General features: G+C 37.7%; 1 protein-coding gene and 1 non-coding gene across 2 annotated transcripts; both read left to right on the top strand.

Moving 5' to 3' along the window:
• Positions 1-23,837: 23,837 nt before the first annotated feature.
• Positions 23,838-24,530, top strand: HDGFL1 (HDGF like 1). The gene has a single exon (XM_037844743.1). It carries the CDS (start codon positions 23,838-23,840, stop codon positions 24,528-24,530), a length of 693 nt encoding a protein of 230 aa, XP_037700671.1.
• A 33,555-nt stretch (positions 24,531-58,085) lies between these two features.
• Positions 58,086-58,192, top strand: LOC119541050. The gene has a single exon (XR_005218181.1). It is a non-coding gene; the product is annotated as a U6 spliceosomal RNA (small nuclear RNA).
• The last annotated feature ends 13,897 nt before the right edge of the window (positions 58,193-72,089 follow it).

Genomic DNA, 72,089 nt, shown 5'->3' with positions numbered 1-72,089 from the left:
GTCTGTAGGTGCTCAGTAAATTTTTGTGTAACTGAACTGAGCTAAAATCAATCTACATCTTACCACAAGGTTCAGGTTCCAGGAGCAAAGTTCTATAAATTGAAATAATTATAAAAATTCTCAGATCTCTCTTTTTGTTGCTACTACATCAATAGTGTAGTGAATAGCCAGGCTTGTGGTTGTATTAGTTTTGACAATAATAGTGTCAAATGCAGGGACATAAATGTAGCCTTTAGCTTGCTTCCTAACCCTCAGGTTCTACATCACCTCTTGGGAAAAATGTAAGTGGGTGGGTTGGGTGGAGTCATCAGAACTCTATGTGAGCAATGCTTGAGATCTTAAAATAGCCATATCTGGAAGGAGAGGCTATAATCAATTGACCATTCAAGAAATGCACTTATTTCATGCAGTTTAGAGAATCTTAATTTTAGGCTTAAAATGATCTAGAAGTTTAGGTAATTTTACAGAATTCCTCTCATTATCTAAAATTCAAATTGCTCAACAGATTGGATTTTTGTATTACTAGTGGTCAACAACACAAGTTACCAATTATAACAATGGTTAAGAAATACAGATAGTCTCTCTCTCTCTCTCTATACATATATATATCTATATATATATATGTATATAGCTATACATTTATATTTATATGTGTGTACACACATATGTAAAATTCATAGCCTTGACCTAGAAAACACTTCTTATAAATAGCTTTATTGCTTAATTTGTAATTAGGACCTGCTTGCCTGTGTGTGGCATTAACATAAATTGTTAGCAGCATCAGGTGCATTCAATTAAAAGCGCTTTAAAGAGAGGTATCATGTTTTACCACTTGGTTGCTTTTTGAAAATATATTCAACAAGTTTATTCCAGTGTCAGAGTTGCAATAAATGGAAGTCAAGCTGACTTAAAACAGACATGTTTTGTGGGCTAATCTTCCTGCCTCCTGATTTCCATCACCTACTTTGAAACAACTCAGCCATCCATTTGTAGACCTTGCCAAATCTTTGGCTGAACGCTGCAGTTATTCTTTAATGCAATAGAAGGGCTATGTTTATTTTCTTCAGTTGGAATTTTATTAGTCTGAGTCAGGCTAAACATCAGACCTAACAAGGCACAGGGCCAGTTATCCCCACCATTATTTCTGTAAAATGGCTGGAGGAACTACAGTGCAGTGTGAATCACAGAGATTAAAACAGTGGCATTAAGTAAACTGTGAGCCTAGTTGTGAATGTTTTGCCTGTTGTCACTGTTCTTCTCCTGGCTTTTGGCCATATAATGAAGCCCCAGGAAGTGTCCTGAATAACAGGCATCAGAGATATATTAGAGCATTATGTAGTGCAGTTATTTTTAGCCATTTCTGAGGATATGAAAAGTTTATGAGTAGCTTAAAGTTGAGAACTCAGACACAGAGGGAAGCTAAGATACACAGAGCTTTAGATACTGGATTTCAATGGTAAATGTGTAGTACTGTTCAAATTAGTTGTTGCTAATACTTTTCTGGGAAGAGTAGTCTTTTAAATAAAGTAATTCACTTGCAGTCTTAATATTTCATAGGAGACAGAGACAGATGCTTGCACACATTTTCACCTCTTGCATTAGCTTCTCCAAAATTGATTGACTCCTAGGACAAGCTTTTACATGAGTCTGCTGGGACTCTCATGAAATTGTTTTCTCTCAATACTTCCACTTGATCATGCACACAAAGCTCTACAATTTAACACAGTCTTTAAAGCCCTCAAAACTTGGACAGAAAGGTACATAGACTTCATCTTCAAGGCACAATTAATAAAGTGAACTTGGAAACAAGTTGACCGAATTCATGTATTCTTGTCTATTCAAACTTCATTGGTTCCTTAAGAAAAATCTCAACTGTCAACATCCAAAAAGTCTTCCTTGACAATTTTTGTGTAAACAGGTACTTTACAAGTTTTTGTTTTTATTAGAGTATGTTTTGTGTTCTCTAAATATTCCATGTATAGAATCTTTCTTCTAAATCCACTTGTAAACTGCTTAAGGGTAGGAGTTTGTATGACATTTTATAACTTCCTGACACTGAATCAAGATGTTACAAATTCATGCTTTGAAACATTCTCTCTCTCATCCAACAAACAGCAAATGACAGATCAAATAAAAAGGTACTGTTTAAAAAACTTAGAAGTACGAAGTGCATTGATAGACCAGAAATGGAATGAAATGCAAAAAGTGGTAGTTGCTCTGTTGGGATTGCAACTTGGAAGCAGGCAGAGGTGACCATGTGCTCTGGATTCTGTGTGGTAGAAACAAATAAGGTAGCACATATGGTAAGAACTAGAGTTGGACTCATTGCTAGAAAACAGGGGCCAGTGTTGAGCTTCCTTACTGTAAAAGGAGGCCGAAAATGCCCTGATTTACTAATTTAGAGACATAGCTTTTACAATATTGTCTTTTATAGAGGCACAAGAAAGCAGATAGCCTTGCAGCCAAGCAACCTTGAGCCAAGCCACCACTTGGCAGCTGGAAATGAAATTATGACAGATGAAATGAAAATAAGAAAAAAAAAACAATCATGATTTTAAAACAAGTATATTTAATATCCCTGAAGAGATAAAGAAATGAATAAATCCATAAAAGGAACAATAAATTGTGAAACCAAAATAGATATAAATGAAGCAATAAAAGGGCGGATATAAAAAATTCAGAAATTTTGGAAGTGAAAACTATTGTTATCGAAACCATAGTAATTGGGATAACTTTTAAGTAAGACACAAAGAATAAATAAATGGGGATATAGTTTTGGGAAATTTTCCAGAATATAGCATAGGTGATAAAGAGATTTAAAACATATATGAGACATGGAATATAAACTGAACTAATTTAAATATTTATATAAGTGTTCCAGAAGAAAGGAAAATGAAGAAATGTCTGAGGCAATATTTGAAAATGTTAGATTTTTCCAGAATATGGAAAAGGCATGAGTATTCAGAGTGAAAGACTCCACCAGGTATCAATCATAATAAGTAAAAATATATATACGCCCATAGACATCTTAGTGAAACTACAGTATATTAAGGATAAATAGAAGCCTCCGGAGTAGGAAGAGAGAAAGACATGGTACCTCAAAAGAAATAGCATTGAGTTTCACCTGTGACGCTGGGTCAGAGGGAGGCAGAAAAGACAGGGTTCACGCTCAGTACAAATGTAGACTGTGGTTCCTGTGGGCCTCAGAGATTAAGGAATGTCTCCCTGAACTGGGAATAAGAATAAGGTAGGGCGGGGCAAGATGGCAGACTGGTGAGCTGTAAGTTTTAGTTACTCCTCCAGGAAAGTAGGTAAAAAGCCAGGAACTGTGTGGACTGGACACCACAGAGCAATCTGTCTTTGGGCATACTTCATACAACACTCATGAAAACGTGGAACTGCTGAGATCAGCGAAATCTGTAAGTTTTTGCGGCCAGGGGACCCGCGCCCCTCCCTGCCAGGCTCAGTCCCGGGGAAGGAGGGGCTGTCAGCTCCGGGAAGGAGAAGGGAGAACTGCAGTGACTGCTCTTATCGGAAACTCATTCTACTGATTCAAACTCCAACCATAGATAGACTGAGACCAGACACCAGAGACTCTGAGAGCAGCCAGCCCAGCAGAGAGGAGACAGGCATAGAAAAAAAACAACACGAAAAACTCCAAAAACAAAGCAGAGGATTTTTGGAGTTCTGGTGAACACAGAAAGGGGAAGGGCAGAGCTCAGGCCTTGAGGCGCATATGCAAATCCCGAAGCAAAGCTGATCTCTCTGCCCTGTGGACCTTTCCTTAATGGCCCTGGTTGCGTTGTCTATTAGCATTTCAATAACCCATTAGATCTCTGAGGAGGGCCGTTTTTTTTTTTTTTTTTTTTTTTTTTAAATCCTTTTCTCTTTTTCTAAAACAATTACTCTAAGAAGCCCAATACAGAAAGCTTCAAAGACTTTCAATTTGGGCACGTCAAGTCAAGAGCAGAACTAAGAGAGCTCTGAGACAAAAGGCAATAATCCAGTGGCTGAGAAAATTCACTAAACAACACAACTTCCCAAGAAAAGGGGGGTGTCTGCTCACAGCCACCATCCTGGTGGACAGGAAACACTCCTGCCCATCGCCAGCCCCATAGCCCAGAGCTGCCCCAGACAACCCAGTGTGACGGAAGTGCTTCAAATAACAGGCACACACCACAAAACTGGGCGTGGACATTAGCCTTCCGTGCAACCTCAGCTGAATGTCCCAGAGCTGGGAAGGTGGAGCAGTGTGAATTAACAAAGCCCCATTCAGCCATCATTTCAGCAGACTGGGAGCCTCCCTACACAGCCCAGCAGCCCAGAACTGCCCTGGGGGGACGGCACTCACCTGTGACATAGCACAGTCATCCCTCAACAGAGGACCCGGGGTGCACAGCCTGGAAGAGGGGCCCACTTGCAAGTCTCAGGAGCCATACGCCAATACCAAAGACTTGTGGGTCAGTGGCAGAGACAAACTGTGGCAGGACTGAACTGAAGGATTAGACTATTGCAGCAGCTTTAAAACTCTAGGATCATCAGGGAGATTTGATTGTTAGGGCCACCCCCCCTCCCTGACTGCCCAGAAACACGCCCCACATACAGGGCAGGCAACACCAACTACACACGCAAGCTTGGTACACCAATTGGGCCCCACAAGACTCACTCCCCCACTCACCAAAAAGGCTAAGCAGGGGAGAACTGGCTTGTGGAGAACAGGTGGCTCGTGGACGCCACCTGCTGGTTAGTTAGAGAAAGTGTACTCCACGAAGCTGTAGATCTGATAAATTAGAGATAAGGACTTCAATAGGTCTACAAACCCTAAAAGAACCCTATCAAGTTCAGCAAATGCCACGAGGCCAAAAACAACAGAAAATTATAAAGCATATGAAAAAACCAGACGATATGGATAACCCAAGCCCAAGCACCCAAATCAACATATCAGAAGACACACAGCACCTAGAGCAGCTACTCAAAGAACTAAAGATGAACAATGAGACCATAGTACGGGATATGAAGGAAATCAAGAAGACCCTAGAAGAGCATAAAGAAGACATTGCAAGACTAAATAAAAAAATGGATGATCTTATGGAAATTAAAGAAACTGTTGACCAAATTAAAAAGATTCTGGACACTCATAGTACAAGACTAGAGGAAGCTGAACAACGAATCAGTGACCTGGAAGATGACAGAATGGAAAATGAAAGCATAAAAGAAAGAATGGGGAAAAAAATTGAAAAACTCGAAATGGACCTCAGGGATATGATAGATAATATGAAACGTCCGAATATAAGACTCATTGGTGTCCCAGAAGGGGAAGAAAAGGGTAAAGGTCTAGGAAGAGTATTCAAAGAAATTGTTGGGGAAAACTTCCCAAATCTTCTAAACAACATAAATACACAAATCATAAATGCTCAGCGAACTCCAAATAGAATAAATCCAAATAAACCCACTCCAAGACATATACTGATCACACTGTCAAACACAGAAGAGAAGGAGCAAGTTCTGAAAGCAGCAAGAGAAAAGCAATTCACCACATACAAAGGAAACAGCATAAGACTAAGTAGTGACTACTCAGCAGCCACCATGGAGGAGAGAAGGCAGTGGCACGATATATTTAAAATTCTGAGTGAGAGGAATTTCCAGCCAAGAATACTTTATCCAGCAAAGCTCTCCTTCAAATTTGAGGGAGAGCTTAAATTTTTCACAGACAAAGAAATGCTGAGAGAATTTGCTAACAAGAGACCTGCCCTACTGGAGATACTAAAGGGAGCCCTACAGACAGAGAAACAAAGACAGGACAGAGAGACTTGGAGAAAGGTTCAGTACTAGAGAGATTCGGTATGGGTACAATAAAGGATATTAATAGAGAGAGGGAAAAATATGGCAAACATAAACCAAAGGATAAGATGGCCGATTCAAGAAATGCCTTCACGGTTTTAACGTTGAATGTAAATGGATTAAACTCCCCAATTAAAAGATATAGATTCGCAGAATGGATCAAAAAAAATGAACCATCAATATGTTGCATACAAGAGACTCATCTTAGACACAGGGACACAAAGAAACTGAAAGTGAAAGGATGGAAAAAAATATTTCATGCAAGCCACAGCCAAAAGAAAGCAGGTGTAGCAATATTAATCTCAGATAAAATAGACTTCAAATGCAGGGATGTTTTGAGAGACAAAGAAGGCCACTACGTACTAATAAAAGGGGCAATTCAGCAAGAAGAAATAACAATCGTAAATGTCTATGCACCCAATCAAGGTGCCACAAAATACATGAGAGAAACACTGGCAAAAGCTAAAGGAAGCAATTGATGTTTCCACAATAATTGTGGGAGACTTCAACACATCACTCTCTCCTATAGATAGATCAACCAGACAGAAGACCAATAAGGAAATTGAAAACCTAAACAATCTGATAAATGAATTAGATTTAACAGACATCTACAGGACATTACATCCCAAATCACCAGGATACACATACTTTTCTAGTGCTCATGGAACTTTCTCCAGAATAGATCATATGCTGGGACATAAAACAAGCCTCAATAAATTTAAAAAGATTGAAATTATTCAAAGCACATTCTCTGACCACAATGGAATACAATTAGAAGTCAATAACCATCAGAGACTTAGAAAATTCACAAATACCTGGAGGTTAAACAACACACTCCTAAACAATCAGTGGGTTAAAGAAGAAATAGCAAGAGAAATTGCTAAATATATAGAGACGAATGAAAATGAGAACACAACATACCAAAACCTATGGGATGCAGCAAAAGCAGTGCTAAGGGGGAAATTTATAGCACTAAACGCATATATTAAAAAGGAAGAAAGAGCCAAAATCAAAGAACTAATGGATCAACTGAAGAAGCTAGAAAATGAACAGCAAACCAATCCTAAACCAAGTACAAGAAAAGAAATAACAAGGATTAAAGCAGAAATAAATGACATAGAGAACAAAAAAACAATAGAGAGGATAAATATCACCAAAAGTTGGTTCTTTGAGAAGATCAACAAGATTGACAAGCCCCTAGCTAGAATGACAAAATCAAAAAGAGAGAAGACCCATATAAACAAAATAATGAATGAAAAAGGTGACATAACTGCAGATCCTGAAGAAATTAAAAAAATTATAAGAGGATATTATGAACAACTGTATGGCAACAAACTGGACAATGTAGAAGAAATGGACAATTTCCTGGAAGCATATGAACAACCTAGACTGACCAGAGAAGAAATAGAAGACCTCAACCAACCCATCACAAGCAAAGAGATCCAATCAGTCATCAAAAATCTTCCCACAAATAAATGCCCAGGGCCAGATGGCTTCACAGGGGAATTCTACCAAACTTTCCAGAAAGAACTGACACCAATCTTACTCAAACTCTTTCAAAACATTGAAAAAAATGGAACACTACCTAACTCATTTTATGAAGCTAACATCAATCTAATACCAAAACCAGGCAAAGATGCTACAAAAAAGGAAAACTTCCGGCCAATCTCCCTAATGAATATAGATGCAAAAATCCTCAACAAAATACTTGCAAATCGAATCCAAAGACACATTAAAAAAATCATACACCATGACCAAGTGGGGTTCATTCCAGGCATGCAAGGATGGTTCAACATAAGAAAAACAATCAATGTATTACAACACATTAAAAACTCGAAAGGGAAAAATCAATTGATCATCTCAATAGATGCTGAAAAGCATTTGACAAACTCCAACATCCGTTTTTGATAAAATCACTTCAAAAGGTAGGAATTGAAGGAAACTTCCTCAACATGATAAAGAGCATATATGAAAAACCCACAGCCAGCATAGTACTCAATGGTGAGAGACTGAAAGCCTTCCCTCTAAGATCAGGAACAAGACAAGGATGCCCGCTGTCACCACTGTTATTCAACATTGTGCTGGAAGTGCTAGCCAGGGCAATCCGGCAAGACAAAGAAATAAAAGGCATCCAAATTGGAAAAGAAGAAGTAAAACTGTCATTGTTTGCAGATGATATGATCTTATATCTAGAAAACCCTGAGAAATCAACGATATACCTACTAGAGCTAATAAACAAATTTAGCAAAGTAGCAGGATACAAGATTAATGCACATAAGTCAGTAATGTTTCTATATGCTAGAAATGAACAAACTGAAGAGACACTCAAGAAAAAGATACCATTTTCAATAGCAACTAAAAAAATCAAGTACCTAGGAATAAACTTAACCAAAGATGTAAAAGACCTATACAAAGAAAACTACATAACTCTACTAAAAGAAATAGAAGGGGACCTTAAAAGATGGAAAAAAATTCCAGGTTCATGGATAGGAAGGCTAAATGTCATTAAGATGTCAATTCTACCCAAACTCATCTACAGATTCAATGCAATCCCAATCAAAATTCCAACAACCTACTTTGCAGACTTGGAAAAGCTAGTTATCAAATTTATTTGGAAAGGGAAGATGCCTCGAATTGCTAAAGACACTCTAAAAAAGAAAAACGAAGTGGGAGGACTTACACTCCCTGACTTTGAAGCTTATTATAAAGCCACAGTTGCCAAAACAGCATGGTACTGGCACAAAGATAGACATATAGATCAATGGAATCGAATTGAGAATTCAGAGATAGACCCTCAGATCTATGGCCGACTGATCTTTGATAAGGCCCCCAAAGTCACCGAACTGAGCCATAATGGTCTTTTCAACAAATGGGGCTGGGAGAGTTGGATATCCATATCCAAAAGAATGAAAGAGGACCCCTACCTCACCCCCTACACAAAAATTAACTCAAAATGGACCAAAGATCTCAATATAAAAGAAAGTACCATAAAACTCCTAGAAGATAATGTAGGAAAACATCTTCAAGACCTTGTATTAGGAGGCCACTTCCTAGACTTTACACCCAAAGCACAAGCAACAAAAGAGAAAATAGATAAATGGGAAATCCTCAAGCTTAGAAGTTTCTGCACCTCAAAGGAATTTCTCAAAAAGGTAAAGAGGCAGCCAACTCAATGGGAAAAAATTTTTGGAAACCATGTATCTGACAAAAGACTGATATCTTACATATACAAAGAAATCCTACAACTCAATGACAATAGTACAGACAGCCCAATTATAAAATGGGCAAAAGATATGAAAAGACAGTTCTCTGAAGAGGAAATACAAATGGCCAAGAAACACATGAAAAAATGTTCAGCTTCACTAGCTATTAGAGAGATGCAAATTAAGACCACAATGAGATACCATCTAACACCGGTTAGAATGGCTGCCATTAAACAAACAGGAAACTACAAATGCTGGAGGGGATGTGGAGAAATTGGAACTCTTATTCATTGTTGGTGGGACTGTATAATGGTTCAGCCACTCTGGAAGTCAGTCTGGCAGTTCCTTAGAAAACTAGATATAGAGCTACCATTCGATCCAGCGATTGCACTTCTCGGTATATACCCGGAAGATCGGAAAGCAGTGACACGAACAGATATCTGCACAGCCAGTGTTCATAGCAGCATTATTCACAATTGCCAAGAGATGGAAACAACCCAAATGTCCTTCAACAGATGAGTGGATAAATAAAATGTGGTATATACACACGATGGAATACTACTGCGGCAGTAAGAAGGAACGAATCTGGTGAAACATATGACAACATGGATGAACCTTGAAGACATAATGCTGAGCGAAATAAGCCAGGCACAAAAAGAGAAATATTATATGCTACCACTAATGTGAACTTTGAAAAATGTAAAACAAATGGTTTATAATGTAGAATGTAGGGGAACTAGCAGTAGAGAGCAATTAAGGAAGGGGGAACAATAATCCAAGAAGAACAGATAAGCTATTTAACGTTCTGGGGATGCCCAGAAATGACTATGGTCTGTTAATTTCTGATGGAAGTAGTAGGAACAAGTTCACTGAAATGTTGCTATATTATGTAACTTTCTTGGGGTAAAGTAGGAACATGTTGGAAGTTAAGCAGTTATCTTAATTTAGTTGTCTTTTTCTTACTCCCTTGTTATGGTCTCTTTGAAATGTTCTTTTATTGTATGTTTGTTTTCTTTTTAACTTTTTTTTTCATACAGTTGATTTAAAAAAGAAGGGAAAGTTAAAAAGAAAAAAGAAAAGAAAAAAGACAAACAAGGAAAAAAAAAAAAAAGATGTAGTGCCCCCTTGAGGAGCCTGTGGAGAATGCAGGGGTATTCGCCTACCCCACCTCCATGGTTGCTAACATGACCACAGATATAGGGGACTGGTGGTTTGATGGGTTGAGCCCTCTACCATAAGTTTTACCCTTGGGAAGACGGTTGCTGCAAAGGAGAGGCTAGGCCTCCCTGTATTTGTGCCTAAGAGTCTCCTCCTGAATGCCTCTTTGTTGCTCAGATGTGGCCCTCTCTCTCTGACTAAGCCAACTTGAAAGGTGAAATCACTGCCCTCCCCCCTACGTGGGATCAGACACCCAGGGAAGTGAATCTCCCTGGCAACGTGTAATATGACTCCCGGGGAGGAATGTAGACCCGGCATCGTGGGATGGAGAACATCTTCTTGACCAAAAGGGGGATGTGAAAGGAAATGAAATAAGCTTCAGTGGCAGAGAGATTCCAAAACGAGCCAAGAGATCACTCTGGTGGGCACTCTTACACACACTTTAGACAACCTTTTTTAGGTTCTAAAGAATTGGGGTAGCTGGTGGTGGATACCTGAAACTATTAAACTACAACCCAGAACCCATGAATCTCGAAGACAGTGGTATAAAAATGTAGCTTATGAGGGGTGACAGTGGGATTGGGAATGCCATAAGGACCAAACTCCACTTTGTCTAGTTTATGGATGGATGTGTAGAAAAGTAGGGGAAGGAAACAAACAGACAAAGGTACCCAGTGTTCTTTTTTACTTCAATTGCTCTTTTTCACTCTAATTATTATTCTTGTTATTTTTGTGTGTGTGCTAATGAAGGTGTCAGGGATTGATTTAGGTGATGAATGTACAACTATGTAATGGTACTGTAAACAATTGAAAGTACAATTTGTTTTGTATGACTGCATGGTATGTGAATATATCTCAATAAAATGATGATTAAAAAAAAAAAAAGAAATAGCATTGCATTGATAGCAGACTTCTCAGTAGCAAATAGATGCTAGAAGACAATGGAATAATGTCTTCACATTCTTGAAGAAATAAAATTCTTAATATATGTGCCAGTTTGAATATATTGGGTCGCCCAAACGCCATTATCTTTGATGTAATCTTGTGTGGGCAGACGTTATCAGTGTTGGTTAGATTGTAATTCTTTGAGTGTTTCTTTGGAATGCACCCTACCCAGCTGTGGGTGATGACTCTGATTGGATAATTTCCATGGAGGTGTTGCTCCGCCCATTCGGGGTGGGTCTAAGTTGATCAGTGGAGCCATATACATGAGCTGACATAACAGAAGGAACTCAGTGCAGCTGTGAGTGATGTTTTGAAGAGGAGCTACAGCCAAGAGGGACACTTTGAAGAATGCACTGGAACTGAGAAAGGAGCTTCAGCTTACAGAGACATTTCGGAGATGGCCTTTGAAAGCAGACTTTTGCTCTGGAGAAGCTAAGAGAGGATGAACACCCCAAGAGCAACTGAGAGTGACATTTTGGAGAGAAGCTGAAGCCTAGAGAGGAACATCCTGGGAGAAAGCCATTTTGAATCCAGAACTTTGGAACAGACACCAGCCACGTGCCTTCCCAGCTGACAGAGGTTTTCCGGACACCATTGGCCATCCTCCAGTGAAGGTACCTGATTGCTGATGTGTTACCCTGGACACTTTATGGCCTTAAGACTGTAACTGTGTAATCAAATAAACCCTCTTTTATAAAGGCTGATCCATCTCTGGTATTTTGCATTCTGGCAGCATTAGCAAACTAGAACAATGTAAAATTAAATTCCCAGCTAATATCACATTTAAGAGTGAGTTTATAAAAAATCTGTTTTCAGGTATGGAAAGATGAGATAATGTATCTGCTACTCCACACTCTCATTGAACAATACTAAAAGATATACTTCCTTTACCAAAAGGAAAGGAATGATAATGTAAGAAATAATAAGCTAAAAGTAACATAGTTATAAAATAGTTATTTTTACAATGACTTTATTAAATTTATTCACATAACATTATATAATTAAAAAGAGAAAAATAAAGTTTTAGACAACAATTACAAGGGCGAGTGTTGGGCAAGCTAGTCTTTAGATCTTGTTAGAATGATTTGTAGTAAAATATGTATGCTAAAATGTTCTGGTTCTTTCTGATGTAAGGAAAATGTTCAGAGATAGACTGTGGTGATGAACGCATAACTATGTTATCATACTGTGGACAGTGGATTGTATATCATGGATGATTGTATGGTGTGTGAATGTATTTCAATAAAACTGAATTTGATAAAAAAAAAATGTCACTCTTAGTTGCACTTGGAATATTTGTCCTCTCTCAGCTTCTCTGGAGCAAGAGTCTGCTTTCAAGGGCCGTCTTCAAACTGTCTCTCATCTGCAGCTCCTGTGCTTTCTTCAAAGTGTCCCTCTTGGCTGTAGCTCCTCTTCAAAATGTCACTCTCAGCTGCGCTGAGTTACTTGTGTTTGTCAGCTCATTTATATGGCTCCGCTGATCAAGGCCCACCCTGAATGGGTTGGGCCATGCCTCCATGGAAATATCTCATTAGAGTTGTCACCTACAGTTGGATGGGGTGCATTTCCATGCAAACAAACTAATCCAAATGTTCCAACTTAATCCCCACTAATATGTCTGCCCCCACAAGACTGCATCAAAGAACATGGCTTTTTCTGGGGGACATAATATATACAAACTGGTACAATTGGTAAATGTCAAAAGGATTAAATTCCCCTGATAAAAGTCTATTAAAAGCAATCTACTTATTTTCTGTTTTCAAGGGATATAATTAAACAAAATGGCTTATAAAAAATTAAACATTTATAATGATCAAACACTAATAAAAAAAGCTGTATAGCAAACTAATATCAGACAAAGTAGAATTTAAGGCAAAATCATTCACTGGGGTGATAATTTCATTCTAATAAAATTAAGATTCCAATAGAAACAAAAATATATAAAAATACAGAATGTGTATGTACTTAATATAGCCTTGAAATACATAAAGCAGGAAATTGACAAGTTCACAAATATCTTGGAAAGATCTTAACATATTGCAAGCAGAAATTGATAGCTAAAGCAGGCAAAAATTAGCATGTATATAGAAATAGTGAACAAGGCAATTAACTACCTTGCTCATGTATATTGATAATGTATATATAAAAATATATTAAATTTTTATAAAAGCAGGACACATAGCAAGTCACAAAGAAATCATGATCATTGGTTAAAATATTCTATACTCACATTATCACTTCCACAGCACTTAGCTCTCTACTGGGTATACAGTAAGCACTCAGATATCATTGTATAACCTGAAGCGGTATCTTGAAAAATATATTCACTTCTAAATTGCAGTTTCTGCTGTTTTCTACATTATTCAACTTATAAAACCCCTGTCAAATTATAGCAGTCCAGTGAGACAAATAGAAGAATGAAACTGAGAAAACTGAGCAAAACCAAATCAGTCTTTCACAATATAAAAAAACTATCTGCATTTGGTTTTTCCCTTTTTTCAGCTATTATGCTGAAAATGTGGGGAACAGCTAAAATCAGAAAAATAAAATAATTTGATTAAGTATTTCAAAATTATAATTGACTAAAGCATGATGTCTTGCTCAATGTAATGTAAAGCATTTTGCACATATCTGTTCAATGAAAACTTTTATCAATTTTGCTATTACTAAAAGGTAAAAAAATATATATATCTCAAAGATTGGTCAGCCATTATGAAATTGGATGGTAGCTAGTAAATGTCTCAGAAAATATGCCCTCTGAACTCTTTAAAAAGAAAAACTCTTGCATGGTTAGAATTTTACAGTTTTAAATATCCTAGGAGGAAAAAGAAAGGCGAGCTATTGAAAACTAATTAGACATTTATTGATAATACTTATATTGGAGAAATATCATGTGTATGTGATTAACATCATTTTACCTTTAAAAAGATCTGATATTCAAAAATCATCAGTTTGTTTTTTCTACTTTGATACTTCTTATTCTGTTAAACTTCTTAGCATCTACTTCATTCTTCTCTCAACCAACCTCTCTGGTTGGTCATAGGCTATATTTCTTCAGTGATGCTGTTACTCCAAATAGATGGGCATGCCAAAAGAAAAAAAAAAGAGGTAGACAGTATAGCAAGATGTTTTAAGAATTAAGAAAATAAAGTGCTTATACCAGTATGTGACATATAATAAATTCTCAATAAATGGTAGTTAAAATTAGCAGCTCTTTTATAATTTCACTCATTACAAATATATTCATATATTCAAATTTTACTCATTACAAATATATTCATACATTCAATTAATTTGGACAAGCAGTAATAGAGTACAGGCATTGGTTATATCTGATCTTGAAGAGCAAGAACTATAAGATTATACCCTAAATGTTTTATTTCAATATTTTAGTTTTACAAGTATCCAACATACTATACTTTATCTAAGAAACTATTTTTTCACAATGAAGAGTGGATAAACATAAAAGTGATAACAATATTTGTTCTAAGAGTAATCATTTGTGTTATATTGTACATTTACTAAGACATTTAAAAATGTATTTCGTTACCAACTCCATTTTTAAAATGAAGAAACACATGCAAAGAGAGGTTGCATAGCCTATTGAGGATTTCAAGGAGCTTTGATGCTGGTTTGGGAAAGTTATGTTGAATTTCTACCACTCTGAGTTTTTTGTACCTGAGATCTAAGTCTATGCTTTATGACTTCTTTTTCTCTTAGGTGATTTACATGATGTTGAATAAAGCCAAAACTTTGTGTACTTCAAAAGATGAATTTATATAGAAGCACAAAATTCCCTACAATATTTATTTATTTGAACAAATAATACACATGTTCCCTAGTATAAAACAAACCTAAACTGATTTGAAGGCAAAATAATTGTTTTGCAGTGTTTAAAAGAGAAAGCCACTCACCTCTGATAATCCACTGGTGAGAATTGAGACACTGTCTACTCAATGCATATATCCCTAAACTAAAATTAAATGAAAAATTAAAGACATTTTCCAATAATGAAATAGGAAAATCTTGCTTAACCAAAATTGTTGTCCTACTTCCAAATAAAATTTTCATTAGTTTAAAAGTAGACATCTTGATTTTAAAAAAATCCCTCCTTTTCATTATCCTACACGTTGTTGGCTTCCTTAAATGGAAATGGTACAAATTACTTATTCCTACCAATTAATATTTTGAAAACTAAGGAATTATAGGAAGGAAGAGTAAAAGACGATTGAGATGAAGGCTGAGGTTATATAATTGAAATAGGTAAGATGTTAGCATGGTTATCTGAAAATGTTGGTCATTTTAATTATTTAAATGTCAAATTAATGTAATGAGAAGACATACAAAATTGAAATTGCACAGCTGAGTTCCACATTTGCTTATGAACATGATTTTGTTGATCACGGGGCTTTTAACATTTAAAATTTTTTTTGTCTGCGTACAGTGTACTTTAACACAGAATACCGGCCGTTTAATTACATAATTATTATGTAAATATATCATGTTGTATGCCTCTAATCTGTAATTATTAAATATGCACCAGTATTGACAACTTTCATTTGTTTAAACTTTGCTAATTATATATTTAAAAATATCTCATACTTTTTCAATGTGGTAGGGCTTGACTATTATCATAGAAGACTCAAATTACCAAAATATTCATATTATTAAAGCAAATTTTATTTTTAAAAATGTTTCCCAAAGAATAAATTTGAGAATCCTTAAGGCCTGTCCCCACCCCCCCCTCCCCCCAAAAAATCAGTATAATGAAATGTAATGATTTTTTACCTGGACTCTTTTATTAATTTTATAATGACAATTTTCTTTCCATAGCTACTAACAGCAGTTAAAAAAAAATGTGATAATATAAATGTAACATAAAATTTCCCATTTTGACAATTTCAAGTATGTAATTCCGTGGTATCGCTCACATTCACAATGTTGTGCTACCATCACCACCATCCATTACCCAAACATTTTCATTGACCCAAACAAAAATTCCACACCTATTAAACAAAAATTCCCTCTTCTCCCTTCCCCCTACCCCTATAACCTCCAATCTTCTTTCTTTCTCAGTGAATTTTCTTGTCCTAGATATTTCATATATATGGGGTGATCATATTTGTCATTACGTGCTGGCTTATTACACTCAGCATAATGTTTTCAAGATTCATCCATACTTTAGCTTTTTAAAGCTGAATAATATTCCTTTGTGTGTATACACCACATTTTGTCTCTCCATTCATCTGTTGATGGACATTTGGGTTGTTTTTACATCTTGTCTGTTGTCAATAATGATGCTATGAATATTGGTGTAAACTAAAACAGCAGTTTTGTGAACAATTCTGATCTCTTCAATTGTCCCCTCCTACATACCAGCCCACAATATTTATGTGATTGGCCAAGGGAACCCAAACTGCTGGCAGACATACACTACTAGGAAAATCTGAACCATATTCCGTCTCTCTCCAAACATCATCCACAAAGGCAGACACAGATTTTACTCTCTGTTCAAACTGATGATGGTTCAGTTCTCTGGGAGCATGTCTTAAATTATTCTTTAGCTCCCTGGACATTCTTGCTGAATGTGAATTTTTCCCCACTCCAGCAGATCTCTTGGATTTCAGAAACTCTGGGATCCTAAAGGTTGGGCTAAACTGACACTGATGATAAATAGATGTGATATCAGGCCTCCTTGACATTGAAAAATGTAAAAGCAATGGGAGGTTTTCTACTCATGGGGCAGCAACTTATTTTCACAATTCTGTGCTAGAACATTTTAAAAAGAGAAACCTTGACCCCAAATACCAAACATGTTTAAACACTTTTGTTGTATAAACCCAGAGGCAGTTATATCTTTTAATGAAGACAAAAGCACATAGAAAACAATTACATTTCTTTTAAATCATAGTTCACAGCAAACTAATTGAATTTAAAACTAATTAAACAAGAATACATCAATTAGATATCTATTCTCTCTTTTGTACAATTACGTTGTTTTATTGCCCATGTTTCATAATTCTTGCCAAGTAGCTTTTATGTCCTATCATTAGCTTCTAGAAAAGGAATCTGAGAAGTGTTCCATATTTTGGATGCTGAAGTGTTTTTTTGTGTGTTTGTTTGTTTTTAATTTTATTTTGAAATAAATTCAAAGTTATAGGAACAGTTGCAAAAACAATACAAACCCCATACACAGAACTCCAGCATACCCTGACCCCCCTCCCCCGATACCCTGATCCACCAACTTTAACGGCTTTAATGGCTGTCACACCACCATTTCTTTCTTTCCCTCCCTCTCTATCATCCATCATCTATGGCTCCGCCTTCTGAACATGAAAGCAAGCTGCACACATCCTTGAACAAACGCTATAATTCACATATACAATTCCCATGAACAAGAACATTCTTTTATGCAATCCCGTTAAGCGCAGCTAAGAAGTTCAAGAAAAATTCAACATTGATACAAAGCTTACATTCTATATTTCCTTTTTTTTTTTTCTTATGCACCAATTGTGTCCCTTTGAGCCTCCTGTCTTCCATTCTCAGATCCCATCCAGGATCACCCTTGGCATTCAATTGTCATCTATTTAGACTGTCTTTTTTTTTTTTTTTTTTTCCCAATTGTGGAAACATATTTATAGCCTAAATCTTCCCATTCCACCCCCTCCCTAGCATTCCATTAGTGGGATTAATCACATTTATAATGTTGTAATGCTATCACCGTCCCACCATCCATTACTAGAATTTCCCTTCACCTCAAACAGCAACTCTACACTCATTTCTTAACTCCCCATTGCCCCTTTCCCCACTTCTCCTAACCCATACTCTACTTTTCATCTCTATGGTCATATTCTCTGATTATTTCTTTGTGTTTACTGTGGGGCTTAAATTTAACCTCTTAAATCCATAACAATCTTGTTTTTCTTTGACACCAACCTAACTTCAATAGGATACATAAACTAAGTTCCTCTACTCCTCCATTCCCCCACCTTTATATAGTTCTTGTCAAAAATTACATATTTTACATTGAGTCCAAAACCACTTATTTGTCATTAGAGTTTATGTATTTTATATCCTGTAGGAAGTAAATAGTGGAGTTAAGAATCAAAAATTATTGACTTCTATTTGTATTCCATTGTGGTCAGAGAATGTGCTTTGAATGTATTCAATTTTTTTTTTTTTTTAATTTATTGAGTCTTGTTTTATGTCCCAGCATATGGTCTATTCTGGAGAAAGATCCGTGATCACTAGAGAAAAATGTGTGTCCTGGTGATTTGGGATGTAAGGTTCCATATATATCTGTTAAAATTCTCTATATCTCGCTCTCCTTTCTTTGTTTCTCTGTTGGAAGGCTCCCTTTAGTATCTGAAGTAGGGCAGGTCTTATATTGGCAAAATCTCTCAGCATTTGTTTGTGAAAAATTTAAGCTCTCCCTCAAATTTGAAGGAGAGTTTTGCTGGATAAAGTATTCTTGGTTGGAAATTTTTCTCTCTCAGAATTTTAAATATGTCATGCCACTGCCTTCTCGCCTCCATGGTGGCCGCTGAGTAGTCACAACTTAGTCTTATGTTGTTTCCTTTGTATGTGGTGAATTGCTTTTCTCTTGCTGCTTTCAGAACTTCAGTATTTGACAGTCTGATTAGAATATGTCTTGGAGTGGGTTTATTTGGATTTATTCTATTTGGAGTTTGCTGGGCATTTATGTTTTGTGTATTTATATTGTGTAGAAGGTTTGGGAAGTTTTCCCCAACAATTTCTTTGAATACTCTTTCTAGACCTTTACCCTTCTGTTCCCCTTCTGGGACACCAATGAGTCTTAAATTTGGACGTTTTATTTTATCTGTCATATCCCTGAGATCCATTATGATTTTTTCAATTTTTTTCTCCATTCTTTCTTTTGTTCTTTCATTTTCTGTTCTGTGGTCCTCTAGGACACTGAGTCATTGTTCAACTTCCTCTAATCTTGTATTATGAGTATCCAGAGTCTTTTTAATTTGGTCAACAGTGTCTTTATTTCCATAAGATCATCCATTTTTTTATTTACTCTTGCAATTTCTTCTTTATGCTCTTCTAGGGTCTTCTTTATGTCCTTTATATCCTGTGCCATGCTCTCATTCTTTGATTGTAGTTCTTTGATTAATTGCGCCAAGTACTGTGTTCTTCTGATCTTTTGATTTGGGTGTTTGGGACTGGTTCTCCGTATCGTCTGGTTTTATCATATGCATTAAAATTTTCTGTTGCTTTTGACCTCTTGGCATTTGCTTTGCTTGATAGGGTTCTTTGAAGTTATGAAAAATACCAATCTAATTTTTCAGAAATACAAGTTGGTGGCGCACACTTTCTCTAACTAACCAGCAGATGGCGTCTGCAAGTCACCTTTATCCCTCAAGTCAGTTCTCCCCAACTCTGTCTCTGTGGTGTGTGGGGAAATGATTTTTGTGGGGTTCAGTTGGTGAACTCAGTTTGGGTGTGTTGTTGGAGCTGTCCGCCCTGAATGTGGGGCGTGTGTCTGGGTGGTCAGGGAGGCAGGGGAGCTTTAAGATTCAAACCTCCCAGGTGTTCCTGGAGATTCAAGGCTGTTGCAAGAGTCTAAGCCTTCATTTCAGTTTTGCCCCAGATTTTCTCTGTTGCTGACTCACAAACCACCGGCATTGACGTAGCGTCCCTGGGTTTTCCGAGCGGCCCCCCTTCTCAGCTGTGATCTTCCAGGACCTCTGCTGAGGGAAGGCTGTGCTACGTCACAAGTGCATGCCATCCCTCAAGGGAAGTCCCGGGCCACCAGGCCGTGCAGGGGCGTTCCCAGCCTGATGCAAAGATGGCTGTATGGGGCATCTCAAACTGCCCCCCTTTTCACACAGCTCCACCTTCCCAGCTCTGAGACAGCTAGCTGTGTCCACGGCCGATATTGTGGCATGTACGCAGTGCTGTGGGATATACTCCCTGTCACACTGGGTTTCCTGGCGTGGCTGTGGGCTGTGGGTCTCGCCCCGGGCAGGAGTGTTCCCAGCCTGCCGGGGAGCCGGCTGCAAGCAGCATGGTTTCTTTCTCCTTTTGGCTCTCCTCTCTGCTCCCTGGCCCTGAGGCAATCAGCAGCGGTCTATCCTCCACGCCAGACACCGAGAGGTTGGCACAGGCCGCTCCTGCTGTGCTTCACTGCGTGGTTCTCACCGTCATAACTGCAGCCACTCCTGCGTTTTTTTTTAAAAGAACTAATCCGTCTCCAAATGTCAACCCCCAGTTTCCCCACAGTGCAGCGCTGCTGCAGGACTTTCAGCCAGCTTACTCACTCGTTTCAGAATGCAGACTCCTGGTTTCACCAAGTGCACAGTCCCTGTGGTTTCAGCAGACCTTGTCCAGCTGGTGCATTGCTGGAACTAGTGTTCTGGGTCACTTTCTGGTTTTTAGCTAGTATTTTTCATGGTGTTTTTTTTGCCCTGTCTCACCTAGCTGCCATCTTAGGTTCTCTTGAAATGTTGTTTTGATAGGTATGCTGCTGCTGAAATTAGGTCCTTTTTACAAATAGGTGTTCTTAGGACACTTGATTTTTAAAACATCCTGAGCTATCGGAAACAACTGAGCTCATGGAGCTCTAGTTTCTGAAAATTAATAATTGTAGTTGCTTATGAGTACTTTAATAGCCAAATCTAAACCTAAACAAGTCACTGTGAACACCACTTCCATCCTCTCTTCACTTTGAGCAAGAGAGACAATACTTTTAAAAACAAGTTGGTTTCAAAGAAAAAGAAACCAAGGCCACTCTGCCTTATTGCAATACAGAGATAAGAATTAAATATCTGTGGAAATGGTCTCTATTTAATACTCCCTTTAAATACATCCTATTTTTGCTGAGCCTTCCTCCTGCTCCCCCTTTCTAGATTAAGCTACCTTTAGCTGATCAATTTAATTGAAGGATATTATTTTTCAAAAGAATGTTTCCAAGTAACAAGAATTTTTACATTTGTTTCATAGAGAAGTGTTGTGCTGAAATTGAAGAACATATGTAATTCAGCTAGTGGAGGACTTTTCTTCATTCTCCTTTCGGTGTCCTTGTTTAGTGTCCCTCCCCTTTTTGGTATGATCTTTCCCCTTATTTTAGCCTCATAATAATAAAAGCCAAATCCTATCCATAACGAAATTACACTTGGTAGTAGATGAAAGACCTTCATACCTGTTGTCTAGACCTTCATACCTATAATCACATTAATATTTTTAACAATCCTGGGAGAAATTCTAAGTATTACTTGAAACACCTTAAGATCATATAGTGGAGCCACAGAAATATTATTGATCTACTGCAGGCCTTAAAGGCTCACAAACAAGTGAGGGATGCCAGAATTCTCTGTATTACATCCTCTACTACCTCTTCCATAAACTTGCCCTAATAACCACATTTACGCTGATTTCTCCTGGAATTTCTTCAATATTTATGTTAAGTGATTCATGATTTAGCTTTTCAAGACCAGCTTGCATTTCTCTGAAATCAATCTTGAGTGCTCTATCTCTTTAACTGGATTTTAAACTCCTGAAAGGTAAATATCTTGTGACAGCCCTTCAGCACATCACTGTGTGAGTGGGCAAGGGGTATAGGTACTAGAGCTACTTGGGGAATGACACTCCTTTGACTAACAGAATCTGTTTTATCCTTTGCAAATCTACATCCTTCTTGCCTCTGTTCTTAATCTACTTTTTGCCTCAATTTTTGATAAGGTTTTGGTTATTTGCTCTAACTCTCAGATCCGCAGTGCAATGAATAACCTCATACCTGTGTTCACCTGCTCTGGTTCAACCACCCAGCAATAATCTTCAATGTATCACTTATACCACAGAAGCCTGTTTGCCTATGATCATACTCACCTTGAGTATTTGGTTTTTAGGTTTGCTCATGCTTTCAGGCTGGGCAGTGGTATAACTAAGTACCTTTTCTGGGCATGCTGTCTAGCCAGACTTTTCCACCTTGACCAATCTTGACACATGACCTGTGCTTTAGTGTAGTATACTTGGAGCCAATAAAAAAGACCACATGTAGCAGGATCTCCTTTTGCAGAAACTCCAAATCCCTTTCTATTATAGGCTCTTCTTCCATAGCCACTAAACATTTCCAGTTTCTAGCTCTTTTACTCTAAAGTTGAGTGCAGGAAATGTGTCAGATTCATCTTTGTAGCAGAATGCTGATTGGTGAATTAATTGCTGCCTTGTTGATGTTACTTATTTGATAAAGCTGTAGATGTAGGGCAGATAGGTATTCTAAGAAAATGGTTTGACAGAAAAGCTAAAAGACCTTGTTTAGAATTATCAAAATGCATCCTATTTATTTTACCGTTAGGAGTAGGTAACTCCTTTTGCTTACAGCAGGTCTCTACCACCCAAAGGTAAAATGGCCAATCCAACGCAGCCAACTGGAAACAAATTTTGAGTTGTACTGAAAAGGGTTAATGGTTGTAATTCTTCACTGGTCATTGATGGTTACACTAGGAAGGAACACTGTATAGTTAAATGCATGATTAATATTGAAAGGTTTTGTCATAATAGCCAAGTACAGCTATGATAAATTTGACTGGGTTTCAGAGTGCATGCTCATGACTAGCTAGCAGGATTCAAAAAGTTGTAGAAAGCAATGTAAAAACTGCAGGTGCATTGAAACCACCATTCATTTCAGTTTAAAATAGACTTTTAGGTGGAGAAAAGGCTCTTAAAATCATCTCTCAGCTGAGATTATGCTTTTTAGGCAATAACCCCCAGGAAGTTCTAGTTGCCAGCAACATGTTTGGTATGAGTAGACCTCTATCTAATTCTTATGTGTGATTAGGCCAACTTTCCTCTCCTATAAGAAGATATGGAGAGCATTTGACATTTCAGTGTTATAATCATATAGTTTTAACTTTTCCCAATATGCAAGGATCACTGAAAGGATAAAGTGTATATCTGACATCCAATGCAAACTTTTCAGTGTGAAGTAGAAAGTTTTGATTTGGCTTGTTTGAAATGATCATGTTGCTATATACGCTTTGTGAGCCTAAAAACATACTAGATGTTTAATTTTTTTTTTTTTTTTTTACGAAGTGAAGTGCATTGTAGATGTCTTAACAATATTGCTGACTCCATCCCTTTGCCAGAACTCTGCCCTGTACTTGAGCCTCTCTGCTGGCTCCCAGTGGTCAGCCCCCAAGAAAACAAGAAAAGGGTTGAAACCACTGAACTAGCCCTTCATTAATGGCTCCTGAGGCAAAAGTGGGTTTCTCTGTTGTGAGCAGCCAAGGTCCACAGGGATACTGTGGTTTGCACAAGACTGTTATTCATTTCACTGAAATATGGGCTAATTGTGTTATAGCATTTTCTTGCCATATGGCCCATATCTTTTTCTAGGCCCTGGATAACCAATGTGGTCTACATGGCCCAGATGCCTAGCTATTGATTAGGAAAGGACCACTGTCAGCACAACTTCCATAGTGATATGCCTTATAAATCTAGAAACCATCAAGTCCAACTTCTGTCCAAACTATCACCTTCCATGGCACAGATAATGCACTCTTCGCTCTGGAATCGTCCTGGCGCGCAAGCATGGCGGGCGCTTCCACTACCCTGCGAGGGGGGGTTGCGCGACTTCCGGGTTCAGCGGCCGCCACACTGCGCGCGCATCCTTGAGCAGCGTTCTTTCCGGCCGCCGGCGAGGCCGGGTCCGGAGCTCTTGCCATGTTGCACTGCAACTGGCGCAAGTATAATTGTGGCGATCTCGTTTTCGCCAAGTTAAAGGGTTATGCCCACTGGCCTGCGCGGATAGAACAGATGACTGAATCTAACAGATACCAAGTATTTTTTTTCGGGACCCACGAGACGGCGTTTCTGGGCCCCAAACACCTCTTCCCGTACGAGGAGTCCAAGGAGAAGTTCGGCAAGCCCAACAAGAGGAGCGGGTTCAGCGAGGGACTGTGGGAGATCGAGAACAACCCTACTGTCAAGGCTTCCGACTATCAGTTCTCCCAAGATAAGAGCTGTGATGAAGAGCCTGAGACTGAACCGGAACCGGAGCCGGAGGGCACTGAGGACGTCGGGGTCAAGAAGAGGGCCGCCGAGGGCAGCAGTAAGGAGGTGGGGAAGCTGGTCATCGACGAGCCCACCAAGGAGACCGAGAAGGGGGCACTGAAGGGGAGCGTGGAGGACCTGCTGCTGGACCCTCCCAAACGTCCCAAGGAGGCCGACCCGGAAGGGGAAGAGAAGGCGGAAGCCGCGGTGGAGGAGGAGAGGCCTCTCGTGGTGGAGGTGGAAAACAACAGCATCCCATCTGAGCCCACTTCTCGCTGGGGGCCGCCGCAGGAGGAGCAGGAGGAGAGAGCCCTGGAGAAAGAGGCAGAGGTTCCAGGCGTCGGAGGTCGCGAGAGCCTGTAGTCACCAATGTTTTAGGAAGAGCCCCTGACCCGTTCCTGCTGCTGCCTGGTTGTTGTTGGGGAAACTGGCCATGGCGTGCAAACTGGGACCACCTTTTCCCACCTGGACCTGCTCTTCTCCATTCACTCTCCCTTTCCAAGCCCGGCCCCTGGAGGTTGACCTGAATGGGACAGGAAACCTGGCCCTCACCTGCATATCCTGGTTATCTGTGTCAGAGACTGTGCTTCTTGGGATGACATGAGTCCATCTTGTCTCTCCCTGCCTGGAACTGCTCCCCAGGGTTTCTTTGGGGGCCTGGACCAGCTGCCTCCACCTTCTGACACCCTTCTCTCCCTCCCTCATGCATTCTGGACCTCTGTGTTAGAATCTGGTCAGAGTGGGAGGGATGGCAGGTAAACAGCAGAGTGGATTTCCAGGGGACTAGGAGGGGCTGTCCTCACCTTGTAGTGGTGAAGGGCCAAGAGGGTGACATCTAACTGAGATCCCATTCCCTCTCCTCCATACCTGTTATTCCAGCTGCCTAGATTCAGGGAAAGTGCAACAGCTTGTGCTGGAGGGCACCCCCTTTCCGTAAATCCTTTTGCTGACCCATGGAGTTCTGGGAGTTACTGTTTTTCAACAGAAAACATTGGGGGTCTTCCACATTATTTGGGCTAAGGGACTGAGATCTGAAGGGTTGACTCTGTCCAGCTTGTGTGAGAATAACCAAAAGCATCTGTCCGCATTTAGATCTCTTGGCCACAAATGGCATGCACAGGGGACCTCTGGCTGCCTCCTCCTTTCTCATAGTCTCAAGGCCACCTTACAGATATCTATCACTCAGTCACAAAAGGAAGGCCCTCTTTTTTTTTTTTTTTTTAACCTTTTTAATAACAAGAAATTACAAGAAAAAAAGACCCCTTGGTGTGCCTGCTCCTAGCTCTTGCATCGCTACTCCCATTTTAGAGGCTCCCTTTCTGTTTGGGGTTTTATGATATTCTTTTCGTAGCTAGAGCTACAAAAATGGTGTCATTTCCCATCCACATACTCCACCTGGTCCCTCAGTCTTGTCACCAGATCCAATATGTAACCTACTGAGAGTACAGAGGGAAATAAGTGTCCCTTCCCAACCTTGTCCTATGTTCTCTCTATGCCTTTCTTCATCTCTTGTCTCTTTTACCCTTGCCCCTTTCCCTTGGGCTCTGATGAAAAATTGTTGACTAACTTTGGAAATTTAGCTCTGAGAACTGTACACTATTGCAGTTCTAAGAAATAAAATCCGTTCATTACTTAAAGAAAAAAAAAAATCCCAGTCCTGTTCATTTGGTTTCTGAAGAATTGGCTCTTAAATGTAATTGCTCCTCTTATTCTCTCTATATCCTGCTGTGTTGAAAGCAGTTATTTTCAGTGTGCAGGAATGTTTTAGAATCAGCCTTGAGAAATCTTTGTTACCTTAGGGTCTCTGCCCTCGCACCATCTATTGTAGTCACTCCCACTGATAGAATGAATGGAAACGAGTTAACCTAAAGTGTTTGGGCAATAAATGAGTTTCTGGTACTCGTTTCTAATACTCAGTTTCTAATACTCTCTAGAATGAGGGCAAGAAGATCAGTGCTAATCTATTGTGCTTCTTTTTGTTGATTTTCTTAGATATCATCACTATTCTTTTTCCTTCAACAGCTTTCACATGAAAATAAGACAGATGCTTTTTATTTCCAGTTTTTAAAATATGTAGCATTTGCAGAATATTTTGTGTCTTTTTCAGTGACTTTGTGCAAATATCAGGGATATTTAAGTTTACTTACTCATAATCGCATGTTGAGTCTCTGTTTCTGATTCCATCAACACTTCCTGTGTACAGAGCTTCAGGAAATAGTGGAGTCCTTCTCACAGAACATGCTAGGCTATCACTAATCAGCAGGGTTGACCACTGAGGACAGCCGCATGTTCATCGCTGTATAAGATGATATTGTTTTACTCTGATGCATGCAAGTCAGATTATTCCTTGGTGTTCAACTACTGTTGGTGCAGTAATAGTAATTCTAGGAGTTACTATTCATTGGATGTCTTCTGTGTGAGAGAAAGAATGGCTTCTTTCAATCTTTGTAGTAATCTGGCAAGGTAGGCATTAGTACTCAAATATTCCATTGGAAGGAAGCTCTGGCTCAGAGAGATGAAGTGGCTTTTCCTGCACCCCACAGAGAACTTGGGATTCAAACACAGGTTTTACTGGCCCATAGCCTAAGATCTTTTCGCTGAATTGCACATTCAGAAAAACACTACTATGAAATCAGAACTTAGTAAAATTGTTCTTTTATTAATAAAAATAATTATGAGAGTAGGTTATTTTAATTGAGTCTTTATGAGCCAGGCAATATACTATGTTGTACACACGATGTCTTTGTTTATACATCTACTCTACTAGGAAGCTCCTATTATTTCTATTTTAGAGCTGAGGGAGCTGAGGTTCAGAGATGTTAAGTAATTTTCCTAAGTTTGTACAACTAGTAAATGATGAAGCCAAGGTTCAAAGGCAGGTTTTCACATCCTAAATCAGAAGTGCTTTTGTTCCATCATTGCTTCCCATTGAATAAAACTTGCTATTGAATAAAATAGGAACATTTATTCTCCTACAGTGTTTCTCAAGTGAACATTTAGAGATTTGTATGGCAAAGAATATATTAACAAACACTGCTAGTGGGTGTGTAAAAATAACCGTTTTGGGCACCTGGCAATTGTTTTGTCTTTTAATGACTTGAAATGATGAGGACAATTACACATCTATATTCTTCAAGATGTATGTGATTTCAGGAAATCTGAATATGGATTGGTGTGTTTGCCACAGGCAGGTATAAAGGTTTTGATAAGGTTTTGATTGAGGCACATCTTCTGAAATGATTCAGTAACTTGAAAGATAGAAAATGAAATAAATACCATTTGATTCCCTCTCTTTGTATTATTTCTTTTCTCTTTTTTGTTTTGTTTTAAAGTTGGGGAGAGAAGTTGGTGTTTATTAGGAAGCAGATATAAAATTGCCTTCTCGGTGACTACTGTAGAGTAGTGAAAATGATAATCCACCTCTTAGTAAAGCTAATGAATGATATACGGAGTTACTAAATACAATTAAAACTCATTGAAGTAAGGGAAACATGGATAATCTGTGTTCTCTGCCCTCTTCTCCTTGACAGTAGACCCAAAAAGGCCATGTTGTAGCCAAGAAATGCTTTTTTGTGAATTGCCTGAAAAGGGGGGTTCTCTAATTTCTTGGGTTGTCTAAAATTCCCAGCAATTCCAGTGTTGATTTTTGTTTGTTTGCTTGTTCTGAAGAATGTGTGCTTCGGTGACAAAATTACTCATTACTAATCTCTTTCCTTAGTGAGCAAAGAGTGTAGCTCGGCCTTTGACTGATTTTGTGTTGTTGATAGTCAAACATGCTGATGAGTGTTCTGAAGATCTTATTTAAGTGTTCCATGTAATGCGTGCTTATCACATTGACAAGTGATCTGCAGACTCATGTAACATCCTGGTTTCTGTAAGGCTGTCAAGTATTTGATGTCACAAAAACATTACAGATTATATCATGGCAAGGGACTAAGATGGCATTGAGAATATAAATTTTGTTACTTTCTGTTAGGCAGGATTTAGCTTTCACCTGCTCTGCAAATTCTCATCAAAGGTGCAGACTCTTCTTTGCGGCTCATACCTCTATTTTACTCTTCCTACAAATATGGTAGACATTGAAGACCCAGTGCATCTTCTATTCACTTCGTTCATTAATACTCAAAAGCTTTTGCTTCACGTGCTACATATACCTGCTGCTCCTTATATTTAGAAAGAAGTGCCTCCCTCTTCCAGGCCTGGCTATCTGCTCTAGGTAAGAACCACCCTTCTGGGTTCCTGTAACAGCCTATGCTCACACTAACCAGATTCTAATCTCCTGTTTATTGTTTACTTCCCCAGTAGACAGGAAGAGACAGAAAATAATTATTTTCATTAATATTTTAGCCCCATGCCCAAACACTTGCCACACTAAGTGCTCAGTAGATATTTTCTAAATGCTTGATGTTAGCAAATACTCCTTGTAAACGTGGTGCTGGAGTAAAAATCGTACGCGATGTTGAACATATTCTGACTATGAAAACAGAGTCAGGGAAACTGGTCCACAGATTAATGACATGCAGCCTGGGGTTACTTTATGTCGACATAAGTAGCTGCCTATATTAAGTAACTCAAAGAGCATTTACATTTCTCACAGACCCAGAGAAAACTCCCTCTTGATGTCAAGGCAATGTTCTCTTTATTTAATCCAGGCTTTACCACTATTTCAGACCCTTGTCTTGTTAAACCATACATGAGACATTGCTCCCATTATGCATGGGTTCTCCTGGTGGGCAAGGGAGCAGTCTGATTGCTGCCTTCCTCAAACATGAGCCATGTATGGAGCATTCAGCCCCAAATTCCCACAAGATAGTGCGAATATGTCAAGGAGAACTTGGACATGTTTCTATCAGTGTGTCATGGTATAGACACTTCATAGTGTAGACACCTCTCAGAATTTAATGTGTTTAAAGGAATAAAATTATTCACCTTACAATACAACCCCTATCTCATAAGTCAACTATTTGGCTTGGATAGATGCAGTTCTCTTTCCTACTGCTGATGACCATTTTAGACTTACTTTGACATCTCTAAGTGACTTTCTAGGGTAATTCTGACAGCAGGCTATGTTCTCATTGCAGTCTGATTTTATATGTAAATTTCATCTTCATTGTAATGGTCTTGAGCATATTAGAAGATACACAGAAAAATGATGGCAAAAGGTCCCAGATAGCCGGAGACAGCTTGGAGCATGTGCTAACGAAGGTCAGACCTAGTGACAGGACAGCCAAGTCTTTGGCATGGGGACCAGGGAAAAAACAAAACAAAACTTCACCTACTTCCCTGGCCCGGTGTGTTGTCAGTGCCTGAGGCCTATGGATCATAAGGTGAATGTTATGCCCCTTTTCTCCCTTGATTTTGCCACTTTGAGAAGAGCTCTTCCTTCTGCCTAGAAATCTAACTGCTCTGTTCCTTGCCTCCTCCTAACGAAGAATTCTCTGAATTACTATGTTGAAAATAAGTTTTTCTCCCTTGATAATGTCTAATCCACTCTTCTGTGATTATCCCTTTACAGGTTTGTAGTGACCAATAGGATATGTTTTATGTAGTCAGGGACCATGGTCATTTTGCTTATTTTGTCCTAAGAACCTAACAACATGTATGGTTTATTTGAAGCACTCAATAAATGGTTGTTAATAAAGGAATGATTGGATGAGTGACTAAATCCTGCTGCTCCCACCACCTTCTCCCCAGCCATTTGAGGAAAGTTTGGGGAGTGTATCATGCTTAGTAAACCCAATAAGGAGAGCCTAAGATTTAAAAAAACAAAACAAAAGAAAACAAAAAAAAAAAAAAAACAACAAGTTGCATGTACCATTTATTAGAGTAGATTGTTTTGTTTTCGTACAGGTGTTGCTCTCAGGAAATAACAGACCTTAACAAGACTGAAGCCCAAGTAGCATAAATCAACTTGCCATCTGAATCTGAGAGTGGCTAAGCATATGAAATGCAACATTGGGCTCCTTCAGTTATTTTTCTCTTTAATAATTTGATACTTCATTATCAACTTACTTAATACAGGAAGCAGTGTGGTGGTGTCTGGTTTCATAGCCACCTGAGCTTAGATTCAAATTCTGGCAAGGGCTGTGTGGCCTCAGTTTCTCTCAGCTAAAAGTTACAATAATGACTTTCATGTGATAGGTTTGTTGTGAGATGCCCATGAGCGCATATATCTTAAAATGACAGTACTCAGCATAAACTAGGCATTATATTTATATGTGTTTGTCAGTTGACTTCCCTTCAATTTAGTCCAGAGCACTAACCATATCATTTGAAATACTTAGATCCTGACTTATCACCTTTTTTTGCCAGGTGCCAAACAACTTCCTCATTGTGATTTATATAACAATGCTATATTCGGTCTGCCCATACACAGAAAGAAACTGAAATCTTATCCTCTCATTTCCTCATATTGCTCTTCAGGTAGTTTCTTTTTATCCCCTCACTGTTAGCTGAGTGATTTTATACAGATATATCCAATTTTAAATATTTCTCATTTTTGGCATGACTTGTCACTCCCATGGCCAGTTTTATTGCTCCTGTTATTTCTCCAGGATCCACTTGTTATTTTCCATTGAGTATTTCTGAAATGCATCTACATTAGTACCTCATTTTCCTGATTTTCAACTGTAGAAATAGTTATTGTATTGCTGTAGTTATTTCTTGGCTCTTCGCCTTTCTTTCCTAGGTACCTATCCTTTCACATGTAATTTTAATAAGCTGCCCAACCGGATTACTAAGAGGCATTGGAGTGTTACAAGGGATTGGCCGTTCTTTCTAGAAGTTTTCTCAGGTTTCATGTCCTCCTGTGATTTACCAAGTGTCACTTCATTTTGCTTTTTTCCCCTCACACCCCGGCCAACTCTTCATCACAGTCATTATCCACCTCTCTTGGTGATCTACTTAACACTTCATTAAAAAGTATGTTCAGCTCAGCTCCTTTCTCACTGCTCTTCGCTTGTCAACAAGACCTGTTTTTTCTTTTCACTTGTGACTCTGCTGGTGCTCAGAATTTGTCGGCCGTTATTTCTTCCCTTGCTGTAGTTTCTTCACATGTCTTTCCCCAGCAGCCCGTGCTTCATTATCATCAACTTCTTTTCTTTTCTTTTTTTGTCCTTGTTTTTTTCCCTTAGTTGTTAGGGACATGAGCATTGATTTGACATCCGTGAATAATTTGTTGACAGTGTCTCAAATAGCCTTTTAAAATCTGACCAAAAATAGGGAAAAGTTTACCTGTTCCATTTTATAATCATCTCATTTTTCTTTTAAAATTAAAATCTGCTGAATTATTAGAAACCCAAAGACACTTTTTCTTTCAGTTTTTTTTTTTTTTTTTTTTTTTTTTTTTTTTTTTTGTTGGAGGTAGGGTCTCAAAGAGAAAGGATTCCTGCTAGAAACTGCCTGTATTACACCGGAGCCTGTCCAAAGGACTGGGTACAAAGCAGTAAATAAGACAGATAAGATATCTGCCTTCCTGAATTTTACATTCTATGGGAAAGACAGACAAATAGACATCGAATAAGTAAGGTGATAATTTCAGGTTGTGATAATTTCAGAGTGTGATGGAGAATGACTGTTAGAAATACATGTTTTAGATTATGTTAAATTTAAACTTTGTATGTTAGACGTCTCAAGGAAGTTTCTTGCTCATTTTAAAGTAAATCATTTTAATGCAACAAAGTATTCCCGTAGTACTGTGAATTCATAGCACTATTGCCTATGCCAGTTGTTCTCATTTTTTAACACCTAGACAAATATTCCAGAGATGTCATGCCAGTAAGCATTCCCGTATGTGTGCAGCAGCAGCAACAGCAGCCGTACCTGTTTACTGAGTACTTACTCTGTGCTAGATATTCTTCTAGAGACTTAAGATACATTAGTAAACAATGAAAGCAAAGCCCCTGGCTTCTTGGTACTTCTGTTTTAATAGGTAGAGAGAGGCAATAAGTAATAAACTTAATAAATAAGGAAATTATTTTATATGTTAGAAGGTGATAAATGCCATCAGAAAAAAAAAAACAGAGAAAGGTTATAGGGGCTAGGTAGAGGTTGTGCAATTAAAAATAGGGCAGTGAAAAGGAGAGTCTAAACTTGCATATGGTTGTGCCTAAGAGTCTCCCCCTGAGTACCTCTTTGTTGCTCAGATGTGGCCCTCTCTTTCTAGCTAAGCCACCTTGGCAGGTGATCTCACTGCCCTCCCCCCTACGTGGGACCTGACTTCCAGGGGTATAAATCTTCCTGGCAATGCAGGATATGACTCCCAGGGATGAATCTGGACCTGGCATCGTGGGATTGAGAACATCTTCTTGACCAAAAGGGGGATGCAAAATGAAACGAAATAAAGTTTCAGTGGCTGAGAGATTACAAATGGAGTTGAGAGGTCACTCTGGTGGACATTCTTATGCATTATATAGATAACACCTTTTAGGTTTTGGTGTGTTGAAATAGCTAGAAGTAAATGCCTGAAACTGTTGAGCTCCAACCCAGTAGTCTGGACTCTTGAGGATGATTGTACAGCAATATAGCTTACAGGGGGTGACAGTGTGATTGTGAAGACTTTGTGGATCACACTCCCTTTATCTAGTGTATGGATGGATGAGTAGAGAAATGGGGATAAAAGCTAGATGAAAAATACGGTGGGATGGGGGGGATGATTTGGGTGTTCTTTTTTACTATTATTTTTTATTCTGATTCTGATTCTTTCTCATGTAAGGAAAATGTTCAAAAATAGATGGGGGTGGTGAATGCATAGCTATATGGTGGTACTGTGAACAGTTGATTGTACACCATGGATGATTGTATGGTATGTGAATTTATTTCAATAAAACTGAATTTAATTAAAAAAACAGGGCAGTGAAGATGGGAGCAAAGTTTATGTGCACACCTGGGACTCTTCCTTCCTTCCCTCCCCCAAAGTCATCACATCAGAATGTAAGTGAATAAAGTCCTTGTAAATACAACCTTGAATCAATAAAATTGTTACAATATAAAACACCTACCAGCTCGAGTACTTTAACTATTATTTGTAATATTTAACTAGTGGCACACTTCACAGAGGCACACAATTTCTGTGATACTTGAAAAGAGAATTTTTTCTCAACCCCACTTATTTATCAGTTTATTGTATATATCCATATGGCATCTTTTACACTGTGGTACAGACCAAGATATTCCTTTCTGATATTTAACATTTTGCATGCTGTTTTGTTCTCCCCAATAGAATATAAACAACTCAATCACAGAGGCCATGAAATCTTCCATATCTTCTGCAGTACCTTGCAGAACCATTCAGAAAGAATCATCTATTTATACTGATTAACTTAATGATGTCACAATTTAGGAGATGTTAGCACCATGCCTCAGCATCTTGAGGAGCGTATGGAGATGTGAGATGTTTCATGTGAGGTATGGGTAACCATAGAGGTTGTAAGCCAGTGCAGCCTGATGGGGAGTATCCATGAGGCACACTGTTAATGCACGCCTATAGTGTAAGATTTCAAGGTAGGTATGTTTGCCTGAATACCTCCCTACCCAAGTCTTTACTAGCTCATGTTCCTGAACGCAAACTAAGCAATTAACATTGGAGCATGTGTAGTGAGGGAAGTGTGTGTGTGCAGGTGGGGAATATTCTAAAGACATATTTCAATTTCACAGTTTTATCAAAGTCAAGATTTTATTTAACTTACAGAGGGATACTTCTGGATAAATTTCTAGTTAGTTTGCATTTTAGGATTTCATAGTCTTCTCCATATTTTTTTCTGATCCACTTGTTTCATGGCAGGAGCAGAATTTAAGAGCAGATACAAAGCACATATGTTCCTAGGGGCCTATATTCTATCTAGCCACCTAAAGAGAGGCCGTGTGGAACTCTGGGTTGCTGTAAAGCACAACTTGAAATGACAATATTTTAGGTAAACAATATAGTTCTGGGTTGGATGATGGTGTAGAATGTGCAAAGAGATGAATTTAGGATAAATTGGAAGCTTTCTTTCACACTGGAGAGAAAACCAGTGGTTTTGTTGTTTCCACTTGATAAGCATTCCTAACAGCCACTTACCTGTCAGCAGGCATTGCTGTTAGGCCTGAATGTCACAGCCTTGAGAAAAAGAATCCACTGCAGAAAACAGAATGAACATACGTCTGGGCCTTTGGGCAGCATCAATTACTGAGGTAGCTGAGTATTCGCCCTCTCATGTTTCTTATGACTGTCACAAGAAATGAACACCATGACTGCATTCTAGTCATGTTGATGTAAATATTTGAATGCCAAGCAAATGTGTTTCAATGAAGATTATTATGTAATATTTCTAACACTTATAGGTTAAAAAACAAGAGAATTATGAAGATGATATTTTGTATTGATAGAATTCTATCCCAGGTGCTAAGTGTGGATTGAAAAAAACAAAAATAAAACACATTCTACTTTCTCTCCTCGCCCTCCTCAGGAAAATATCACCCCTACCAGCTCCCAGAAACAGATATTACACTATGCAAGAGAGCAAATTTCTGGCCCTTTGTGCTCACCCCATTAACTTGTTAAAGAGATTACCTCAAGGCTGAATATAAATAATAATGAGCTGGTAAAAATGGTGGACTGCAATAGCCTCCAAACCTTTACACCAAAATCATATCACAAAAATAATTAGCATGGAATATATCTTCATGGCTACTTTTTCTGCACTTTCCCTCTTTTGGCTCAGGAAGTGTTGCTGCCATCACCTCCCTCTAAGACTGGCCATTATTCATAGCAAGGCTCTTGAGGTCACTAGCTTGGGCTTTGTACAGAGGACCCTACTATTCATCCTGGATCATCTTCTGGATTGTGAGCTATGGCAAATGGATTAGGGAACCCATTTATTCATTGTACATGAGATGTGGATTTGACCTTGTGTTGTCCTTCTGCATCTTGTATTATCTTGCAAAGCCTAGACATAAGACTTTCAAGCAGGCTTGTGAAAATTCTCCAACTGTGCTTTGGTTTTGAGTTTAAAACATAGTGTTCCAATCATTTGTTGGTTTTACTACAAAGATGCCTGGGGCATCCAGCTGCAACTGAGAGGGCAGACTTGTCATTGTTAGTAATTAGAAGGAGACTAGAAGTAATTCAAGGTAGCTCTGAATTCATTATACACACACACACACACACACACACACACACACACACACACACACACACATATACATATACACATATGTACACAATGTGTCAGTGAGATGTGGTTTGCTGAATTTGTTGTAGTTATGTGGGCTGTCTTTTTACCCTTGCTGCCCGGCTCATTCATTATACATGCAGGCAGTCACCAAAGAATCTGGTGCCTTGCTGTGCATCAAATATTAGTTGAAATCTTCTGGTCTTCCTCTTTGTTGGCTACCTCTCTGTGGATATAGCTATAGATTGAAATAATTCCTAACGTTAATATATGAACTAGGACGTAGTACGCACAGAGAAAACGGTTAATGAATTAATAAACAAACAAATGGGTGAATGAAAATGCTATTGCTCATAGCATTTCAAAGTCAGCAACTTAATTAACTATGTCACACTAAAGAAATTAATTAATATAGAATTGCTTAATCTTGCACACATAAGAAAAACTTCTTAGGGAGGCAAAATTCTATGGCTTCTCCTCAGTGTTGGCTTAGTTACCAAGGAGGTGGTAGACAGACAGTTGTAAAATATTTCACTTCACCTAAGGTCCCATTTCAGGGATTATTTCATTGTCTATAAAAAGGTATTAGCGACACTCATTAGCAACTGGATTTTTCTCTGCTTTGAAAGCTGACTTTCTGAAAATAGAAAGGGATGTGATTTTAGGAAATGAGTCACTTTAGCAGGGAACACAGTGCAACTGCAGAACATTAGTGGCATAGAAAACTTAATGGATGCCCCACAGTGAAAAGCATGATAAAGTAATTTGTGGTCATTTCAGCTAGTAACTTCAGACTCTGTAATTTCCAGAGCTCAAGACTCAAGTAGACAGGGATAATCATTAGAACAGTTGTGAATTGTTTATACTTGCATTTGGACAACATCTGTATAGCTTTAAAAGCTCTTCTATTAAAAGTAAAATTTTATTCAAGTTTCCTGGTCTACTCTTTGATATACCAGTATAATTCATCTGTAATTTAAACTTGCCTGGAATGGAAAAAAAATGCATTTTAATGAAGATATACACAGAAAGGATAATTAATAAATTTTCTAAATAGCCTTTCTACCATTCTCATAAACATACCTTTGTTTTTCCCTCGAATATAGTATATACTATCAATCATGTAAAGTCTTATCTTTTTCTTTAGTTGATGAGAAGTCATGATCATAAACAAAAGCTTCCGCTAAAGATAAAAATGAAAGTGGAATTGTCATAAAGAAAAGTGAAAAATGGGGATCTGGGGAATTTTAATTGGAATCAAAATGACCAGGCTGTGGATAGCTCAGAAGTGATTGTGACACCAGGCCAGGTCCATTTCTCACTGATGCTCACAGTGAGCAAACTCAGCTCCAATCCCACTCTGTGTCTCACGTATTATCATGTCACTCCACCAGAATTTTCAGGTAAACACATTAGAAACATCCATTGAGAATGAATGAGAAATATGGGGGCATTAGCTGCAGCGATTTTTTTTTTTTTTTGTCTAATTCCCTTTTACTCAAGAAGAACAAATTTCTCTACACATGTATAACAGCATGTTTAGAAAGTTATGTTTTACTAAAAAATGTATTTCAAGCCCTGATTTTCTTTATGGCAAAATACTTTTATCTCCCTTTCTTAGATAGTAGTAGTAAAGAAGACTTTTTTTTTCTTGTGGTGGCAAGGTATAAATTTACATTGGTATTTATGAGAGTTTGTGGAAGCTGTAGATTAGCATTTATAACTTCACAGGAAATTTTTAAAAGCTCAACATTTGAATACTTTGCATTCATCAGGAAGAGAGCTAGCTATTCAGTGAGATCTAAGGATGGATTATGAGTGTTGATCTAATATCCTTCAAAAAGTGAAGAAAGTGGAATGTTTTAAAGCAAATTCTAAAGCACAGATCCGTCTCTCACTTGCCTCCTGGTCAGTATTATTTACCATAAATAATTAAAGAGGTGTTAAGTTTCTTTGAACATGTGTGAAAGAAGCCTAAGATTCATGAGTCCTGTAGGTGTGAGTGACTTATTTAAAACCATTTCTATTTACACAGGACATTAAGGGCTCTTTTTGTTGTGGTGGTTTAAAACCTGCATCTTTAACCTGAATCTCCTAAAGTCCCCTTCTACTTAAGGTATTTGGTAGTCTTGTTTGATGTAACTGTTTCTGGGCAAACCAGCTTTTTTTTGGGGGGGGAGGGGGCAGGATAACTCACCCAAATCCCAGAAATATAGTTTTCCACGAGAGTCAGCATTTCTGATTCTGTCTGTGAATTCTAAATGGTGATGAGAGTCTTCTGTCCTTAGTGCTGGTGTGAAGAAAACCACAGTGAGGACAATGGGAGTTTGCTTTCCTGCAGAGTTGGAAGGATCTCTTGGGAGCAATCAAAAATGTAAAACATTTTTAAAGAGATATTTCTTTCTGCCACAAATGAGGTCAGAACTTAGTTTCCAAGTTTGAAAATTGGAACCATTTGCTACCACTTACCACTGCAGATTACAACTGAGGAAGCAGGGAATGTGAGAGTAGTGAAAATATGTGTATCTGAAAGCTTTAGACAGCATTATTATAGTGAGTCAACTTGATTAATGCCTTTTGTGCCATGTGCAAATGAAAGTGCACTAAAAGCTCTGTAAGGTCAACCCCAAGAATGTCTCGCATCCAGACATATTGGGTTCTCATGGCGGTTCTGAACTTGTGCATAAACCTTGCAGAGGTAGGTGGGTTTTTTCCCACTGGTTTAGATGGATACCTCATACTGATGATAGTCCTGGGGTACTCTGTTGCTTTAGATGAATGTGTAATAATGACCCTATTTCAAACTTCTTTTTTTATGAAAAACATAATCATTCATAGTAAGAATGTGAAACCACAAATATGTACAACCAAAATCTTTAAGCAGCCAAAATAGATGTCATCAAAGCTTGGCAGAATTGAATGTGCGTCCCAGGAGTTCGGGGACATTGTAAAGAAATGTAAAGACAGATGGTCAGCCTGACCTAGGGGGAGACCCCAACATTAAGATGCTGAGGGTGTTTGTTGGGTTCTGGAGCCATGGGAGTAGTGAGGGAAGGTTCAGCTGATTCGTGTGGCCCATATGGGGAACATTTCTGAGGGTAACCTCAGAAAGCCTCTTGAAGAGCCAGACATTCTCCCCAAGATAGCAAGCATCCATAGGCTTGTGACACATCTTCGATATCACCATCATAAAAGGACTTGTTACCCTCTTGTCTTACCCATTCTCCTGAGCCCCAATACCGAGATACAGATCCCAGAAGAGGGAAGAGAGAGAGAAAGAGAGCAGCAGATTGTGGTGTCCAGAGCTGAGAGTAACACTGGACTTGGGGAAGGAAAAGAGCATGACATACTATAGAGACTGAAATTTTAAACTGGATTAAATCAGCCTGGACTTTTTAATAACTGATAATATGTTTTAAATGATGGGAACTGATTGAGATGACATTAAAGGATAATGAAGGATTTTATAGAGCAGTTTTGAAAACAGTGGTTGGACAGAAAAATCATGTCTGTGCTGTGCTGAGTAAACTATTCAATTTAACCTCATATTCTATTTATCACCCTTTTCTTTCCCTTAGTTGTTATGCTGAATGAATGAATGAATAGAAGAGTGAATGAATTTGAACCTTATCACTAACTGTGGAGTTAAATGCATGTTTTTCTACATTTAAAACAAAATCAAAGCCTCTGTGAGCAGATGGTGGAGGCTTTTATTTTTCAGGAGACAAAGGGCCTGTCCATGCCCTTTAACTCACAGCAGTAGGAGCTGCCTTCTCCCCCATGAGTACAGTCAGCCTCGAGTAAATCACAAATTGTCAGGGAAGCCAATCTATAGCTTCCACATGTATTTTCACTTAAATTGTGAAATATACTGGTTTTCAGTGAGCTGTTTGAATTTTGAGAAAATTAACGTTTTTACATTGATGCTTTTACTTTTATTAAAACAAAACAAAACAGAACAAAACCCCACATTTTAAAAAGGATAAAACAACTTTGCCAAAAGGGAAATGGGGATTGCCAAAAATAAAATTTTAAAATCCGAATGCTTGGTATTAGCATTGACAGGGTCCAAATTCCAAAAATGATATAAATTTGACATTGTGAACTAAAATATGCCTGCTCCCTCTGTGTTACAGCTTTTAAAAGTGTTATTCCAAGAAAAGCAACTGAAACTATGAATGTTGTTTGTTGTTTTGTGGCATAGGATATTTGCTTTTATCAGAGTTTCATTGTTTGAAACAGACTCTTTCTTTTCCAATGTGAATATGAAATATCTCCTTTGGGGTTTGAGGTATGCATAAAGATATATCATTTGCCTTTTAATGGGGCTTTCTAGTGACTCCACATTTTTAAATTGTTCTATATGCATCAAGTATTCCTTACTGAATGTTCTTGCTATGTCCTCCACAAATATGGATGAAAATAATTATAGTGAGGATGGCTTCATATGATGATGTCACTCTGGAGAAAACCTGTACCACAGGGAACATTTCCAGTAAAGTATGGCAGAAACTGCAGGGTAATCAAAGTGCAAATTCCAGTTTATTTAAGCAATATTGTTCTTGCTCCTTCATTTCACAAAGCTGTCCTTTCTCATTAAATTTTTGAAAGAGAAGGAATGAATTTTACCAGCATAAATCTTAATGCTAGTTGACCTTTTTGAAAACTCTGCATGGAACGCTGGCATCAGCTGTCTTTTCACACACGTGGTGACAAAAGGAAGAAATTGAGGCTTATAAGGAGTATGCTGAATATATGCAAGACTTGAACCCTTCCAGCTTGGCTTTTATTTGAAGAGAAGTTTGTGTATATTGAAAGCATGCACTTGCTGATGAACCATGAAGGACTTGGAGAAGATATGTGTCTAAAGGTTTCTGTGTGCTCTGGATAGACTGCTGTTGAGGACTGAATCATAACCCCCATAAAAAAAACCATATTCAAGTCTTAATCTGCATTCCAGTGGGTGTACACGCATTTGTCAATAGGACCTTTGAAGCTGCTATTTTTTAAGTTAAGGTGTGGACTCATTTGTGAATAGAATTTTTGAAGATCCTATTTTGGATAAGGCCAAATTGAATCAGGGTATGCCTTAATCCATATGGCTGAAGTCCTTACAAGGCAGAGGAAATTCCAGTGTAATCAGAAAAAGTCAGAGATCAGAAGCCAGAAGCAGGGAAAGCAAGAGAAGGAGAGAGAGAGAGGGATCACCATGTAATGGAGGCAGAGATCCAACCAAGAGGCCCTCAGGATGGTGACAAGCTAGCACCAGAACACTACAGACTCTGGGTGAAAGCATGGTCTGTTTAGACCTCAATTTTGGACTTCCAGCCTTCCAAACTGTAAGACAATGAATTCTTGTTGCTTCAAGTACCCATGTGTGGTATCTGTCATAGCAAGCCTGGAAAACTAAGACAACATCCCAGGGCATTAGGCTATGATTTGACCATGCTATAGGTGGTTGTTCCATAGGAAGTGCCTTTTGAACTCTGACAACAAACAAACAAAATACCTGAAAAAAAATCAATATTATCTGTATATTGGTGGCAATTTGGCATTGTTAAGTGCCTTTATTTAATATTTATTCTTTTATTAGATGTTTATTAAGCATCAGTGATGCATAAATTGGCAGTGAACTAGGTAGAGGGATTACAAAATCAAGACAGTTCGTGCCCTTAATATGCTTATCATTAGGAGGGGCCTTCTTAAAGCTAGGAAGAAAATTATAATAGAGTGTGGTCAAATCTATGTTGGAAGGAGATCTGGGATCCTCTAGGAATGAAGGTTACAGAGTAAATATATAATAGTCTATATATTTTGTGTCTTTTTTTATTAGTCATCGTAATATATCAGACTCTAACCATGTACAAGAGTAAGACAGTTTTGTTATTATTGCCATGTACCAGAGGAGGCCAGGACCAAGGATCACCAGCAGCCAGCCCCAGAATTCCAGTCTTCAGAAGATTGCAGTGCCTTGTTAATGCCTCAGTTTGGACTTTTTCATAGCTTCAAAACCAGGAGCAGATAAATTCCCATTGTTGCCACCCATTGCATGGTATTTGCTTGAGCAGCCAAGGAAACTAAAATATATAGCTTTACATATATGTTTTAGATTTTGTCAATAATGAGGCATATATCACAGAAGGAAGACATAGTCTATTTAGCTAGATGTATATTTTTATCCATAGGGGTGGGCCTGCTTAGTAAAATATCTTAAGTGAGGGAATAACATATACAATACTAGTGTTTCAACCTGTAGCCTGAACTTCTGAGTCAACCTCACTCATTTCTTCCCATATCATATCCTTGGAGAGGTTTTGAGCAAGTGAGTTTCCAGCCGTAAGCCTATCCATTTTCAGGCCAAGCATTTTTGACAGATCAGCCACAAGTGTGGATAGATTGAAGGCCTTCTGTCCTTAACTCAAAAGAAAGTTGAGAATCCACAGGAGCGGTTTCAAAACCCAAGGCTCATGCAATATCTGACCCTGCCCATTAGCCACAGAGACGGTTCAAGCCAAACAACAATGTTTTAGCCCATATCAAACACATTGGTGAGAAAGCTCTGCAGATTTGAGTGGCAAAATTAAGGAGACTGTTAAGAGTACTTGAAGTCTATGGCCTGACCACCCCACCAGTGACTGCAAACTTTTTCTGGGTCTTCTCAGGTTGCAACCTTCCACTCTGATCCGCCATGGGCTTCTCAGGACTTAGCCATCCTATGGCTTCAGTGAGAAATACAGAAAAGTCAGGTAAGTTTCAGAATGTTACTTCACATATTCTATATAGGTTTATTTTACAAGCAGAAGGGACTTATGAAAACAGAAACCATGGTTGTTTTTTTAAAGTACTTTTCATGCCAGTTTTAACCCAAAATTGAAGAAGTCTCCTGCCTAATATCAAGCTGAAGTAAGATGTAGAATGCATCCTAAACTAGAGCCAGGGATTCTCATTCAAGTTTTTCCTGGAATAACACACTTAAAAAGCTTTCTTCTCTATTTTTATCTTAAACAAATATGGAGAAGTTAAATTTTATGGTGATGCCTTGGTGACATCAAGTTTCTAAAGTGGGAAGCAAATTTTGTTTAGAAAATACAATCTACGTAATCTTAGAGTGTTTTTATGTTTTATCCTATTTGTTAGGAGAATATATCTTGATGGGAATATTGAAGATTAATAAGTACTAATTATTAAGCAGGAGATGAAATTGATTAGTCCTGACAAAGTTTATACATATAAATGCATAATTTATGTATCTATGCATGTATTTACATATATAAAATATAGAGACAGAGTGGTATTTAAATAAACAGTATAATTTCTCTTTTCAATTTGTATGGAATTTATGAATTTCTCATCACATTAGTAGGAATTCTGAAATGGATTTATGTAATTAAAACTAGATTTAAAATGATTGTTAAATCCATTACTGTGATTGCTCTTATTAGCAATTTAACTTTGCCCTAATACATTTTATTCTATTTTATGCACAGCAGCTCTCCATTTCCCACAGGAGTGAGATATGGTTGCATCATCAACTCCAAAGACAGATTTATACAGATTAGCATCTTCAACAAGAGTGTAAGAGAGGCATGTAGATGAGTAAAATGTAATCATAATCACTCACTATGAATTTCCTGGGACAAAATTATACTTAAACAGCAACAACAAAAGGTGAACTTGGTTAACATGATTGATGGCCAGTTCTCTCTAGCTAATCATTCAACACAGCGCTGGTGATATCCCAGTAAGTTCTCATCAAACAGCTTTGTTCTAGCTTTGATCTGGTATCTACCATTTACCCCATGTTGAACCTTAGTCATTTTAGCTTTTCCCTTTCTCAGTGTACTCATCTGTAAAGTGAGGAGAGACTAACAGTGTTTGTTAGGATGTAATATAAGTGGAATAATACTTAACATGTTATGAGAATTAAATGGTGTACTATTTAAATGGTGTGAGGAAGCACTTAGCAGAGAGCCTGGCACATAGTGAGCTCCCAATATTTGTTGGCTATTGTTATAGTACCTGAAAATTGCATTTTACTAATATTTGAGTAGCTGTGTTTTTCTTGTTACTTATCCATAATAATTGACCACATCAGATATTTGTTTTGAGCCATAACAGGGATGAAGTCCAAAGATAAAACTCTTATTATAATTGTAAATAATCATCCTAAGTGAACTTCAATTATAAACTCTTGGGCAAGCATATTCTTTATGAAGGCAAAGATAAGAAAGCTGAGGCAACAAAGAAATTTCCCCCACTTTTTCCCTTGCAAGCCCCAGGACAAAATAAAATTGATGGGTCTCGAGTAACGATTCTATCATTTTGGCCACCTGGATCATGTCTGGCCAAGACAGAAGAAAAAGTTTCTTGTTTCACTAATGGAGTTTTTAGGGCATTGCTTCCAATCTTTCTTCGGTAAGCTTAGACTCAGTAGAGAGCTCAGTCTGAAGTACAACAAATCATGAGTTAGGGATGCATGTGTGGACGAGATTGCTCTCTGAGATGCCTGAAGACATTAAAGACAGATACCCTGATTGCACATGGAGGCTCAAGCCGCAGAATGGAAAACTCAAAGGTTAGCACTTTGGAATATTTATTTTGTCTACTTCTAAAATATTTGGTCTGGAACATTTAAACTGATACTTTATTGGTGTATACACTTGTCCAAATTTACAGCAGCCAAACTGCATGGAGCTTTAGGGACGTGAGTTCCTGGCTAGCTGATTGTTTAGAAAGTCCATATGTGAAAAGCCTGATCTTTCTGTGAACATACATAAAAAGCAGGTCAAGCCAAGAGTATGGAAAATGAGATAATGGGAGATTCAGAGAATATTCCCATGGGGGCCAGTTTCTCTGATGTCCAACTGAACTACATATTAATGAAGGATGAAAACCTCTCACAACTGATAAGCAGGCTGTCTCCTGGCAATTATCATAGCTCCTGCTGCAAAATAGATAGTTTATTTGGACTTTATCCATTTCTTGACTTGCTCTCTGTGAGGAAGCATGGCCTCAAATAATTGCAGGTCTATTAGCACATCAATTACCTAAAGACCTTGATTTTATCAAGCAGTGGATTTTAATCAATCGCTGCAAATGTTATTGAGAGATTAGTTGTCCCAGAGAATAAAATTAACTACAATTAGACTGTAATAACACGTATTTTCCAGTTCCTGTAGAATTAAGGCATTTTGCTGCTACCTTATAGAGAAAAAATGTGTTTAAACTTTTGCATAATTACTGGAATTAATGTTACCTTTTAATTTCCTTCCTTGTGAGAACTCAAAGGACAAAACTAATAAGTACATAACTTGCACTTTATTAATAAATTCACTTTATGTATTTCAGAGTTCTTACTACATATGACAATTTGACATAATTAATCTAAACTAAAAAGTTTGTTCAAGAAGGATCTCATTTCAATCCTGAAATTCCATCCAGTGTTTTTAAAGCCTTATTGGTTGAATAAAACAAGGGAACAGGAAAGGGAATAACAAGAGGTGATCAGAAAAAAAGCAGAGAGGCCCAATGATAGTCAGTTGAGGTAACAAGTGCCCACAGGGCAGATCTGGAGACATGTGAGCATTCTGTCAGACATCCGGAAATACTGGGGAAGGAACTTACTAAAATACTGGACTTCTGTATTCAGGCTGAATGAGAGACTATTACAGTGTTTATAATTTATTTTCAAATACTTCAACACACAATATGCTTCAACTCCAGGGCCATTAAGTTTCTCTCATCAAGAATCCACACTCCAAAAGTGTTGCCTAGCCTTATCCGTATTTCAGTCTACACCTGAGGATATTCTAAGTACCATAATAAATGTCAGCCGTGGGTTTGCTGGGTAAAATGAGTGACTTGTTATTTAGCATGATCACTGGTAGAACTGTACTCTGATTATATAAAATGAAAATCATTCCAAATATGTGACTTGGCTAAAATATTTCAGCCATGTTCCACTCACTTCCATGGCTGGACAGTAAGAATTCAGGGAGACCTAAAGTCAGTGCCTTGGGGGATGGTCCCTGATGTTTGATTGCCAAATGGTTGTGTGGTTGGCCCTTGACTGCCTGAGGCTGGGTACAATAGACACAGTTTCCTGCTTCTGGAACATTGTAACACCTACTGCTTGTGAAACTTTAATTCAGGGTAGTGGCAGGGCATATACAAAGGCAGAAAGAGGTTTCAGCAAGCTTACAGAGGTAATATTAACAATTTTGTGCTTGATTACTCATAAATGTTTAATTTATTCTGTATTTGTGGCAGAATTTAGTCTAGAGCTTATTTTCATTATAACCTGGTAACAAGGTTATGTAGGAGTTACTAACTTAATAGTTCAAATTATTCGGTGATTAAATTCCTCCACCAGAAATAATTTGAGTTGTTCTTGTCCAGATTGGCTTAGGTCACTTTGCAACAGGTCATCAGGTTGTTCCTATTTTGGTATTAAATAGAAGTATTACCTTTGAAGACAAAAAGGTCAAAAGTTTCTGAGTTACACTTCGTTTGTGATCTTCTTAGTGTTGTAAAGGACCACAACATTCTAGCTTTAAAATGGGTTTTTCACCTAAACTTGAGGGACCCATGAACCTATAAGGAGAAAATTACATTTTTAGTTTCATTAACTACTAACAGAATTTAGTTTGTCCTTCATTTTTGAATGTAGAAAATGGCAGCAATATTAGCACTACCTGTTATTTTGTTATTGATAGGTATCATAGATATTTTTCATATCACTTTCAAGTTGCAGATAGGCTCATCACCACTTAAAAATGATGGTAGTTATTAGACCAACTGCTAAATCTCATTATTTAGTGTGTCAGTAAAGAATTACATGAATTACTATATCACAAACTTTTTTTCTTAACACTTTGATAATTTTCTTTACATATAGTTGGTTTCCTTTTTAATCCTATTAATTTATCTTACGCATTTAAAAATATTATTTGGGGATGATGCCAAACACCAGACTGGCACAGGTTTCCATGACAAAAAAAAAAGGCTGAGAACCTCTATCCTAGAAGGTGCCTTTGCTACCTGCCCTATTGGCAAAATTAAACTTATCTGCCTGAACTATTTCCTTGTTATGTTATAGAGATAAGTGAATGGTGTGTGGGTGTGTCTGTGTGTGGATAAGGGGTGGGGTTCAGGTGCCAGAATCTAAAGAATAAGAGCAGTTAGTGGAGCAGTTCCAAGAGACAAAATGGATAGAATAAGTGTGAAGTTGGTGGTCTGCATTTTTTTGAGAATCTCTTTTCCAGTTTGTAGGATGAAGGAAGAGAATTTCATGGGCAACCGTGTACTAAGAATTCTTACCTAACTCCTCTCCTGCCTCTACTCTCCTCCTGTTGGCGAAGAGCCTCAAGAACTAAAACAGGCATTTGGGAAGGGTGGTGTGCAGGCAACTGCAGCCTTCAGAACTGTGATGCTGGGCCACAGACTTTCAGGTCTTTTGGTCCAGTCATTTCAGTGTTGTGCATTTCATTTTAATGGGGAGAAAGTCTCTGATACCACATTCATTTGACTCATCCTACTTGCATCCAAATGTGTGTTGTCCAAAGCAGGGAGGGTGTTATTGATCCTTGGTTGCCCTGAAGTAGATGTGTCTATGCTTGGCGAGTCTTTCCTGGAGAATCCTTGTTTGACTCATTTGTGAACCCAGAAGAGAAGTGAGTGGAGAGTGCCAGGCAAGTCATAGGTATTTCTGTCTTAAACTATGTTTTACCCCTCAGAGATGTGTCCTGTGGGTGTCTGCCAGGAAACCTCAGGTGTGGAAAAGCAAAAACTATGAGGTGTGATTTGTCTGGTTAGAATCCTGATCATACCCCTTAGTAGTTGTTCCAGTTTGCTGAAGCTGCTGGAATGCAAAATACCAGAAATGGGTTGGCTTTTACAAGGAGGGTTTCTTAGTTCACATGTTTACAGTACCCAGGCCATGAAAATGTCCAATTAAGGCATCAGTAGGATGATACCTTCTCTGAAGAAAGGTCATGGCATCTGGGTTCCTCTGCCACATGGGAAGGCACATGGCTGGAGTCTGCTGGGCCCCTCCTGGGGTTAGCTTCTGGTTTAGGTTGCCTTCTTCAAAATGTCTCTGGGCTTCTGTCTTAGCTTCTCTCTGTCTCAGCTCCTGTGCATTCTTGCTTGTTTCTCCCAGGGTGTTTCTCTCTAAGAATCTGGGGGTGCTCTCTTACTTTCTCTGGGACAAATTCTGTATATCATCTCTTAGCTTCTCTCCTGGTTCTGGTTTCAACATCCGTCTCAGTAATGTCTCTGGGCATTTTCTCTCTAAGCATCTCTGAGCTCTCTTCAAAATATCTCTCCCTTTTATCCTCTAATAGAGGAGGCCAGTAAACTAATTAAGATCCACCTTGAATGGGTGGGGTCACATCTCCATTGAAATAATCCAATGAATGGGTCCCACTCACAGTTGGGTGGGTCACACCTCCATGGAAACAACCTAATCAAAAGATCTCACCTGAAATAGGTCTGCCCCCACAAGAGTGGATTAAAAGACCATAGTCTTTTATGGTACATAACAGATTCAAACCAGCACAGTAGTTAAATGACCTATATCAGTCATTTCCTTTTCTAGAGGTTTAATTTCCACATCTATAAAATGGCAACAATAATATCTCTCTTTTGTGTTTCTGTGAGATATAAATGATATCCAAATATTATTATATTATATTATTGGTATATATTATATTATATTATTAGTATAATCTATGTACTCATTGAATATAAATTTCCCCACTTCCATCCTGCACTGGAATCAAATAGCTCAGGATAATCAGTAAGCACCAAATGGGACAAATTTTCTCTTTCTGAAAAATCTGTGGCAAGAATATTTCCTTTATTTTAATAAAAAATAGAGAAGAGCCTCAATTTCTTTTTATTACTATTTCAGTGACTAAAGATCATGGTACAAATTAGCTTTCTAGAAGGACCTAGTAAAATTAAGCAGCAGAAACACAGTTTATAAAAATAGCTGCTTCATTTCCACATAAGAAAATATTGTCTCATTTATTCAGTCATTCAACAAGCTCCTCTTATTTATAGACAGCCATGTAGAAACCATTAGAAAAAACTGGAGTAGGAAGAGTGAATATATGTGGGTGTAGACTGTGAAGTTTCTCCTCAAGTAGTTTACATAGTACTTTGAGAAACAAAGCATTATCAAACATGAGACTTTGTGAACACTCAAATATCCTGGTCTCCTACATCTTCCGGCATCTCAGCAATTGGTATGCCCACAACCATCGCTCCCTCAAATTAGGAATTATCTTTGTTCCTCTCTGTCTTAGTTTCCTAGGGCTGCCATAACAAAGTACAATGAACGGGATGGCTGAAAAGAGCAGATATTGGTTTCAAAATTCTGGAGGCTAGAATTCTGAAATCAAGGTGTCATAAAGGCCATGCTCCCTCTGAAATCTGTAGGGAAGAATCTGTTCCATGCCTCTCTCCTGGCTTCTTTGGCAGTGGCCAACAAGCTTTGGCATTCCTTGACTTGTGGCATAACCCAATCCCTGTCTCCACTGTTACATGGCCATTCCCCCACACCCCACCCCTATCTGTCTGTCTGTCTGTCTCTCTCTCTCTCTCTCTCCCTCTGACTTTTCTCCCCTACTTTTAAGAAAACCAGTCATATTAGATTAGGGCCCACTAGACTCCAGTATGACCTCACATGTAACTTTTCTAATTCTATCTGTAACGGCTCTATTTACAAACAAGGTCACATTTGGAGGTACTGGGGATTAGGACTTCAACATGTCTGTTTTTTTTTGGGGGGGGGCACAATTCAATCCATTACTCTCTTTCTTTCATTTCCCTACATTTAATTCATCAGTAAGTCTACTCTTCTTCACTCGTAGAAGATAAACCAAATCCAATCACTTCTAGACCAAGCCATCATCATCTCTTGGCTGGATGACTGAAATAAGCTCCTAAGTCATCTCCCTGCTTTCACTCTTCCTCTTCCAAAATCAGTTCCCCACACAGAAGCCAGAGTGATATTTGTTAAAATTTATATTATGTCCAGTCACTCTCCTACTTAAAACCATCTCACAATTTCCACTCTCAGTTAGACTCTGATTCAAATGCATTAACCTAGATTTCAGAATCCAACATGAAATCCTTGTGTGCACTTTCTGCCTCACTCATCATCTCCCAGGCTCTTTCCCATCTGTGGGTGTCCCTGTTAGTGACCCTGCCTTTCATTGCTCTTCTGCTGATTCTCAAATTAATGGCTTTTTTTTTTTTTATGTCACCCAGCTCTACTGGAGGCTTTCAAGGCCATAGATCACTTGGCATCACTTCAACCTATTTTAATTCTCTGCTTTGCAATTATCACTATTTGATTTTTTTCTTATTATTTAATAGTTAACAGCCATATTGTGTTTCCTGTGCATCAGGCACCATTTGGTTGTCCTTCAGTGAGGGTAACCTCTTGTTGATGCCTTAGTTTGGATACTTTCATGACCTTAGAATGTAAATTTGTTGACTAATAAACCCCCATTGTAAAAGCCAATCCATTTCTGGTATTTTGCAGTATAGCAAACTGGAACATATGTATATACCACATTTTATTTATCCATCCTTTGGTTGATGGTTGATGGATGCTTGAGTTGCTTTTGTCTTTTGGCAATTGTGAATAATGCTGTTATGAACATCAGTGTGCAAATATCTGTTTGAGTCTCTGCTTTCAGTTCTTTCAGGTATTTACCTAGTAGTACGATTGCCATGTGGTAGTTCTATACTTAGCTTTCTGAGGAACTGCCATACTGTCTTCCACAGTGGCTGAACCATTTTACATTGCACTAGCAATGAATGAATGTTCCTATTTCTCTGCATCCTCTCCAACACTTATAGTTCTCCAGTTTTTGTTTTTTTTTCCAATAGTAGCCATTTTAATGGGTATGAAATTGTACCTCACTGTGATTTTGATTTGCATATCCCTGATAGCTAATGATGTTGCACATCTTTTCATGTCCTTTCTGGCCATTTGTATATTTTCTTTGGAGAGACGTCTGTTGAAGTCTTTTGCCCATTTTTAAATTGGGTTGTCTTTTTATTAAGTTGAAGAATTTATTTATTCTGGAGAGTAAACCTTTATCAGAAATGTGGTTTCCTAATATTTTCTCCCATTATGCAGATTGTTGTTTTACATTCATGATAAAGTCCTTTGAGGAACACTAGTTTTTAATTTTGATGAGGTCCCATTTATCTATTTTTTTTTTTTTTTTATTGCTTGTGTTTGGGGTGAAAGTCAAAGAAACCACTGCCTAACTCAAGTCCTGAAGATGCTTCCTCACACTTTCTTCAATGAGCTTTATAGATCTAGCTATTAATATTAAGGTCTTTGATCCAATTTGAGTTCATTTTTATATATGGTGTGAGGTAGGGGTCCTCCTTTTTTTTTTTTTTTTTTTTTTCTTCTCTGCAAGCCAAGGTCCAGTTTTCCCAGCATCATTTGTGAAGATACTATTTTTTCCATATTTACTGGTCTTTGCCACCTTGTCCAAACTCATTTGGCTTTAAATATGAGGGTTGATCTCTGAGCTCTCAATTCTACTCCATTGGTCTACATGTCTGTCCTTGTGCAAGTACCATGCTGTTTTGATGACTGTAGCTTGGTAATAAGTTTTAAAATTGGGAAGTGTAAGTCCTCCAACTTCATTCTTCTTTTTCAAGATTACTTTAGCTATTCAGAGCCCCTATTGTTCCATATAAATTTGACAATTGACTTTTCCAATTCTGCAAAGAATGTTGTTGGAATTTTGATTGGGATTGCATTGAATCTATAAATTGCTTTGCAATTAGCATCTTAATGATATTTAGTCTTCCAGTCCATGAGCACAAAATGTCCTTCCATTTATTTAGGTCTTCTTTAATTTATTGTAGCAATGTTTTGTAGTTTTCTGTGTATCCTTGGTTAGATTTTTACTAGATATTGATGTTTTACTTGCTATTTTTAATGGAATATTTTTCTTGATTTCTTCTTCCTATTCTTCATTGTGTGTGTGTAGAAACTATACTAAATTTTGGGTGTTGATCTTGTACCCTACCCCTTTGCTGAATTCATTGATTAGCTCTAGGAGTTTTGTTGTGGATTTTTCAGTATTTTCTGAATATATGATCATATCATCTACAAATAGGGAAAGTTTTACTTCTTCCTTTCCAATTGGGAAGCTTTTTATTTCTTTCTATTGCCTAACTGTTCTGGCAAAAATTTCCAATACAATGTTGAATAACAGTGGTGGCATTGGGCATTCTTGTCTTGTTCCTGATCTTAAAGGGAAAGGTTTCAGTCTTACACCATTAAGTTGGATCTTAGCTGTGGGCTTTTCATATATGACCTTTATCATGTTGAGGAAAGTTCCTTCTGTTCTTAGTGTTCTAAGTGCTTTTATCAAGAAAGGCTACTGTATGTTGTCAAATACCTTTTCGGAATCAATTTAGATGATCTTTTCTTTTTTTCCTTCATTGCGTTAATGTGGTGTATTATGTTAATTGATTTTCTTATGTTGAACAAACCTTTCACACAAGGGAAAAATCCCACTGGATCATGGTGTATAATTCTTTTAATATACTGTTTGATGTGGTTTGCTAGTATTTTGTTGAGGATTATTGAATCTATATTCATAAGAGATATTGGTCTGTAGTTTTTTTTTTCTTTTGGTATCTTTATTCAGCTGTGGTTTGAGGGTGATGTTGGCCTCAGAAAATGAATTAGGGAGTGTTCCCTCATCTTTAATTTTTTGGAAGAGTTTCAGCAGAATTGGAGTTAAGTTTTCTTGAAATGTTCAGTAGAATTCCCCTATGAAGCCATTTGGTCCCGGGCTTTTCTTTGTTGAGAGGTTTTGATGACTGATTTAATTTCTTTACCAGTAATTGGTTTGTTGAGATCTTATATTTCTTCTTGAGTCAGTGTAGGTAGTTTGTGTGTTTCTAAGAATTTGTCCATTTCAACTAGTTTATATAATTTATTGACATACAGTTGTTCATAGTATCCTCTTATAGTCCTTTTTATTTCAGCAGGGCTGGTAGTAATGTCCCCCTTTTCATTTCTGATTTTCATTATTTGTATCCTCTCTTTTTCTTTTGTCAGTCTAGCTAAAGGTTTGTTAATTTCATTGATCTTCCCAAAGAACCATTTATTGCTTTTGTTGACTCTCTCTATTGTTTTATTTCCTTCCTTTTGCTCATTTTGGTTTTAGTTTGCTCTTCTTTTTCTAGTTCTTCCAGTTTTAAGGTTAGGTGTCTGAGTTGAAGTCTTTCTTCTTTTTTGATGCTTGCATTTAGATCTCTAAATTTCCCTCTGAGCACTGCCTTTACTGCATCCCATAAGTTTTAATATGTTGTATTTTCATTTTCATTCACCTCAAATTATTTCCTAATTTCATTTCTGATTTCTTCTTTAACCCACTGGTTGTTTAAAAGTATGTTGTTTAATTTCCAAATATTTGTGAATTTTCCCTTTCTTCTTCTCTTGTTGATTTCTAGCTTCATTCCATTGTGGTCATAGAATATGCATTGCATAATTTCAATATTTTTGAATTTTGTGGCCTAACAAATGGTCTATCCTGGAGAATGATCCATGTGCACTCAAGAAGAATGTATATTCTGTGTTTTGTATTTCTTGAGTACAGTATTCCATATTTGTCTGTTAGGTCTAGTTGGTTTGTATATCATTCAAGTCTTGTACTTCCTTACTGATCTTCTGACTAGATGTTCTATCCATTATTGAGAATAGGGTGTTAAAGTCTTCTATTATTAATGTAGAACCTTCAACTTCTCCCTTCAAATCTGTTACTATTTGCTTCCTATATTTTGGGGCTCTGCAGTGAATATATATTTATAATTGTTACATCTTCCTGTTGAATTGCCCTTTTATCAGTATTAAATGACCATCATTGTCATTGTAACTGTTTATGACTTAATGTCTGTTTTCTCCAATATTAGTATAGCCTCTCCAGCTTTCTTTTGGTTACTACTTGCATGTATATTTTTTCCATCCTTTCACCCTCAATGTACTTGTATCTTTGAATTTAAGGTGATTTCTCTTGCAGACAGCGTGTAGTTGGATCATGCTTTTTAATCCATTCTGCCAATCTCTGCTTTTTGACTGTAGAGTTTAATACATTTATATTTAAAGTTACTACTGACAAGACAGAATTTTCTTTTGCCATTTTGCTATTTAGCCTCTGTAAGTCTTATATCGTTTTTGTCCCTCACGTCTGTTAATGCCTACTTTATATTTATTTTCTGTGTTGTACCATATTTTGTGCCTTCTCATTTCTATCTAGATATATTTTACTTGTGATTACCATGGGGTTAAAATTTAACATTCTAAATATAGAACAATCATGTTTGGTTTCATACCAACTTTTCAATAGCATCACATATACTTATCCTATACTCCTCTGTCCCCCCACCATGTTTTGGTACTTGTTGCTATTTTTATCTTTGTACATTGTATGTCCAGCAATATAGATTTATCATTACATTTTTTGCATTTACATTTTAGCACCTGTAGGAGGTAAGAATAATACAATAATACAATACAATAATGCTGGTATTTATAATTGCCCAAATGGTTTCCTTTACCACAGGTCTTTATTTCTTTATGCTGCTTTGAACCACTGTGTAGTGTTTTTTGATTTCAGTCTGAAGAACTCCCTTTAGCTTTACTCTTAGGGATTTCTAGTGGTGATGAACTCCCTCAGCTTTTATCTGAGAATGTGTAAATCTGGCCCTCATTTTCGAAAGAAGGTTTTGCTGGTTAATCTGGCCCTCATTGTGGAAAGAAGGTTTTGCTGGATATAAAATTCTTGGCTGGCAGTTGTTTTCTTCTAGCACTTTAAGTATTTCAATCCACTGCCTTTTTGCCTCCATGGTTTCTGATGAGAAATTGATACACAAACTAATTGAGACTCCCTTGTATGTAATACATCGTGGGTTTTTCGTTTGTTGTTGTTGTTGTTGTTGGTTTTCTTGCAGCTTTCAGAACTCTCTCCTTGTCCTTTGCATTTAATAGTGTGATCAATATATGACAGGTATTTTTATTCATATTTATCTTGTTTGATGTTCTCTGTGTTCTTGAATGCGCATATTTACATCTTTTCCTAAGTTTGGGAAATTCACTATCATTATTTCTTTGACTATTCATTCTGCCTCTTTGTCTCTTTCTTCTCTTTCTGGGACTTCCATAATGCATTTGTTGGTATGCTTCATGGTGTCCCATAGCTGTCAGGCTATTTTCACTTCTAATACATCTTTTTTCATGGTATTCCTCAGCCTGACTCATTTCAAGTGCCTTCTCTTCAAGTTCACCGATTCTTTCTTCTGGCAGCTCCAATCTGCTCTTGGAACCTTCCTGGACATTTTTCATTTCAGTTACTGTGTTCTTCAAATCCAATAATCTGTTTAGTTCCTTTTAAAAATTCTGTTTCTTTAGTTGTCTCTCATATTGTTCATTCATTGTTTTCCTGATAGCCATTAGTTCTTTCACCATTAGATCATTTTTTAAAGGCTTTTTGTGTTATGTCCACTTGCTCATCTTCATTTGTGTTTTCTTTTTTTTTAATCCTCTTCCTTTGGCCATCATTTCCTGTTTCTTTGTCTATCTTGTACCTTTTTGTTTCACATTGTATATTTTAATATTTTAAAATGTTAACTCTGGGATTTATTGCCTGTGATGTCTGTTTCTTGGTTTTGAAACCAGCTGGGGATTAGACAGAGATTTTTTTGAGCTTCAGACCTCCTATCAGAAGGTCTGCCCAAGGCAAATGCAGTATGCAGAGTTTTCCCCATCTTTCTGAGCTTCTGTCTTGTCCTGGGCTTTTGCTTGTTAGTTTTTTTGGAGTTCCCCTATTTATAGGAGTTTGGTTATCACCTGTTTCCCAAGAGACAGACCTCCTTCTCCTGGGTGTTTGAAGCTGGCAGGCATTTGTCTAAGACTGTCTGCCTCTATAGTTTTTTACAGTCCTTTCATTGTCTCAAGCTGCTTTTGACTAGAGGGCAAATTCGGTGGGGAGAGTCACCCCTGAGAGGAGTTTCCTAAGTCAGTCTTCCCCAACCAGAATAGGTCCAGGGACACACGGAGGAGGTGCAGAACAACTCCAAAGTGCCCTGGGGGAGGGGATCAGGTAGGACTCCAGAAGCTTCTCCGACAGTTCCCTGAAGCTGAGCTTTCCTGGACTGTCCAGCAAATGCAGCCCTTCAGCTAACTGTCCCCTGCAGCCCTGAGGATGCACTGTGTCTTTAAATTTCCACAACCTCTGGCTAGGATTGAAACAATGGCTGCTGCTACCTTGTCCAGGGTGGGTTGAAACAACAGGTACCCTCAGAGCTGGGTCCTCAGTGATCCTAATTAAAAGCCGTGGTCAGCGATTGGTTGTACCACCCCTGTTCTTGGGGAAGAGGATCTCTATGTCCCTTTCTGCCACCAGTGAGCTAGCTAGGGACTGGGCCCCATGGTGGCCTGCTGTGTGAGTGAGGGATGTGTGCCAGTAGTTGCTGCTTGGACAGAGTAATTTACTGGTCATTACTGTAGTTTACCAGCCTCTTCTTCCTGTTCTTCCCTGGATGCTGTACAGTGTTCTGTGCCCTCTAGAGTTTCAAAATAGTTGTTTCAGATTTCCTGCTTGTTTCATAGTTGTTTCAGTTGAAGGACTGAGTCCTGGAGTGCCCTTACTCTGCCGTCTTCCCCAGAAGTCTTCAGGAATAAATATTCAAATATAAAGTGCCATCACAAAAATTCCAAGTAACTGTCAAGATTATTCAAAATTGAATTGTCTGCTCAAAATTGAATAGAAGTTTACACAAACACACACACTTTAAGTTGGAGAATTATTATTGCCTGTGAATGTTAACTAACAATTTTCCAAGTGTTATACTGAAAGTCACTTAAAGGTTTATCAATTGAAATAGAAAGGAAACATTTACTCCTGTAAGGACAATTCTTTCTTTATAGCCTTTTATGTTTTACTTGCAAGTTTCAGCTGATATCACATATTTTTGTTGTTGTTATTCCTCTTCCCTCTTTGCCCCCATACAAATAATAGAAGTTTCTTAAACCATGTTTGAAAAACCAATCCTAGTCTTTATGTTTTTAAAATGACATAATTAAATATGATTGCTGTGGAGTGTTTATGTTACTTGGGGAACGGGTAAGATAAAAAGAATTGCTCAGGCAATTTTCATGCCTTTCTACTTGAGTATTGTCAGAATGAAACCTGTGTGTCTATAATTCTGTCTTCAAATTACCTATAATAGTCAATTTCTTAAATAAAACAACATTGTGTCTGATTCTTAATGTAATACCTAGTCATTGTAGCACATTTTCATAATGTAGAAAAGTATAAAAAACAACACAATGCCATATGTGGAGATAATCACTTTTAATATCTGGTATCTACCAGTTTTATTTCAATACATAAATGTGCACTTTTAATGAAAATGGGATAATTCTATAATATTGATTTGCCACCTTCTTAATATAATATGAACACTTTATTATGTCATTAAATAATTTTTATAAAATAATGATTACTTAATACCCCTTTCACTATTTCACTATTCCTTATTATTGGATTTCTAGATTGTTTCCAATTGCTCCCTATTAAAAGCCTAATATAAAGACATGCTTTAAATGAATTATAGTTATTTTGTGTACATTCCTAGCAGAAGTTGTATGCAATCTTAAGGTTTTGGAACCCTATACTTTTCTCTCATTGAAATTGTCACAATGGTTATTTATATAAGCATTGGGTAATGTCTGGTTCTCACGTTAGAATATAAGTTCCAGGAGGGCAGAGACCACATCTATCTTTTTCATCTCTCTATCCTCAATGCCAACATGTTGAATTTCAACCTGTTTAAATGTAATGGAACAGTACACCAAGTAAAGGAAATAGTGTGAGGTTGTAAAGTTTTATGTTTGGCCTAAGTCTAATTCTCTGTCTAATGGCAATTCTGAGAACACATGAATTCTCTATAATTAAATAAGCCCTTAAGCAAAGAATAGAACTCACCAGATATGATGAAATGAAAGTATGCTTTCTTGATGCCTACTGCCACTAAAGATCCAGAGGAATGGAATTGAAGGTTCCTAGCTCAGGAAAAAGTAAGCAGAGTAGCTAATCACCACTTCAGCCAGGATCCAAACTCTATAATGAAAGGAAAGGGGCAAAGGCATAGTCACTGAGCTGGAAGCCTAAAGTTTCCTGGGGAGGGCTTTGTTGGCTTGTCCAGTTAGGAACGGGACTAATAGGTATAACAGAGGCAGATGGTCATGCGTGGTCTTTTTCACCAAACTGTTCTGTGGAGCAGGCTCGATAATCCATTGGGTTATCTGGATTGAATCAAGAGTTTTATCCTGCATAGTTGGTTAAACATTCACAGACAAGCTAACACAAATACAAATAACCCATACACCCTCACAGAGTATATCTACAGAATGTTCCAGAAAAAATGGCAAATGCTTTGGAGGTGATGATAAAAGTAACTGCTGTCATTTTCTTACCAAATTTAGCCATAGTTGGTTTGGGTTCTAGGCACACTGTAGCTCTTTTCCAGTCTGAATAAATGTTGAGCAGGTGACAACCCTATAGTTTATCCGATGCAAATGAAAGGGCCCTTCAAATAAATTCCTTATGTTAAATGTGGAGAGTTCGGCCGAATTTCTAGCATTAACAATTATGCCTTTTTATGCTGTTTATCTACTGCTATGGGCATGGCCCTTTTTTCAATCCCCATTTAAGTGCTCACTTTGGCAGCACATATTTTAAAATTTGAACGATACAGAGAAGATTAGCATGGCTCCTGTATAAGGATGACATGCAAATTCGTGAAGCATTCCATATTTTCCTGAATTTGATGTTAAAATGTCATTCATGGGTGATAGTATATAAATTAAGATTGCACAATTGAAAAATTTACAAAGTGAAAGACTATCTGCAAATAATATAATTATAATTATGTTTTCAAACAATGAAACTATGCATAGACTTCCAGCTTCCTATAATGGGGAAGTAGCTCCTACCAAACTAACCCCAAACTTGGTAAAAAAAAAAAAAAAATGTATATATATATCTCTCTCTCAACTAACTGAAAGCAATAGAGAGGAAGCAAAGCAAAGGCAGGTGGAAACTAGAGGAGGTCTACACTTACCAATGGCAAAAGCACTGGGAGAGTTTTCCAGTTTAAACCTTTTTGCCTGAGGACAGGCCCCATCAGTGCCAAGTTGGGTCACCAACACTCCCAGAGAAAATCTGCAGTCTCTCTGCTTCTAAGAACCAGAAGACATTGTCTAGGTCAACAACAGCAGCTGGAAAGCGAGAGGATAAATCCCAGCAAACAGCCATATGTAAGCAGCCTTAAATTCTGCCATTTTAATATACATAATTAATATAGATAAATTCTGTCATTTTAATATAGATAAATTATTCAAAGCACATTTCCTTGGAGCATTCATAGGGAATTCATAGGGTATTACATGGGTTTCACAGAGAGTTTAGATATCCTTAAGAGCTTCAGGCTCTAGTAATGCCATAGGTACTGAGTAGCTGTGTGACTTTATTTGGGAAATGTAACCTCTCTGTTAGAGATAACTTCCTTATCTCCAAAATAGACATTAAGGTGCCTGACTCACTTTACAAAATACTGTGAAATAAAATAAAATGATGGATAAAAAGATAAAAAAAAATACTCATTAAGTGAATTCTTTCTTTAAAAATATGTTTTAAATTACCTTTAAAAATTTGTTTATCCGTCTTTGCTGACCATTTTGTCCATAAAAAAAGCCAAAATGAAGGAGGAGTGGAGGAAGGGTAAGATGAAGAAGGAAGGATGGAAGCAAGGCAGGCAGGAGGGGAGGGAATGAGAGAGCAAAGGAGGAAGAGAGTATAGAGAAAGGATTATTAAAAAGGAGGGAAAAACACGTAGATTTCGGGAGATTAATTGCAACAGCATATCCCAAGAGAGAGGGAAAATGAATCCTGAAAAGGAAAGTGGAAAGGGCTAAACCCTCTCAGACAAAGTCTCCTCTGAGGAGGCTACTGCACATACTGGCTTCCTGCAAGTGATGTGGTTATTTGCGACTAAGCTATGGGAAAGGCCACTGGGTAACAGGGATCCCCCACCTCCACCCATTCCCAAGATCCAAGCATGAGGGTAGCAGAGGAAAAAGTCTGCAGATGGATAAATAATGTCATAGGAACTGAGGTGGAGATGGCAGCAGTGAGAGACCGGAAAGGCGACATGCGGTGGGTGGGTGCCTATTGAGCTGAGTTTAAAATAAGTAGATTCAGAGGAAAGATAGACACAGGAGGGAGCAAGTGGCAGGAAGAGGGGAGCTGTGGGAGCCTGAACTGCAGGAGATTCTCCGTGTCCCATGATGATAGAGGAAAGGAAGACATGCGTGCCAGTGGTTTGCTCACTAATGTGTCAGAAGAGAGCTGAAAATCTTTCAGCTGGAATAACCATAAATTAACGGCAATAATAGAAAAAGGTAAAGAAGCATTTATGCTGGATTTTTGTACTTTGGCTAATATGCCAGAGGTGAAAGTGTTTTCAAAAACTGTAGTTTCATTGGGATACAACATATACTCTGCATTCTGCTTCCAAAAGGAAGAACGTTGATTTTCATGGATATAGAAAAACTAGTGACTTCAGCCTAAGGAGACAGTGGTTAGGAAGGGCCCTGGAGAGAAGGCCCATCTTCTAGCCTGTAGAGCTAAACTCCTCCTCTTCAACCTTATGGAAGTGGTCAAGCTCAGACACCTGAGAAGGATTAAACTGAGTGAAAACTAATATCTCATTTAAGGGAGGTGGTTGGGAATGAGAGGATTAATCCAAAGAGAAAACTTAGATGCAGGAATGATTGAAGTGTTAGTAATCATAGTGTGGTTGAGGGATTTTCATAAATTCATATCTATTCTGACTTGCTCCTCATCTTTGGATAGCAAGTAACTAAAATAGAATATAAACATTAGCTTCTTTGATTGACAGCAGCATGGGTGAAGTGGAAATATCTCAAGGTGAGGCTGGATTTTGAATATTTTCTCTGATTCTAACTAATTCATATAGTTGTAATGATTAAAGATCACAGTATGTAAATTCTCTGGCACACAGAGGACTTACAATAAATGTTAGCTCTCATTTTCTATTTATTTTAATATTTTAACCTTAGTTTATTGGCTGATACATGCTAAGGTACATTTTCAGCAGTTGACTGCTTTGGGAGGTATATAAAACTGTTCTTTTATAAAAATGAGTACTAATTTGAATGAAGTGCCTTGAATGACTACATTGTTCCCTTGTCCTTTTTTTTAATATTTTATTTTATTTTGAAATAAATTCAAAGTTACATGAATAGTTGCAAAAACAATACTAGCCCCATACACAGAATTCCATCATACCCTGACCCCCCTCCCCCAATAGCTTAATCCACCAACTTTAACATGCTGTCACATCATTATTTCTTTCCCTCCCTATCTATCCTTCATCATATATTTCTCTGTCTTCTGAATATATGAGAGTTAGCTGCACACATCCTTGAACATCCACTATAATTCACGTATGTACTCCCCATGAATAAGAGCATTCTTTTATGTAATTCCATTAAGCCCAGCTAAGAAGTATAAGAGATTCAACAATGATACAATGCTTACATTCTATATTTCCTTTTCCTTATGTCTAAACTGTGTCCCTTCGAGCCACCTGTCCTCCACCCTCCAATCCCATGCAAGTTCATCCTTAGCATTCAATTGTCATCTAGTTAGACTGTCTTTTTTTTTTTTTTCTTTTTTCAATTGTGGAAACATATATACAGCCTAAATCTTCCCATTCCGCCCCTTTCCTAGCCTTCCATTAGTGGGATTAATCACATTTAGAATGATGTTATGCTCTTTCCCACCATCCATTACTAGAAATTTCCCTTCACCTCAAACAGCAACCCTATACTCCTTTCTTAACTTCCCATTGCCCCTTCCCCCATTTCTCTTAATCCAGACTCTACTTTTCATCTCTATGCTTATATTCTCTTATAATTTCTTTGTGTTTACTGTGGGGCTTAAAATTAACCTCTTAAATCCATATCAATCTTGTTTTTCTTTGATACCACCTTCACTTCAATAGGGCACATAAACTATGTTCCTATACTCCTTCATTCCCCCACCTTTATATAGTTGTCTAAAATTACATATTTTACATTGAGTTCAAAAACCATTGATTTGTCCTTAGAGTTTGTGTTTTTTTTATCATGTAGGAAGTAAATAGTGGAGTTATAGTTAAAAAATTATTGAATTCTATTTGTATTCCATTGTGTTTGGAGAGTGTTCTTTGAGTATATTCGATTTTTTTTTTTTTTTCAAATTTCTTGAGGCTTGTTTTATGTCTCAGCTTATGGTCCCTTCTGGGGAAAGATCTGTGATCACTAGAGAAAAATGAGTGTCCTGGTGATTTGGGATGTAAGGTACTATATATGTCTGTTAAAATTCTCTATATCTCTTTCTCCTTTCTTTGTCTCTGTGTTGGTAGGGCTTCCTTTAGAATCTGAAGTAGGGCAGGTCTTTTATTGGCAAAGTCTCTCAGCATTTGTTTGTCTGTGAAAAATTTAAGCTCTCCCTCAAATTTGAAGGAGAGTTTTGCTGGATAAAGTATTCTTGGCTGGAAATTTTTCTCTCTCAGAATTTTAAATATGTCATGCCACTGCCTTCTCCCCTCCATAGTGGCCACTGAGTAGTCACTACTTAGTCTTATATTGTTTCCTTTGTCTGTGGTGAATTGCTTTTCTCTTGCTGCTTGCAGAACTTGCTCCTTCTCTTCAGTATTTGAGAGTCTGATCTGAATATGTCTTGGGGTGGGTTTATTTGGATTTATTCTATGTGGAGTTCGCTGGGCATTTATGCTTTGTGTGTTTATACTGTGTAGAAGATTGGGGAAGTTTTCCCCAGCAATTTCTTTGAATACTCTTTCTAGACCTTTACCCTTCTCTTCCCCTTCTGGGACACCAATGAGTCTTAAGTTTGGACGTTTTATTTTATCTATCGTATCCCTGAGATCCATTGCGATTTTTTCAATTTTTTTCTCCATTCTTTCTTTTGTTCTTTCATTTTCTGTTCTGTGGATTTCTAGGACACTGAGATGTTGTTCAGCTTCCTCTAGTCTTGAATTGTGAGTATCAAGAGTCTTTTTGATTTGGCCAACAGTTTCTTTTATTTCCATAAGATCTTCTATTTTTTTATTTACTCTTGCAATGTCTTCTTTATGCTCTTCTAGGGTCTTTTTTATGGCGCTTATATCCTGGGCCATGGTCCTCTTGATGTGCTTTAAATCCTTTCCCATGTTTTCATTCTTTGATTGTACCTCTTTAATTAATTTTGCGAGGAATAACGTTTCTTCTGAAATCTTGATTTGTCTGTTTGGAGCTGGATTCTCCATATCATCTGGTTTTATCATATGCATTAAGATTTTCTGTTGTTTTTGGCCTCTTGGCATTTGTTTTGCTTGATAGGGTTCTTAAAGGATATCGATCTAATTTTTCAGAGACACAGATTGGTGATGTGCACTTTCTCTAGGTAACCAGCAGATGGCTTCTGTGAACCACCTATATCCCTCCAGTCAGTTCTCCCATAGTGTGGGGAAATGATTCTTGTGTGTTCAGTTGGAGAGCTCAGCCTGGGCGCGCCGCTGGAGTCGCCCGCCCTGAATGTGGGGCGCGCACACGGGTGGTCAAGGAGGAGGGGCAGCTCTCTCTCGGTGTCCCATAAACCACCAGACTTGGCGTAGCGCCTCTGGGTTCTCTGAGCGATCCCCCCTCCCAGCTGCGATCCTCCCTCAGCCGAGAGAAAATGCCGTGCTACGTCATCAGTGTGCGCCATCCCTCTAGGGAAGCCCTGGGCCACTTGGCTGTGCCGTGGGGCTCTCAGCTCGCCTCAGAATGCGTATTGTGTGAGGCCGTCTCCACTGCAACTCCTTTTGGGCTGAGAGCAGCCGAGGTTTTCTCCACAGAGAGAGAACGAGAGACAGAATATTTTCCCCGGTTCTCCCAAGGTCAGCCATCACCAAAACCTCTGTCTGCTTGTTGAGGATTCGCTGTCTGTATTGAGCAGTTAATATTAAAACCTCACTTGGAGCTGGGCTGAGAAAGTGCACGGTGTGGCTTCCGTGAGGGAGGGGCTCTCGGCTCTAGGTTCTCAGCTCTCAGCGCAGGTCCGCGGTTTTACTTACAGATTTTATGCTGTGATCTCAGGCATTCCTCCCAATTCATGTTGGTGGATGTTGAGTGTACAGTCACATTTGTCTCCCCGCTACCATTCCAGGTTATTTACTGGTTTTTTGTTCATTTATGAATTGTTCTGGGGGAGACTAGGTCTTCCACCTCTTTCTATGCTGCCATCTTCCCAGAATCCTCCCTTGTCCTTTTATTGTGAAATAATATTTTTAATAACATAGTATAGGAAATTTAATCACCAATATAAATATTTTTGAAATCAAATTCTGTAAATAAAGGCTGATATAGCAAGGCAGAAAAGAGATGACACACTCAAACAGTGATAAATTAATATAGGGCCTTTCCTAGAGATATCAGGAGGATTCAGGGAACTGGACAGACTCAAAGCTGTAGGAGAGGGGAGCCAGAAGGAGCTGTGGCCTTCCGTGGTCAAAGCAGCCACTGCCAAGCAGTAATCAAGGTGGGGAGAGAGCTGGGAATGTATATACCCTGATCTCACTCTGCTCTCTGCCCTTTGATCTGTCAGAGCTTCCCATTAGCCAAACTCATGACATGCTAGAAAGCAAGAGAGCTTCGTTCATCCAGAGAGTGGATCTGGAGGAGGAAACAAAGATTATTCAAAATTATTCAGCATATTGGTATGTGGGTGTGTATGTGTAAAATCAACGTCAAAGTCAAAAGAAGCTCACTCCAATACGTCTACCACAAGTCCCCCATTCCTCCTAAGCATGAGGTTAAATGCCATACCTGATTATTTGGGTTTGGAAATGCATAACTTAGGGAGTTAACTATACCAGGACAGGTCAGAACATGATCTCATATATTTTTGACTTCTAGTTGTGCACTGATAGGATAGCTGGGAAATGATTTAACAAGCCTGAAATTCAGTCTCTCCTCTTTGGAAGGAAGGAAAGATGGCTCTAAACTGAGGTCAGAGGTTAAAATTTCCATCTGCTTCTTGAGAAGGGCTGAAATAAATTCTCCAGTGAACAGGCCATCTATTATTTACCTCACTTAATTCAGTACTTGTGGCACTAAAGTATCACCATGGGGACTCTAGTTTGGCCTTTTGACTAATAACTTTCTTGGGAGAGATCTGTTTTGTTGTGAGAGAACTGGATGTTCCACCAGATGAAAGCTTTCAGATGTTAATGGCATTGCATTCATCCCTGCCCCATTTCCTGGTCCTTGGTGTTTCACCTGAGGGTGAACTCCAGAGAGAGCCAATTGGAGATAATGTCCTAAACACTCTTCTAACTTTTTTTTCCTGGGGAAGCTAAGCAACTTGTGATTTCATATATAACAAATTTGGTAAGTAGCAGTCCATATTTTCAAATGAATTGTGATCAAATATAAAATCTATAATTAATGAGTTGATAATTTAGGGCTTCTCATTTGCTGGAATTGGTGTTAGAGAAAACAAATAATCTCTGAGTTTGGGGACGGGCACTAAAGATGATAACCCATCTAAATTAGAAAACATACCAAACTCTCCTTGCTCCTTCAGATAAGGGAAGGAGGCAAATCACAAATACTTTTAGGAATTTTGGCAACCTAAGGGACTTTCTATATCATCCATTAGCAATGTTTATCATATGCTTTTTCTATATAATTAAATTTCTCTTTAGACAACCCTGGAGTTAAGACTGTCCTTTATTTCAGATAGTCCTTCAATTTTTCTGAAATCAGTGATGATGCTATCTATCAACCATAAAATTCCAGGAAGTTATTTGCTTGGAAAATATAAAGGAAAGAGCACTGAACTGGGTGTTCTTTTAAAACGTTTTAGAGAATGTTTTATCTATTGGAAATTAAGTACATTGATACATAAAAGGTATTTCACTTCAGAGTTCTCTCAGTATGAGGTTTGCCTCATTCAGGTGCATGTGTAAATGTGACCTCTGCACAGAGGTTGTCTCTGAAAACTATTGCCACATCCCTGCCAGCCTTTATCCCTAACCTTGATTTGTGTTTCTTTAGAGCATGTATCAGTAACTGAAACTTTACTATTTGTTTATATATTTACTTCTTGTCTGCCTTTCTTCCTTCCTATGGAACATAAGCACCCTGAAAGCAAAGACTTATTTGGTGACAGCTTTGTCTCCAGCAAATGAAACAATAGCTGGCAGAAAGGGTTTTTCTCAATAAATAGTTATTTCATGAATGTCTACTTGAACCTCCAACTTGAAGCAGCGCACCCTGAATTCTATTCTGGTTTTATCCACTACCTCAAAGCACACATGACTTGGACTAAATTTTAACTTCTTTTAACTTTAATTTACCATTTATAAAATAAGATGTCAGTTTTTTTTGTTGTTTTTTGTTGTTTGTTTTTTTACTTTCTCTGAGAAGCACACTGTACATAAGGGGTTTGAAATTCTTACCATGCAAAATGCTTTGTATGTCAAAATTATTATGTCTGTAGCCATACGAGAGCTGTGAGATGAGCATGATAAAATGTTTGGGTGTTTGAGCAGCAAACCTGAACCGATGTCTTTGACTGTAAGTGCCGAATGAATTAACAAACTTGCCCTTCATACTTAGCTTAGTACATATTCTGTGCATTGTAAAGTGACATTTGTTGCTCAATATATGTTGTCTTGTGTTTATATAACTTTACTTTCCACGTGGATTTGTTTTCATGGAGTGTGTTGGTCATATGGACACAAGTATTTGTCTATAAAACAGCTGAGTTTACTAATTTATATTAATGAGTTGGCATTCTGTTTTCCCATTTGACTCATACGTGTTTGAGTCATGTGAATCAATCCCTGTGAGTTAAATCCGCTGTTTCTGGTGTGGACAGAATTGGGTTGTGAGCCTGGTAATGCTATCAAGTTTTACTCTGCCATCCTAGTGCTACCTTGTGAGGCATCAGAGTAGGCAGCCAGTCACCTCTTACAAAGTAAACACTCCTGTCTCACTCCCACTCAGATTGAGCCTCCCTCAGTTCCCCCCTCCAAAGGGAAACATTATTGTGACTTCTGATGCCTTAATTTGTTAAGTTCTTTAACATCATATGTGTGGAATTATATATTATGCATGCTGTTATGATGGAAAATTTGGCCCAATATTCATCCATTTTTTTTTTTTTTTGCATTTAACGATATTTGTTCTTTTTTCATTGATACATAGTATTCTATTGTGTAAATTTACCATGATTTCTCTTTATCCATTCTATTGTGGATGGACACTGGTTTTATTCCCAGTTTTTGGTTCTTATGAGTAGTGTACTATAAATATATATATCTTTTGGAGCCTATATGTTTGATATATATGTCCACAACTGGAATGATTTTGAGTATGTGTGCCTTGATTTGTTAGATATTGTCAAGCCGTTGTCAAAAATAATTATGTCAAGGTGTACCTCCACTGTCAGTGTTGTAAAAGTCTAATTTGCTGTACATCCTTCTTAAAAAATGTTTTGTTTTGAAATACTTACAAACTTATAAGACAGTTACAAAAGTAATATAAACTCCATGCAGAGAATTCCAACATACCCCTGTACCCCCAGATATCCAGACCCACCATTTTAACATTTGCCACATTTGCCGTCAATCTATCCATCCATCCATTTTCTGAACGCTTGAGTGTAGGTTGTATGCATCATGCTCCTCTGAACACTTAATACCGCCATGTACATTTCCTAACATCCTAAGAATGTGGATATTTACTTATGTAACCAACGTAAGTGGAGTTATCAAGTTAAAAAAATTAACATTGATAGAAAGCTTACAGTCTTTATTCTGATTTTTTCATATGTACCAATAATGTCATTTTGAGACTTTTCTCCTTTCTTGGTAAATCCATCCAGGATCATGCACTGTATTTAATTGTTTTAATTGTTATTGTCTCTTTAGCTGTTCATTCTTTTTTTTTTTTTTTTAGTTGTGAGGCCATACATACAACGTAAACTTTCCCATCTCAACTACTCCCAAGGATACCATTCAGGGGGATTACTCATATTTACAATGTTGCAGTACCATCACCACCTTCCATTACTAAAACTTTCCCATCTCCCCAAACAGAAACCATGCACCCATTATGCAATAATTCCCCACTGCCCCTGCCTCCCTCCCCTGGCAACCTGTACTATAATTTCCATCTTTATGAGCTTTCATATTCTCCTATATTTTCTTTGTATTATCCATGGGGCTTAAATTTAACATTCTAAATATGTATCACTCTTGTTTTCTTGGTTGCTAATTTAACTTCAATACAAACTATTTTCCTATATTCCTCTGTCTCTCACCTTTATGTAGTTCTTGTCACAACTTGCATGTTTATATGATGAGTCCACGACCACTGAATTATCACTACATTTGATGCTTTTGCCTTTTAGATCCTAATAGGAAGTAAAAAGTGGACTTACAGACAAAAAATAAAATAGTAGTGGAATTTTTATTTATCTATGTCATCACACTTACCAGAGATCCTTATTTCTTCATGTGGCATCACTCTGTTGTCTATTGTCCTTTAATTTCAATCCACAGAACTCTCTTTAACACTTCTTGTAGGGTTGATCTAGTGGTGATGAACTCCCCCTGAATGTCTCCCTCACTTTTGAAAGACAGTTTTGCCAGTTATAGAATTCTTGTTTGGCAGTTTTTTGCTTTTGTACTTTAAATATGTCATCCCACTGCTATCTTTCCTCAGTGGTTTCTGATAAGAAATCAGCCCTTCATCTCACTGAAGATCTCTTGTATGTGACACATTGCTTCTGACTTGTGGCTTTCAGAATTCTCCATTTTTGGCTTTCAACAGTTTGATTATAATATGGTGTATTGTGAGTCTATTTGGGTTCATCCCGTTTGGAGTTCATTGAGAATCGTGAATGTGCATATTCATGTCTTTCATTAAATTGTGGAAGTTTTTGACCATTATGCCATTATATTTTTGGACATTCTCTCTGCTCCTTTCTCTCTTTCTTATCCATCTGGGATCCCCACTATGAATATATTGGTATCCTTGATGGTGTCCCATGGGTTCCTCAGCCTCTGTTCACTTTTCTTAATTTTTTCTTGTTTTTGCTCCTCAGACTAGATGATTTCAATTATCTTATCTTCAAGTTCACTGATTCTTTCCACTGCCAGCTCCAATTTGCTGTTGAACCCCCTTTATGGAATTTTTAATTTCTGTTATTGTGGTCTTCAGCTTTGTTTGGTTCATTTTCATAATTTTCTTCTTTCTGTCCTTATTCTCTTTCTGTTTATCTGTCATATTTTTAGAGAATTTAGAGTAGAGCAGATACTCAAGAGAGGGCAAGAGAAACCTGGCACTGAGGTCTTCTATGAAAGCCTTCCATGAAAGGAGGGCCTTGGCTCAGAGATAATATACCAGGAATAGTTTTCAAAATATTTTACAACTTGTAGGGTATAGAATCTGACCAACCATGTGGATGCCAGCCATAAAGAGGCATGTTCCAGTTTGCTAATACTGCCATTTTGTGAAACACTAGAAATGGATTGGCTTTTAAAAGGGGGTTTATTTGGTTACAAAGTTACAGTCTGAAGGCCATAAAATGCCCAAGGTAAGGCAACAACAGGGTACCATCATTGTAGAATGGCCATTGGCATCTGGAAAACCTCTCTTAGCTCGGAAGGCGTGTGACTGGTGTCTGCTTGCAGCCAGGTAGTGTTTCAAAATGGTGTTCTCCAAAATGTTTCTCTTGGGGTGTTTTGTCCTCTCTTAGCTGCAGCTCCTCTTCAAAATGTCACTCTTAGTTGCTCTGAGGTCCTTCTGTCTGTGAACTCCTTTAAACGACTCCAGCGATCCAACTAACACCTACCCTGAATGGACAGGGTAACACCTCCATGGTAATTATCCAATCTAAGGTCTTGCACATAGTTAATTGAGTCACATCTCCATGGAAACACTCAATCAATAGATTCCAACCTAATCAACACTAATACGTCTGCCCCCACAAGATTGCATCAAAGATGATGGCATTTTGGGGAACATAATACATCCAAAGTGGCACAAGGCATATGGCTTAATAGATGCATGCCAATATACATCAGTCCTAGGTATCACTAAGATAACACTAGGATGCTAGGGACCAATATGGGGCAATAGGTATTTGGGAGAAAAAGGGACATACACAGAAAAGATGATAGAGGGAAACTCTTTTCTTCACATTTTTGCTTACCTAGGCTCTAAGTACAGTATTGAAAAATCTAAGTTCTGTTGTTAACCAGTTTCATTAATCCACTCGGTAATGCCATGCAAATCATTATGTCCTTCCACAAGTGAATTTCCTTATATCCTTAAAATAGAAATGCTATCTTCCTCATTTGTCCTCTTTTGTTTCAGATTATATAGGTTCAGATTTAAAATATCAGTAAAACATATTCCCAACAGAAGGTATTGCTATTGGATAATTAAATGAGTATTCATTAAATATTTCAGATTCTTTTTGGATTTAGTGTGATAAATGTGAAACATGTAGCATATAAAATATTTCTGTTAGGCATAAATTTCTGTAGGTAAAACACCATTTAAAAATTCTGAATTCAGAACATGGGCTACAGTCAAATTTATAAAACTTACCTTACCAAAATTAAAAACAAAATCTTGTAACATTTATAACAAATATCATGACCTTTACTTTTTTGTTGTCGGTCTTATATTATAAAACAACTGAAAACTTATGGCATATGAAATATTTATTAGAAACACATTTAGATATGTAAAACTCCATATAAAAATGATTTATCTTCAGAACGTATGATATACCCCGATTTATAAAACCTACCAAAATTTTAAAATCTCCTAATTGTTTAGTGACAAGTCTCATGACCTTGAAATTACCTATTGCATTAGATTTTATTTTTAGTGCTTTCAATTATCTTTCTGATACTCAGATATTTTACAGTGAATTAATTCTTATGTAGAAGACTTTCATCTTCTTTGTGGGGGGTATGAGTCATTATTCCTTTCATCTCAGGCACAACATTTCCCCATAGTCATTTGGGTAATAATGAACTATTTAAGCATTTCTGAATATAGAGAGTAGGCACAAGTTTGATGGTCATTTATTTGGAGTGAGGAAAATGATCTTATAATGTTAGTGATTGTGTTAATTATTTCAAAGGGGTGAGTTCAGCATGTGAGCTAAGAAAATGAAACATGAGAAACTAATAATGTTGCTAAACATACAAACATCTGGCGGTATCTATAAATGGTTTAACTTTACATAGCATTAGAAAAATAAGTTAAATAAAATTCTATAGGATATTTTAATATTAAATTTTGTCCCATCTTTATATTGTGTGTCTTTACTTTTGTTTTCTAATAGTCTCTTTGAATTTTGACATCAGTATTTTACATGCAGTTTTGTTAGCTCTGTACTTCAAAATATAAATAGTTTCCCTTAATATAGCTTATATGAGGCAGTCACTTTAGTTCCTTAGAGAAAACATGAGCATCTCTAGGCCAGCTTGCTTTTATAATAGTGTTGGGAAGCCCAAAGGCTGCATATAAATAAGTGTTTTTGAAAGCCCTTGGCAAAGTGGTGCATAATGTATATGTAATGACTAAGATATAGTGAGGAGAATTCTCAATTCAGGCTGGCTAACAATCTCGGAAATGAACGTAACTGTTTTAGCAAGGTTTGGTGGAGAAAAATATCACTTATTGCTACTCTTTTTCAGAGGGATTGTGAATGTTGTTTCATTATTACTACTATTGTTCTGAATTAATTAAGCAACCACAGTGTTGCTAGATACTGTGAAAGACAGACAGAAATCTGGTTCAGGGCCAGGGGTTGATAATTTACTTAAACTGCAGAAAAATAAGCATGTGTCTTAAGTGGTCTCAGTGAGAAAAAAACAATTGGTCCAGAAAGATAAAAAGAGAACTGGAGAAACTCTCTCCGATGAATACAGAATATTGATTTGTTTTCTACACTATATGTATTGGGTTGGGTGGAGATATATATATATATAAACATTTATATGGAGTTACCTTAATTTTAAACAAACTTTCATTAGCTTATTTTTGTTTCTCCTTATCCGCAGAAATATTTTGCAGTACCACATAAAGTAGTCTTGCAGAAAGTATAAAATGTACTATATATTGTGAATGACATGCTCCTATTATTGATGCTTAGTGCAAATATTTATTAAAAGTGTATAATACTATCTTAGAAAAAATTATACTGATTCAATTGAGAATCCACTCAATATTACACTTTTGGATTTTAAACAAATGTCTCATAAATGACATTCATTTTTTCAATGAATGTCAGTTGAATGCTAAACCTCAGAAAAGCATGTTCATAAACTTAATCCATTCCTATGGCTGTGAACATGTTCTTAAACATATCCATTCCTGTGGGTGTGAACCCACTGTAAATAGAAACTTTTGATAAGATTAATTCACTTAAAATGTGGTGCAAATGAATCAGGATGGTTCTTAATTCTATTACTGGAGTCCTTTATAAGCAAAGTGAAATTCAGAAACAGAGAGAAAGCCACAGGAAGAAATTGGAAGTCAGTGGAACCCAGATAAGTCAGGAGAGGCTGGATC

This window comes from Choloepus didactylus, chromosome 7 (assembly GCF_015220235.1).
Source record: "Choloepus didactylus isolate mChoDid1 chromosome 7, mChoDid1.pri, whole genome shotgun sequence".
Lineage (NCBI taxonomy): Eukaryota > Metazoa > Chordata > Mammalia > Pilosa > Megalonychidae > Choloepus > Choloepus didactylus.
The sequence above is the reverse complement of the archived record's forward strand: the minus strand, read 5'-3'. Positions and strand labels throughout refer to the sequence as shown.

Bases quoted from the DNA above. Each gene is read 5' to 3' on its own strand.
- HDGFL1 (XM_037844743.1), top strand. From the start codon at position 23,838: ATGTTGCACTGCAACTGGCGCAAGTATAATTGTGGCGATCTCGTTTTC.